Below are 72,089 nucleotides of genomic sequence, written 5' to 3' on the forward strand. Positions count from 1 at the left end.
TATTTATTTTTGGGACAGAGAGAGACCGAGCATGAACGGGGGAGGGGCAGAGAGAGAGGGAGGCACAGAATCGGAAACAGGCTCCAGGCTCTGAGCCATCAGCCCAGAGCCTGACACGGGGCTCGAACTCACAGACCGTGACCTGGCTGAAGTCAGACGCTTAACCCACTGCACCACCCAGGCGGCCCCCATTTCATCATTTTGGATAGTCCCTGGAGTGGTGCGGAACTGCAGGGCACTTCCCTTGTGCTGTCTTGAATAACTTGCGTTGGTGGGCGGGGCCGCAGTCAGACCTGATGTCTGCCCCCAGCCCACTGCTGGGGCCACAGTCAGACTGGTGTGTAACTTCTCTTTCCCTCTCCTAGGGGTGGGATTCACTGTGGGGTGGCATGGCCCGTCTGGGCTACTTGCACACTGCCAGGTTTGTGGTGCTGGGAATCTGGCGTATTAGCTGGAGTGGATCAGCAAGGTGCACAGTGGTGGGAAGGGCAGGCTCAGCTCGCTTTTCCTTTGGTGATCCGCTTTGGGAGGGGCCCTGCGGTACTGGGAGGGAGTCAGACCGGCCGCCGGGGGCGGGGGGGGGGGATGGATCCGCAGGAGCACAGCATTGTGTGTTTGCATGGTGTAAGCAAGTTCCCTGGCAGGAACTGGTTCTCTTTGGGATTTTGGCTGGGGGATGGGTGAGGGGGATGGAACTGGCAAGTGCCTTTGTTCCCTGCCAAGCTGAGCTCTGTCTTCCGGGGCTCAACAACTCTCCCTCCCATCGTCCTCTAGCCCTCCCACTATCCGAGCAGAGCTGTTAACTTATAACATTCCAGATGTTAAGTCCCACTTGCTGTCAGAACACACTCTGTCCAGTCCCTCTGCTTTTGCAAGCCAGACTTAGGGCCTCTGCTTGGCCGGCGGGCTGCCCCTCTGCCCTGGCTCCCTCCCGCCAGTCTGTGTAGCATGCACCGCCTCTCTGCCCTTCCTACCCTCTTCCGTGGGCCTCTCGTCTGTGCTTGGCTCCAGAGAATCTGCTCTGCTAGTCTTCTGGCAGTTTTCTGGGTTATTTAGGCAGGTGTAGGTGGAATCTAAGCGATAAGCAGGACACGTGGTGAGCCCAGCATCCTCCTATGCTGCCATCTTCCTATAAGAGTCCCCAGCCTTTTTGTTCTATTCAGGCCTTCAATTGATTGGATGAGGCCTACGTATTAGGGAGCACAATTTACCTTACTCAGTTAAATGTAAATCTCATCCAAAAACACTCTCACAGGAACACTGAAAATAATGTCTGACCAAATATCTGGGCACCCCGTGGCTCACTCAAGTTGACACATAAAATTAACTTATCATGGTATGTGTATTAGAAACATATGAAACAACTTCACTAAAGTAGGATAAGTACTGACCCAAGTAACTTTCGAAATAAGTGGAACCTGTAACAGCAAAGGCAAAAGGAAAGTGCACACAACACTACATTCTAGCTAATCAAGTTCTAACAATTCTAATTCTAATACTGCTATATATTTATATGGGATTTGAAAAATCAAGTAAATAGAAAATAGATGGTGGAAGCTGGGTTTCTCCTTGTTGGAGTGGGAAGTTACAGATGAGCAAAGGAAGAAGGCTGGAATGATCCACCTGGTGATGGGTTAGAGTTGAAGACATCAGTATGATCTCATGTTTAGTTCAATATACATAAACAGTGTCACATAAATATTTATAGATATATACACAAGTTAGTATACACACATATATTTCCTTGCTCTGTCATCTGAGAGGGCCTAGAAGCAATGGCACTTAAATAGCAATGAGCACATCTACTACCTAGATCTTAGTTTCTAAGACCATTCTCTAATGAAATATCCAGGGCTCTTTGAAGAAATGGCTAATTCTATAATGAGGGCAGGGTATACAGAAGATGAGCCAGAAGCATCTTATAGTGCCAGAAAGTAAGAAAGTTCTCAAAACAAACAAACAAACAAACAAACAAAAACACAATGATGGAGATATTTCAAAGGGATAGAGGAATCTATTGAAAGAAATCCCAGTGCCAAAGTTGGAACAATATGAGCAAGAAAATAAAGTAGTATTGGATCATAACTCAAAGTGTAAAATGAATACCCATGAGTCCATATTGTATTAATAAATGATTTAATAAATGGGTGAAAATAGACAAACCTCCTATACAGAAGAATCCCAAATAATTTATGTAATTTATGTAGATACTCCACTTTCAAGGAGGTGGAGCATAACTCCCCATTCCTTAAGTGTGGCCTACACATAGTGACTTTCTTCCAAAGAGTCATGTACGGAAAGGGGAGAATAGAATAACTTTACAGTGGAGAGACCTGACAACCACCACCTCAAAGTCAACATCATCATTAATAAGTCATGTTGATAGCATGTAGTCATGATATTATGATAAGAAAGGTCTTTGCCTGTGTGGTTTTCCTGTCAAGATCACATAACTCCATCTACTCATGAGAAAAATATCAAACACCAAATGAAGAACATTCTACAAAATAACCTGCCCTAGATCTTGTCTAGGTCATCAAAAGAAAAATATGAGCAACTGTCACAGCCAAGAGGAGCTTAAGGAGAATTGACAACTAAATGTACTGTGGTATTCTAGATGAGATCTTGAAACAGAAAAAGAACAATAAAGAATACTGGTTCATTAACTGCAAAAAAATGCACCATACTAAGGTAAGATGCTAAAAATAGGGGAAACTGGGTGCAGGGTATATGGGAAACAGGTGTAGTAACTTTGCGATTTTTCTGTTTATCTAAAATCATCCTAAAAATGAAGCTTATTTTTTATTTTATGTTTTTTAGGACTGTATTTATTTTATTATTTTTAAACTTTATTTTCTAGTTAACAAACAGTGTTATCTTGGCTTCTGGAGTAGAACCCAGAGATTCATCTCTTACAAATGACACCCAGTGCTCATCCCAAAAAGTGCCTTCCTTAATGCCCATCACCCATTTAACCCAACCCCCCAACTTACCCCACCTCCAGCAACCCTCAGTTTGTTCTCTGTATTTAAGAGTCTCTTATGGTTTGCATCCCTCTCCGTTTTTATCTTATTTTTCCATCCCTTCCCCCATGATCATTTACTGAGTTTCTCAAATTCCACATATGAGTGAAACTATATGATATCTGTCATTCTCTGACTTATTTTGCGTAGCATAATACCCTCCAGTTCCATCCACTTTGTTGAAAATGGCAAGATTTAATTATTTTCTTGTTACCAAGTAGGATTCCATTATATATATACACCACTTCTTTATCCATTCATCCATCGATGGACATTTGGGCACTTTCCATAATTTGGCTATTGTTGATAATGCTGCTATAAACATAGGGGTGTGTGTGCCCCTTCATATCAGCATTTTTGTATCCTTTGGATAAATTCTTAGTAGTGGAAATGCTGGGCTATAAGGTAGTGCTATTTTTAATTTTTTTAGGAACCTCCATACCATTTTCCAGAGTGGCTGCACCAGTCTGCATTCCCACCAGCAGTGAAAAAGTGTTCTCCTTTCTCCACATCGTCACCAACATCTGTTGTTGCTTGAGTTGTTAATGTTAGCCATTCTGACAAGTATGAGGTGGTATCTCATTGTGGTTTTGATTTGTATTTCCCTGATGAGAAGTGATGTTAAGCATCTTTTCATATGTCTGTTTGCTACCTGGATGTCTTCTTTGGAAGAGTATCTATTCATGTCTTCTGCCGATTTCTTCACTGGATTATTTGTTTTTTGAGGGTTGAGTTTGGCAAGTTCTTTACAGATTTTGGATTCTAACCCTTTATCCGATATGTCATTTGCAAATATCTTCTCCCACTCCTAGGTTGCCTTTTGGTTTTGTTGATTGTTTCCTTTGCTGTGCAGAAGCTTTTTATCTTGATGGGATCTCAATAGTTCATTTTGCTTTTATTTCCCTTGCCACTAGAAACATGTCAAGTGAGAAATTGCTGTAGCAGAGGTCAAAGAGGTTTCTGCCTGTTTCCTCTTATAGGATTTTGATGTTTTTCTGTCTCACATTTAGGCCTTTCATCCATTTTGAATTTATTTTTTGGTATGGTGTAAGAAAGTGGTCCAGTTTCATTATTTGGCATGTTGCTGTCCAGTTCTCCCAGCACCATTTGCTAAAGAGACTGTCTTTTTTCCATTGGATACTCTTTCCTGCTTTGTTGAAGATTAGTTAGCCATATATTTGTGGGTCCATTTCTGGGTTCTCTATTCTCTTCCATTGATCTATGTGTCTGCTTTTGTGCCAATACCATACTCTTTGATTACAGCTTTGTAATATGGGTTAAAGTCCAGGATTGTGATGCCTCCAGTTTTGGTTTTCTTTTTCAACATTACTTACTTTGGCTATTCGAGGTCTTTTTGGTTCCATACAAATTTTAGGACTGTTCTATCTCTGTGAAGAATCCTGGTGTTATTTTGATAGGGATTGCATTCGATGTGTAGATTGCTTTGGGTAGTATCTACATTGTAACATTTGTTCTTCCAATCCTTGAGATTTCTTTGTGTCTTCTTCAATTTCTTTCATAAGAATTCTGTAGTTATCAGTGTACAGATTTTTACCTCTTTGGTTAGGTTTATTCCTAGGTATTTTATGGGTTTTGGTGCAATTATAAATGGGATAAATTCCTTGATATCTCTTTCTGTTGCTTCATCACTGGTGTAAAGAAATGCAACCAACTTCTGTACATTTATTTCATATCCTGCAACTTTGCTAAAGTCATGTATCAGCTATAGAAGTTTTTGGTGGAGTCTTTCAGGTTTTCCATGTAGAGTATCATGTCATCTGCAAAGAGTGAAATTTTGACTTCTTCTTTCCCAATTTAGATGCCTTTTATTTCATTTTGTTGTCTGATTCCTGAGGATAGGATTCTAACACTATGTTGAACAACAGTGATGAGAGTGGACATCTCTGTCGTGTTCCTGACCTCAGGGGGAAAGCTCTCAGTTTTTCTGCATTGAGGATGATATTAGCTGTGGGAATTTCATATATTGCTTTTATATTGTTAAGGTATGTTCATTCTATCCTAGCTTTCTTGAGGGTTTTTATAAAGAAAGGATGCTGTATTTTGTCAAGTGCTTTTTCTGCATCTATTGACAGGATCATATGGTTCTTATCCTTTCTTCTGTTAATGTGATGTACCACATTGATGGATTTGTGAATACTGAACCAGTCCTGCAGTCCAGGAATGAATCTCACTTGATCATGGTGAATATTCTTTTAATGTACTGTTGAATTTTATTTGATAGTATCTTTTTGAGAATTTTTGCATCCATGTTTATCAGGGATATTAGCCTACAATTCTCCTTTTTAGTGGGGTCTTTGGTTTGGAAATCAAGGTAATGATGGCTTCATAAAATGAGTTTTGAAGCTTTCCTTCCATTTCTATTTTTTGGAACAGTTTGAGAAGAATAGGTATTAACTCTGTTGTAAATGCTTGGTAGAATTCCCCTGGGAAGCCATCTGGCCCAGGACTCTTATTTTTGGGGAGAATTTTGATAACTGATTCAATTTCTTTGCTGGTTATGTGTCTGTTCAAATTTTCTGTTTCTTCCCATTTGAGTTTTGGTACTGTGTGAGTGTCTAGGAATTTTTCCACTTCTTCCAGATTGCCCAGTTTGTTGGCATATAATTTTTCATTATTATAAGAGATTATAATTGTTTTTATTTCTGTGGTGTTGGTTTTGATCTCTCCTCTTTCATTCATGCTTTTATCTATGTGGGTCCTCTCTCTTTTCTTTCTTTTTTTTTTTAAGAAGGAATTTTTTTTTAAGTTTATTTTTATTTATTTTGAGAGTGAGCTAGAGAGCAAGTGGGGAAGAGGCAGAAAGAAAGGGAGAGATAATCCGAAGCAGGCTCCACACTGTCAGCACAGAGACCAATGTGGGGCTCAAATTCAGGAACCACAAGATCATGACCTGGGCTGACGTCAAGAGTTGGCCACTTAACCAATTGAGCCACCCAGGCACCTCCCTCTCTCTTTTCTTTTTGAGAAGTCTAAGTAGGGATTTATCAATTTTGTTCATACTCCCAAAAAAAAAACAGCTCTTGATTTTATTGATATGTTCTATTGTTTTTCTGGATTCTATATCATTTATTTCTGCTCTGTATTATTTCCCTTCTTCTGCTGGCTTTGGGCTTTATTTGCTGCTCCTTTTCTAGCTCCTTTAGGTGTAAGGTTGGGTTGTGTATTTGGGACCTTTCTTGCTTCTTGAGATGGGCCTGATGAATTGCAGTGTATTTTCCTCTTAGAACTGCCTTTGCTGCATTCATTTTCATTTGCTTCCATGTATTTTTTATTTCTTCTTCTTTAATTTCATGCTTAACTCATTCATTCCTTAGTAGGATGTACTTTAACCTCCATGTATTTGGGGACTTTCAAAATGTTTTCTTGTGGTTGATTTCAAGTTTCATAGCATTGTGATCTGAAAATATACATGGTGTGATCTCAATCTTTTTATACCTGTTGAGGGCTGTTTTGTGACCCAATATGTTATCTATTTTGGAGAATGTTCCATGTACACTTGAGAAGAATGTGTATTCTGCTGCTTTAGGAGGAAATGTTCTGAATATATCTGTTAGTTCCATTTGGTCCAATGTGTCATTCAGAACTGTTATTTCCTTATTGATTTTCTGCCCAGATTATCTGTCCATTGTTGTAAGTGGAGTATTAAAGTCTCCTACAATTATGTTATTATTATCCCAAAGCTTGCTTATGTTTGTGACTGATTTATATATTTGGGTTCTTTCATGTTGGGGGCATAAATATTTATAATTATTAGCTCTTCTTGATGGAGAGACCACTTAATTATGATATAATGCCCTTCTTCATCTCTTGTTACAGTCTTTGGTTTCAAATCTAGTTTGTCTGATATAAGTATGACTACTCTGGTTTTCTTTTGATGTCCAGTAGCATCAAAGATGGTTGTCTATCTCCTCACTTTCAATCTATACGTGTCTTCTGGTCTAAAATGAGTCTCTTGTAGGCAGCATATAGATGGATCATGTTTTTTTATACATTCTGATACCCTATGTCTTTTGATTGGGGCATTTAGTCCATTTACATTCAGAGTGATTACTGAAAGATAAGAATGTAGTGCCATTGTGTTATCTATAGATTTCATGCTTGTAATGATATTCTCTCATGCTTTGTAGTCTTTGCAGCTTTCCACTCACAGAGCTCCCCTTAGGATCTCTTTCAGGGCTGGTTTAGTGATCACGAACTCCCTTAGCTTTTGTTTGTCTGGAGAAGCCTTTATCTCTCCTTCTATTCTGAATGACAGCCTTGCTGGGTAAAGGATTCTTGGATGCATATTTGTCCTGTTCAGCACATGGAATATTTCCTGCCACCCCCTTCTGGCCTTCCAACTTTCAGTGGACAGGTCTGCTACTACCCTTATGTGTCTACCCTTGTAGGCTAAGGCCCATTTGTCCCTAGCTACTTTCAGAATTATCTCTTTATCTTTGTATTTTGCCAGTTTCACTATGATATGTTGTGGTGTTGACCTGTTTTTGTTGATTTTGAATGGAGTTCTCTGTCTCTCTTGGACTTGGATGCCTGTTTCTTTTCCCAGATTAGGGAAGTTCTCAGCTATAATTTGGTCAAATATACCTTCTGCCCCTTTCTCTCCCTCTTCTTCTTCTGGGACTCCTATGATACAGATATTGTTTCATTTCATGGAATCACTTAGTTCTCTAATTCTCCCCTCATGATCTAGTAATTTCCCTCTTTTTTTCAGCTTCATTATTTTCCATAATTTTATCTTCTATTTCACCTATTCTCTTCTCTGCTTCTTCCATCCTCACTGTCACTATATTTAGTTTATTTTGTATCTCAGTTATAGCATTTTTTAAATTCATTATGACTAGTTCTTAGGTCTTTAATCTCTGCAGCAAGTGTTTCTTTGGTGTCTTGGCTTTTTTCAAGCCTAGCTATTAGTCTTATGACTGTTATTCTAAATTCTTGTTCAGATATGTTGTTTATATCTGTTTTGAGCAATTCTCTGGCTGTGATTTCTTCTTTGAACTTTCTTTTGGGGAGAATTCCTCCATTTTGTCATTTTGGCTCAATTTCTGTCTTTTGTGTGTTTTAAAATCTTGTTATGTATCCTGCATCTAAGAATACTACTATATTTAAAAGGGGTCATACACTATATCCAGGGCCTGGAACTTCAGGAAGTGTTTTTGGTGTATGTTGTGCACACTCTGTTATCCTACTGGTCAGTAATTTGGCTATGTTATCCTACTGGTCAGTCCTGTGCAGAGCTTCTCCTTGATTATAGTGGTGGATTTTTTAGACCCTCCACCAGGTGTGCTTTGATTTGTTTATTGAAGTAACCCTGGGGAAAAAAGGAAAAGCGTAGGGGGAAGCCTGATCCCATAATAAGAGAAAACTGAAAGGGGAGAAAAGAAGACCAAACAGAATTAAAAAAAAAAAAAACTATACAGCTAAATCCACAGAAAGGTAGTGGAAAATATAGAATATGACGAAAGAGAGAGGTTGGAAAAGAATAGAATAAAAATGCCTGATCAAACAAACAAAATTCATATATATAATAAGAATGGACCAAAACCAAATCAGAAACTATGAGCCTGATTCCAAATGTAAAAAAAGAAGAGGGTAGAAAGAATAAGGAAAGAAAGAAAAGAAAAGAAAAGAAAAGAAAAGAAAAGAAAAGAAAAGAAACAAAAAAAACAGTTGTCTGTTGGTACCTGGGACCCATGGCTGTGCTGATCTGGAGGAAAGGCAGGCTGTGTTGGGTCAGTCTTGCTCTAGTAGATAAGCTGTTGCCAGGCACGGAGGGGAGGAGTTTGGTGTAAGTGGGTCCAGCCTCCACTTGGGGCCACTGTGCTGCTCTCTGAAGTCCCACTATGTTGTTGTTGCTGAGAAAAATAGCGACACCCCAATCTCTCCTCCCTGGACTGGAGGAGAGTACAGCGTCTCAAACCACACTGTTCAGGCAGGCCTCACAGAGCCGCAAGAGCAGTCAGTTTACCCCACTCCACAGTGCCTTCTAGGCACTCAGCTGGGATTCAAAACCCAAAGTCCTAAAGGACCCAGCTCAGTGGGGCTCCTTTCCCCTTTTCCAGAGTAGAGCCACTGTTTCCTGTTGATAAAAAGCCTTTGGCTGGCACCTGCAGGATCTTTTGTCCTTGGGGAGGCAATTAACACTTTCCTAAGCATACTTCAGGAAGGGGGCTGTTCTCTCCCTGTGCACCCCTGAGATCGCTACACACCGTGCTATGCACTCCAGGCTAGCTCCCTACTCCCCAGAAGCATGAGCCAAGGCTCCCAGCTTTGCTCAGGAGAAAGTCACGTACTTCCAAACCTCTGAGTTTCAGCTCCTAAGGCTGTTTGCAAAAAAGAAACTGGCACTCTCTATATTTCTTGCTTCCCAGTCCATGGTCCAGAGAGGTTTTCTTCTTGTGCTAACTCAATGCCGCCCTTTCACAACCCCTCTTTCTCTCCCTTTTGTCTCTCCACAGAAAGTGTTCCCTTTCTTCCATTCCTATGCCGTTTTATCTCTTCCAATTCACATACACGCACCTCAATCCTGACAAGCTGCCTCCCCCCACCTGTGGAGCTCCTTCTGCCACTCATCAGATCAATTTCCTGAGTGTTTCAAGTGATCTGACCTCAATACAGCTGTGTTTGGGGGACGAGGAAAATCCCGGTCCCCCCTACTTTTCCACCATCTTAATTCCCTCTCCTGAAGTTTATTTTTTTTTTTTAAATTTTTTTCGATGTTTTTTATTTATTTTTGGGACAGAGAGAGACAGAGCATGAACGGGGGAGGGACAGAGAGAGAGGGAGACACAGAATCGGAAACAGGCTCCAGGCTCTGAGCCATCAACCCAGAGCCTGACGCGGGGCTCGAACTCACGGACCGCGAGATCGTGACCTGGCTGAAGTCGGATGCTTAACCGACTGCGCCACCCAGGCGCCCCTCCTGAAGTTTATTTTTAAAAACTTCACTAAAAAAATGAATAAGATATAGTTTGACCAGAAGAGATAGGCCCAGAGCAGAGGCGGTTTCTCTGGTACCTGAGATCATCTCACTCAGCCTGTGGAGACCTTTAACCTAAGATACAGACCCTGAAGCCAGAACATCTGGGTGTGAATTCTGGCTTTACCACTTACTATCTGGGTAACCTTGGGAAAATAAATTCTTTGTGAACCTCATCTCCAAAAAGTAAGAACAATAGCCCCTACTTTTTGTCAATGTTGTAATGAGGATTAAATGAGTTAATATGTATAATGTGCTTAAATGAGTGCTGGCACATACTAAGTTCTATATAAATAAATATATACTTTGTATACTATATATAAATACTTTGTAAATTAAAAAAAAACCATGATGACTAAAAGTTAATTTAGTAATAAGCTGTAATCATACAAGATAGGAAGATGTGGGTTTGGTTGCTATGAACCAGGCAGTGGTTGCCATAGATATGTCAGAACCTTGACAGCCATTGTTAGGCCATTGCCTTACCCCTCATAAGTAGGCAACTGAGCTGTATTAATCTGGCAAGAAAGCTATGAAGCTAAATACACCTTCCTATTACTCTACACATCTTATGTCTTTCATACAAAAAGAACCAACTTGTAATCAGATAAATAATTAACCACCTCAAGGTAAGCAAAATATATCATTATCTCCATTCTACAGATAAGAGATCTGAACATTTAATTTAGGTGATTTCATCCCAGGATACATAGGAGAGATACTGGAAATGAAAGAAAGGACTGGGAACCCTTAGTCTAATTGTTTTCTTCCTCAGTTATCCTATTTATTTATCCTTCTTTAGAATGAGTCCTTGAGGAAAAACTTGTGTGATGTCAGTTTTACCTTTCTTGGTGGCACTAACAAATACACAGAGCCTGAGATCAAGCTAGGAAGCTCTGCCAATTATCAGGAACTAGACATGTAGCTGCTACTGGCCTCATCTCAAAGGGAGATAGCTATCATGGAACCCAGGCAATCAGGCTCTGGTGTTTCAGGCTTTAGGTCTTATCAGCTTCATAAGCAAAGCAGGAGTAAGGCTGGATTTGATCACAGGCCATATATAAGGTTTCCCTTTCATTTGGCATAAGCCATAGCCATTCTCCAGGGGGTCCTTATAGGGAGGCAAGTGATTTTCCTAGGGAATAAATTGTACTATCAGTAATGCCATGAAGTGTGAGTCTCTATTTGGGGATAGCAATTCTCCAAAATAGTGAATGATTCTGCAGAACCCTGCTGAGTTATCCATTGATAAGTTGGACATGCACTGTGCTCATTAGATAGCTAAGCAAATCCCATCTGAAGTATTTGCTAACCCAAGCAGCACTTCCCCCAGCTCCAGGCTCCAATGTAATTAGTGATTATGAAAATGTAAATCAAAACCACAATTAGATACCACTTCACACCCTCTAGGATAGCTATAAACAAAAAGACAACAAGTGTTGGTGAAGATGTGGAGAAATTGGAACCCTCCCGTAGTGTTGGTGGGAGTGTAAAATACTGCAGCCACTTTGGAAAACAGTCTGGCACTGCCTCAAAAGGTTAAACATAAAGTTATCATATGATTCAGTAATTACACTCCTAGGTATATACCCAAGAGAGCTGAAAACATATGCCCATACAGAAGCTTGTACACAAATGTTTACAGCAGCATTATTCCTATGAGCCAAAAAGTAGAAGCAATATCAACTGATGAATGGATAAACAAAATGTAGTATATCCACACAATGGAATATTATTCAACCACAAAAAGGAACAAAATACTAATATATGCTACAACATGGATAAACCTTCAAGTGATTGTCTAAATTGCCCTTTTTACTTAGGCAATGACTTCCAAATATGGATGCACTTTGAAATCACCTGGGGAGCTTATGCAGCTCTCTGGAATCTTTGAGAGTGAGGCACATGGACTGATGTTTGAAATCTATTAGACTAGGTAATCTCTAAAGTCTCTTTTTTTTCAGCTTATTCATTTATTTTGAGAGAGAGAGCATGAACAGGGGAGGGGCAGATAGAGGGGGAAAGAGGGAATCCCAAGCAGGCTCTACCCTCAGTACAGAGCCTGATATGGGGCTTGACCCTACGACTATGAGATCATGTCCTGAGCCGAATCAAGTGTTGGTCACTTAACCGACTGAGCCATCCAGGTGTCCCGATTTCCAAGGTCTCTTAAAGCACTAGAAATTGTATGAAATCTATGAGACTGGGTCACCAACACCCACATTTTTGAAGCAGAAACAATAAGAGAACCAAGCCCAATGTACTGTTGTTACTTAGACTAGGTCTCCCAATAGGTCCTACTTGAAATCTAATGTGATTCTTTTCCAAGGCATCAGCGCATACCCTGTCCCCATCCAGGATTGAATGAAGATATTCCTAACAGACATGAACTATGACTGAAGAAATAGGCCACACCTGATGTTATCATGACCATGGTGGGTTGCTTTAATAAGAAATTCCCCACTTTGCAGGTACCTATCAGTGGAGTTGAGAATAACCAGTTTCTCCCTCTAAGACATTTATAGACAAGATTGGATAGAATGAAGTTACGGACTTCTGTTGTTTATCGGCACCTGTGTACTCATAAGCTGACAGGTTCAGTGCTAATAATGGGGCTTATTTTTCATTTACTTGTTTCACTTAATATTAAAGAACCAAGCTGAATCATGTTCCGGCTATTGACATCCTGCTGGTCTCAGCTAAAGACAGCTGAAGAGACACAAAGGTAATTTTGCAGTTATTTCTCTAGACCTATTCCACCATTTCTTCCAACATATCTTTCCACAGTCCCTCAGGGGACAAATCTTCATGATATATATTATGAAGGAAAGTGATTAAGCAACATCTGCAAGACTGGAGACAAGTTTGGGGGAGGATGGCCAATTCTACAAGGCAAGTAAATCAGGGAAGAAAAGTATCCTTAGAGGTTTTGGGAAGGGGTTCCCATACCACTTTATACCGCCTTGGGTGTGCTTTTTATGGTACATGCATTGGGACTACGACAGGCAGAGCCTCAGTCAATCAAGGAAAAGTAGAATTCTTTGTTCCTCCTGAGAACGAACAGTGCTTTTTAAGGCCTTGGCTCATTTTTCTTTTCCATTTCCAGGAATGTGACCATCATCATTGGATTAGACAACTCAGGCAAAACCGTTCTTGTGGAGGCTTTCCAAAGACGTAAGGAATTAAGAGCATTAGATACTAGTTTAGGTCTCCCATGGGCCCCAGAGACCAATGAAATAACCATTCCTTCCCAGCTGTATTTCATGGCCCTCAGCTTCCTTCTTTTGCTCTTTTGAAGATAAACACTTCCCACACACACACTCCTCTCGTTGGGTATTATCAGCCTGTTTATGTAATGTCTGTCACCTCTCCCTTTATAAGATATCCTAATTGAAGGTCCTCTCATAGTGTAGTGTGAATGAGCTCAAACTATGTTAAGTACTGCAGTCAATTATAAAGGATAGCATGTTTGAAACAGTGTCTAGTTTCAGAACTCAATTAAAGTGGAATTTGGTCTAGATAAGAGAGACAAGTGTGGGATGATGAAGAAGTTTAATAACATGAAACTCTTTGTGACAGTTAATATAGAGGGTTGGAGCTTGAGAAATGTTGTCAGTTCAGAGACATGCAACTTTAATACCAGATCTCCAGTTTAATACCCTGACACTTCAAGAAGAAGTTACACAGAATTTCAGGAAGCTACTATTCTAGTTGTGAAGACCCATCTAACTGCTAACCAGTCAATCAGGGATCCCAGCATAGGATGCCCTCCATTAATGTTTATTAAATAAAAGAAGGGGCATGATGATGTGGTTGAACTTTATATAACCTGGGCTCTCAGCAAGATACAGGAAAAGGCTAACTTGACTCCTCTACTACTTGTCTACTTGAAGTCTGCATCAATTTCCTTGAACCACAGTAACTGCCTGCTGGCTGATTTTGCCATCTCTAGTTGTCCTCCACCCCCAGTATTCAATCCACATGGTTGCCTGAAAGACCTAATGCAAAACACTGATCATGGAGCTTCCTTATTCAAAACCATTCAATTCCTCTACAATGTTATCAAAACAAAACTTAAATTCGTTAGCAGTATACAAGGTCCTCCACGATTTGGCCCCTGACTTCTCCTCCAATTTCATTTCCCATGCTCTCTGCATATGCTCCCCGATAGAGCCAAAACAAATTATTTGCCATTCTTCTGTGATCATACCATTCTAGTTCACATGCACACACTCTTTACATGCTATCTCATTACCTAGCATTTCATTCGCTCCAATACCTAACTGCTTAATCAAATGCCCTGAGTCACAAGCTTAAGCTTGACCCCATTGTGACCTGGGCTACCCCTAATGCTCAGCACCTCCTTCCTAGATCCCACTCTATTCTGTGCCTCCCTCTATCATGCACTTAAGACACATCACTGTACAACAGTAAATCCATCCCCTAGACTGTGAGCCCCTTAAGAAGTAATGGATCTTTTCAGCTCTGTATCTTTAGTCTGTACTTTTAGTACCGTCAGGTAGGCACTCAAAAAGTATTTGTGGAATGAATGTTCTCCCCCATTCCACCATTCTCCTCAGGCAACATATTGCCTCTTTACAACTTCTCCATTCCCCTCCTTTCCCCTAATAGGCAGCAAAATGGATTCCCTGTCTCTCCCAACTTTCTGATAGGCAGAAAAATGAAGAAAGAAAAAAAAAAAAGGTAAACAGTAGCAGGAAAATCAAGGAGCCAAGATAAATCACAAGATTACTGATAAAAGTGGGGATAATTTTCAGAGCCCCAACTCAGCCCCACCCCTAGATTCCCATCCACTCTGGGTGAGGCCTGGGAATCTATTTTTTAAAAACTCCCCAGGTGTTTCTGATGGCCAGCCAGCTTTGGGAAGCATTCATCTGCAATTAGCCATGTACTATTTTGTCTGTGAGAATAGTACCTGCTTTTCATTCTAATTCCTAGAGGAAAAAGCCTGTAGCCTATTTAATGCATTACTGTATAACTTGCCTTGTGGCTGGTGACTAACTTGGGGGTTGATTCATAAACCAATAGGCTTATGGTTGTAACTTCATTCAAAGAATAGTTTTTAATGGTCAAGAATCAAAGTGCTACTGATTTCACATTGTGAAGAATGTCTCAGGCCATCTCTGTCCATGCAGGACAACCAGAGTCAATCTAGTAGGTTGCTCTGTACCCAAATACAATAGATCACCTCACCTGCTCCTGCAAATGTTTATGATTGTTAAGAACAGACAACAGCCTAGGAAAGAAATTCCATTCTACAAGTCATAACTTGTGTGAACATTTGATGATTCCAGCTATAAAATATTTTGGGACATAAGCCATTATTATCAAGGATACCATTCACTATAACTTTTTGTCTGGCATAGTCACGTGGGGCAAGAAACCCCCAACATGAGCACAAGCAGATGCCCTAGATGAGGGCATTTAGAGCAGTGCCTCTCAAATCGGCTATACATTCAGTCACCTGGGGAGCTTAAAAAAAAAAAAAAAAGGATGCTTAAGCCCCACCCCAGATCTATGGCATCAAACCTTCAAAGAATGAGGCCTAGCGTCTTAGGTTTTAAAAGCTCCACAGGTGATCATGGAGCATAGTGAGTACTGAGAGCCAAAATTCAGAAGTACCTGGAGAGATTTCATACCTACTGATCCAGGTGCCTGGAGGTTCAGTTACTTTGGTCTGGGTGGACCCACAGATTCAAAATCTTAACAAGTGCACCAGATGATGCTGAGACACAACAGGCATGAGTTTCACTGCTTTCTACGGCAGTGGGTCTCAAGCTTTGAAGTGCAGAAAAATCACCTGGGGATTTTCTTAACTAAAGGAGTTTGTTAAACATACAAATGCCAGTGTCCCAAACACAGAGGTTCTGATTCATTTGGTATAAAGTAGAACTTAACAATCACCCCCATGTAACTCTGAAGCAGACAGTCCCAAGACTATCCTTTATGAAATACTCTTCTAGGGATACAGAGATGCATTACACTCAGTACTTGTATTCAGGGAGTTTATAAATTAATAGAGAAAATAAGAGAAATATAAATTATCAGGGAACAACTTCTCATGGCTTCTAAGGTTCACCAACAATACATTGCATTACTGAAGGAATTGGTAAGTTTTCAAGTAAAAGGAAAAAAAATCTAGGGGAAATGATTTGCTCTGACAGGGAAAAAATAATATAAAGCTTGCTTGGATGCAGGAAACAAGATTTGAAAATTACCTTTAGTTTCACTCATTATTTTTAAGTAGTCTAAAACAGACATAGCAAATATCACACCAAAGTTGTAACTGAAAACTATGTTATCTGAAAACTATAATTAAAAAGGTGAGGGGCACTTGGGTAGCTCAGTTGGTTGAGCATCCGACTTTGGCTCAGGTCATGATCTTGCGGTCCATGAGTTTGAGCCCCACGTTGGGCTCTGTGCTGACAGCTCGGAGCCTGGAGCCTGCTTCAGATTCTGTGTCTCCCTCTCTCTGCCCCTCCCCCACTCGTTCTCTCTCTCTCTCTCTCTCTCTGTCAAAAATAAATAAACTTAAAAAAAGATGATTGACATGAAAACAGGAATTATAAGATCACATTAAAATGTAATGATAATAATACACACACACACACACACACACACACACATACATGTAAATGTGTGTGTAATCATACATTTCCAAAGATCTGAAAGCATCTTACTAACTTCTCAGCTAAATGACTCATTCTTGCAATGCCATGGAAAAATGTCACAGGTAGGTCTAAGACTATATATAAATAAGCTACCAATGTTGGTGTGAGAACTTCCAGGTATGAGTGTATAGAATCTATAAAATCACTTTAGTACTAATGTGGGGAGAGAGCTAGGCCAGGACTGTCAGTTCAAAAGACTGAAATGTGTATAAAGATTGTCATTTTGAACTGCATTTCTATGAGAGCTGTAAGAGGTATGGAATGCCCTATGGGATACTATGCTCTGGCAATAGCCTTGAAATGGTAAATGTATCTGAGTTAGGATGGTTTCTTGGAGGAGATATGAGGAAGAGAACTTCATACTTGTATCGACAGTAACAGGCACCATAAACATTTGTTGAACACCTACTGTATGTAAGGTAATGCAGAGCCCCGCCATGACAGAGCTCATATTTTAGTTGGGAACATAGGACGTGCAGAGAATGAGGTTAACAACAAGTTTAATATACCACGTGCTCAACAAGAGAGAAGTGAGAGCTGGATAGGTCAGAGAAGCTTCCTAAAGAAAGTGCTACTTGAGCTGGGCCTTGAAGAGTGGGTGGGAGAGAAGGGCCGCTTGTTCATTCACTCACTCATTCATTCATTCATTCATTCATCAAAATCCATTGAACAAATATTCATTTGTGCTAGCTGTATGCCACATTCTGTGCTCAGCATCATGAGTATAATAGTGAATGAAACTGAAAGGATTCCTGTCCTGTTATAGTTTATAACTCACATAACAAAATCATAAAATTTCTAACACGAATATGTGCTGTGAGAGTGGTTAAGCCCAGAAGAAAGACACCTGTCTAGACTAGGGGATGGTGGTGTGAGTTAGGGAAAACTTTCTAGAGAAAACAAGATCTAAATTGATATAAAAGGGAAAAAAACTAGGTTTATTTATTTATTTTGAGAGAGACAGAGTGCAAGCAGGGCAGGGGCAGAGAGAGAGAGAGGGAGACAGGGGACCCAAAGCAGGATCCCTGCTGACAGCAGAGAGCTCGATGCGGGGCTTGAACTCATGAACTGTCAGATGATGACCTGAGCTCAAGTCAGATGCATAACCAACTGAACCACCTAGGTGTCCCTAAACTGATATTTATTTATTTATTTATTTATTTATTTATAAAAAGTTATTTAATGTTTATTTTTTGACAGAGAGACACAGCATGAGTGGGGGAAGGGCAGAGAGAGAGGGAGACACAGAATATGAAGCAGGCTCCAGGCTCTGAGCTGTCAGCACAGAGCCTGATGCAGGGCTCGAACCCATGAACTGTGAGATCATGACCTGAGCCAATGTCGGAGGCTTAATTAACTGAGCCACCCAGGTGCCCCTAAATTGATATATTTTTTAAAAGGCATTAACCAAATAAAGAGTAATGGAAGAGTGTTCTAAGCAGTGGGAATAGCGTCTTCTGAAGGCCCAGAACAAGACAAAGCATGACATTCTTGTGGAATGGCCGGGGGGCGGGGGCGGGGGGGAGCGGGTAGAACATGAGCCAAGGAGCAGAAAGAGGAAGAAACTGGGTGTGTACCAGGAGCACCATGGACACCAGTCAGGTCTGGGAGGTTAGGTGGCAAAGGAGTGTGTATTCTATCCTGGGAGCAGTGGGCACTCACCAAAGGTTACTGAGCCAGGAAAGGGTAGCATGACCAAGTGCTGGTTTAGGAAGATGAATCCGTGAGTGTGAGCAGGATGGCAGGATGCCTCAGTGGGATTCCTCAGGGAAGGCTCTGGTCAAGCTTCAAATCACTGCTTTAACAGATTCTCACATCTAACTCTATTCCCCTGCTTTGTGGTTGCTTCTCCTCTCTTCCCCTATGCATAGTACTTCCAAGTAGGATGAACAATTGTATGAAATCTGAATTGACTACACTCCTACTGCATGAGTATGAAGTTTCCATCTATGACTTGAGTGGAGACATGAAGGGCCAAGAAACCTGGCCGAACTACTATGCACAGGCACACGGACTTGTTTTTGTCCTGGATTCCAGTGACTTGGGACGCATGCAGGAAGTGAAGATCATCTTAACGCGTCTGCTCTCTGATAAAAGAGTGGCAGGGAAACGTATCCTACTGTAAGACTCTGCTTTTGTGACCAATTTCCCCTTCCCATTTTGTATCTTCAGAAGAGTAGATGGAGGAAGGGTGGTCCCTTTGTCATACCCAGCTTGACCTTCTCCTCCCTTGGGCTCAGTGAAGGGAAGTGGGCCAGTCCTTTGGGGGCTGTTTTTAAGAGCCACTTTCTATCACATATTGCCATGGGGGAACATGTTACCTACCTATAGAAAGGTAATTCTGAAGGCAAGCATCAAAGGGAAATGGAGAGTAATATCTGGATATTCCACCCCTTCAACTCTTCTGGAAGACTGCCTTCCTGAATTTTTTTCTTTTCTGGCTTCAGTTTCTAGCCCTGAGAAGATAGCAGAAAACAATCCTTATTTTGTATAATTGATGCCAATGGACTCCTCCTTTGGCTAACTACCCAAGAGTTATGTAACTAGCACTCATTCCAAGGTGATAATTCCGGTGGCCCATCAATCCTCACTCCTCCCCCACTCTATTTTTGCCTTTTTCATTCCTCATTAGCACCCCCAACTCAAGCATGAACAAAGGTTGGGAGAGTGTGTAAAAACTCCAAATCTGTTCATATCCTGGTTAGCAATTCTAATTAAAGTTTTGTGGCATAGTGTAGAGGAAGTGAGAGATGAAGCCTGGGAATTATCTTGAATTAAAATTATTTGTGCTCTTCTTTCCTCCACTGAGAGTTGGCTGGAAAAATCTCTGACTCATCTCATTGGTTATGTCTTTGAAGCTAGTTCCTGGATATGTAGTAGTTGTACTAGAATTGGTTCTCTTCCTCTTTCCCTTCTTTGCTTGCCCTTGGACTCTATTTCTGTTACACTCTTCCTCTTCTGTTTCCTCCTTCTCTCCTATGCCTTGCTCTAGCATGGCAAACAAACAGGACAAGAAGGATGCCCTCCTACCCTGTGATATTATTGAATATCTATTCCTAGAAAGGCTAGTGAATGATAACAAGTCCCTGTGTCAAGTGGTAAGTATCTACCCACCCCTTTCATCCCCTCCCTTACCCTCTTGAGCCCAGTTGATGCATCCCTGGGCCCATTCCATAATCAGCCACATATGCCAGGTCTCAGGCAAAGCCTCCCCCACAGGCAACATCTACAGTGATGATTTTTGACTCGACACTGACAGTAAATAACACATTCTTATAACACCTTCACATCTGTTTTCTCATTAGGACTTCAAAATAGCTCTTTACAGTTAGAAGTTTCAGTATTGGATACTTCATTTTATGGATAAAGAGGCTAAGGCTCAGAGATTATGAGTGACTTGCCCAAGGTCAGACATCCAGGACATTACACCACAACTTATTAAAAGACCTTAACATTTGTCTTTCATTTACTTTCTCAGGAGTGAGTGCTAAGTCTCTCCTAAGAAGTCTTAGAGCCTCTCTAGACAGAGCAGAGCTTAAGTGTACCTCTGTTCTTGGCTGATAATAATTAGGACTTTGGGCCTCCGGGGTCCCAGGCTCCTGAGTTACAGCCTTCTCTTCTCTTTTTTATCATAGGAACCCTGTTCAGTCATCAAAAACCTCCAAAGAGGGAACCATCAGCCCATAATTGAAGGGCTGCACTGGCTATTAGCTGCCATTGGGGATAAATATGAAGAGCTGTGTACTCGCCGACAGCCACTCCCCTCGAGCATCCCAACCTCCAAGGGCACCAGAAGCTCTGGGGAAAGACCCTCATCAGACAGGTACTGAGCTGCCTCTATTAGGTGTACTGATAAGAACAGATGCAGGAGTCCACATTCAACATATGCAGGAACTTCTGGGTAGTGTTTGGATTCTGTGCAGTGCTGACCAATGTCTCAAGATCCACTGGCCCAAATGGGGCTAGAGCAATGACCACAAACATTCCAACACTGTGAGGTATACCCTCCCTTCAGCACAACTTGAGTGGTCATGTTAGTGGGATGAGTTGTATAAAGGTAAAGCCAGCCTATTAGGATTAGAGCTTCTCCAAAACAGGGTTTCTGTTGTTTCGTTGGGCCACACAGAGGAGAAAAGGAGCAGGAACCACTTAAGAAATTTATTGGAAACCTTCTATGGCTGAAAGTCTTGGAGCCACCCCACATTCTTTGCTTTCAGTTCTCTGATCCTCCCGATAATAAGAAAAGATGAGAGAGAACAGGAATATGGAAAAGAAGAACACAAAGGAAAAAAAAAAAAAACAGGAGTTGATTAAGGTTTTGAGGAATAAAAGGTCTAAATGTCCTCTTGCTCTGTCCTTTCCTCCTTTCAATGTCCAAAGGCATATGGCAGGGATGGGGAAATAGCTGCATTCAATTAAGGAGCTTCAAGTGTGTCTGTTTGCACTATTGCTTTTTCTCTCCTGTCTTCCCCAGCCACACTACCAGGATGGGAATGTCAAAAGAAAAAAGACAGCATCTAGGACAATGCTCAATGGAAGCTAGGCCCCTAAAGCCAATCCTACAGGTAAATGGCTCTTTAAATGTTACTGTCCAAGGGACCAATCACTGAACTATCAGAGCACCAACTGACATTTTTCTCCATTTTCTTGTTGTACAGAAAGAAGGTTTAAGATTAAGGCCTAAAAAGAACATATCAGTAACATTTGCTTTAGATGAACCTATGAAGGAAGGTGAATGTTCTGGGGGAAACAGAACTTGGAACACTACTGAGCTTTGTGACAATCGAAGTGATGACTTGCAGCCCCCAGCTCCACGCATTGAAGATGATCCTTTATTTTATTTTATTTTATTTTATTTTATTTTATTTTATTTTATTTTCAATATATGAAATTTATTGTCAAAATGGTTTCCATACAACACCCAGTGCTCATCCCAAAAGGTGCCCTCCTCAATACCCATCACCCACCCTCCCCTCCCTCCCACCCCCCATCAACCCTCAGTTTGTTCTTAGTATTTAAGAGTCTCTTATGCTTTGGCTCTCTCCCACTCTAACCTCTTTCCCCCCCCCCCACCGTGGGTTTCTGTTAAGTTTTTCAGGATCCACATAAGAGTGAAAACATATGGTATCTGTCTTTCTCTGGATGGCTTATTTCACTTAGCATCACACTCTCCAGTTCCATCCACTTTGCTACAAAGGGCCATATTTCGTTCTTTCTCATTGCCCTGTAGTACTCCATTGTGTATATAAACCACAATTTCTTTATCCATTCATCAGTTGATGGACATTTAGGCTCTTTCCATAACTTGGCTATTGTTGAGAGTGCTGCTATAAACATTGGGGTACAAGTGCCCCTATGCATCAGTACTCCTGTATCCCTTGGGTAAATTCCTAGCAGTGCTATTGCTGGGTCATAGGGTAGGTCTATTTTTAATTTTCTGAGGAACCTCCACACTGTTTTCCAGAGTGGCTGCACCAATTTGCATTGAAGATGATCCTTTTAAAGGTAATGCTGGGCCAGTGGTTAGTCAGGAAAGATATACAGGCCTTCTCTCATGATTTATACAAGAATATTCCTATTTTGAGTCTGAAGCTCTTTTCTCATACTATGGTTAGTAGTTAGAAGAAGTTAATGAAGTACAGGGAGAGTGCTTGGGGACCATCATCTAGTAGCCCAGTATGATGCCCCAGCACTCCAGCACTGGCTGACACAAGATTTTTGTTTGCATAGCTATCAGGTTATCTTAAAGGTTATGATTTCCAGTGGTGTAAGTACAAATTAGTACAACCTTTATGTACTACTCACTACTTTATGGTGAGTAGTTTGGTTGTCTGTCTCTCTTCTGCTCTCCCTCTCTCAATATGTATATATACATATTAAGAACTTTAAAAATGTGGAAACCCAACATTGTGTACAATAGCTAAAAGTTGAAAACAAGCAAAGGGCTAACAATAGGGAATGGCTAAATAAATTATGGTGCATTCATACAATGGAATATGATGTAGACATTAAAAGGGATAATGTTGACTTATATTTACTGACATGGAAAGTTTTCCACAACCTGATATTTTGTTAGAGAATATGGTAAATCAGAGTCTAGCATGTTTAGAATGATGTGTACACATGCACAGAATATCTGGAGGGAAATCACCAAAACACCAGCACTGGTTTTCTCTAGGGGTAAAATACTAGGTGATTTTGAGAAGTAAAAGGCCTAGGTGACTTTCTTTGGATTTTTGCTTTTTTCGAAATTCCAGGTTTTATAATAAGCATTTACAATGTCTCCCAATACAATAAAGGCATTTAAAAAAGCTATGAGGCCTTGAAGGCCCATTGTTGTTTCTTTTTTGGGGGGGTCTGCTTATTTTATTCAGAACAATGTACTTAAGAGTCATCCATGTTGTTGCCTGAATCACAAGAGTTTTTTTAATATTAAATATAATTTATTGTCAAATTGGTTTCCATACAACACCCAGTGCTCATCCCAACAGGTGCCCTCCTCAATGCCCATTACCCACTTTCCCCTCTCCCCCACCCCCCATCAACCCTCAGTTTGTTCTAAGTTTTTAAGAGTCTCTTATGGTTTGCCTCCTTCCCTCTCTGTAACTTTTCTTCCTCCTTCCCCTCCCCCATGGTCTTCTGTTAAGTTTCTCAGGATCCACATATGAGTGAAAACATATGGTATCTGTCTTCCTCTGCCTGACTTATTTCACTTAGCATAATACCCTCCAGTTCCATCCATGTTGCTACAAATGGCAAGATTTCATTCTTTCTCATTGCCAAGTAGTATTCCATTGTGTATGTAAACCACATCTTCTTTATCCATTCGTCAGTTGATGGACATTTAGGCTTTTTCCATAATTTGGCTATTGTTGAAAGTGCTGCTATAAACATTGGGGTACAAGTGCCCCTATGCATCAGCACTCCTGTATCCCTTGGGTAAATTCCTAGCAGTGCTATTGCTGGGTCATAGGGTAGGTCTATTTTTAATTTTCTGAGGAACCTCCACACTGTTTTCCAGAGTGGCTGCATCAGTTTGCATTCCCACCAACAGTGCAAGAGGGTTCCCGTTTCTCCACATCCTCTCCAGCATCTATAGTCTCCTGATTTGTTCATTTCAGCCACTCTGACTGGTGTGAGGTGGTATCTCAGTGTGGTTTTGATTTGTATTTCCCTGATGAGGAGTGACGTTGAGCATCTTTTCATGTGTCTGTTAGGCCCATTGTTGTTAATGGCCACTCCTTCTCAATGTTCCTTGGGACCCCATTTTCAATGATGGTCAACTGTCAATATTATGTCGCCTCTGCTCTCCAAAGTATCTAGCCCTTCAAGCCACCCCAGAGCCTTGGGTTGTTATACCTATATGGAGGGGCCTAGACTTGGCCAGACCCATTGAGGAAGAGAGAGGCACTGCTCTGGGGATGAGGGGTGAGGATGAGAGTTGAGTGGGAGAAATCTTGTAGAAGAGCAGAGGAAGTGTTTTTTGAGATGTCAGAAACTACTCCTAAATCTCGGTCTAAAATTGAAATCCATTTTTCATTTCTATAACCTCAGAACCCAGGGGGAAAAAAAACACTGGATACCTGGGACACAGAGGAGATGTTACTGGAAAATCCCTGTGAAGCTTCCTCTGGATCCTGTGGTTAGTATTCCTTATATGAAGGGGAGAGGGGAGACAGCAAGACTGAGAGAAAGTATGGGGCCAGGGGCAGAGGGCAGGTGCCTGGAGGGGAGCAGTCTTACACCCTCTTGTGCATAAGGGCCAACACCCTCCCAACCAGGAGTGATCTGGGAATGACAGGAAATCTGGTGTTTAGCTTCACTTGCACTGACTGGCTGTTTTCTTTCTCTTATTAGACTTTTAGCAGGGTATTAAAGAGAAAACTGTAGGGAAATCCAAAAAAAAAACCATCTCATATCCCTCCCTCAGCAAATGGGCTCATCTCTAGAATCATTAGTACTGCTCAGTTTTTTCACTTCTACTTACTAATACCTCTAAAGTCCCCCTACAAGTCCACCTATCTAACATCATATCCCTGAGGATTCCCATTGTTCCTGTACATCTATGTTCTAGCCGTCAAATGAAGCTTATACCTGCGGAGAGGCTTAAGAAAAATTAGGTGGCATCCGTTTGAGAATGAAGATGACCTTGGCAAAGAAGAACAGAGGCTTTAGGTCTTTGCACCCAAATGTTCCTCATGAAGCCTATGAACAACATGTTATGGGTGAACCAACTGAAATTGAGTCTTAGAAGTGGAGGGTCATTTTGTGATTACATTTTTTCCCATAAGGTTCTTGGGTGTAAGAGGACTGGCAGAAATAAATAGAACTTTTCTGCTGAGAATTATGCCCTGCTGAATCATTTTCAGTCATGCACCTGAAAACAAGTTGGTTTTTAAGCTCCCTGCCATGGTCTGTGAAGCCTGGCAGCAATTCCCTTGCTATCCCACCAGGAAGAACAATTACTGCCTCTTCCAACACTTTGGTTAGGTATGCAAAAACTGTACAAACTTGAACACAATCAGTCTTCCATCCCATGGAGGGTAGTGGTAGTATTTACTATTATTACAACTATTACTTTCACCATCAGTATCACAGCCAACATTTATTGAGAGCCTTCTGGATGTCAGGCCTTAGGCACAGGCCTAAGTTCTTCACATTCATGATCTTATTCACAACAACCCTTAGGGGTAGGCAGTACACCTGCCTGCATTTTACATATTAGGGAACTAAGGAACAGAAAAGTTAAACAATTTGCCCAAGGTCCCACATTCTGTAAGAAGCAGAGCAGGGATTTGAATCCAGGTCTGACTCTAGAGTTGGCATTAGGCCAGAAAGATCTACTTATGCTTTTCTCAAATTTCATGCAGAAAGAGAAATCTATATCCAGAAAAGTGCAGAAATGTAGCCATGCCCAAGTCAAGAGAATTACATTGATAGAAATAAGCATGACAATAGTTGTAGCAGACATGGATGACTGAGTACTTCTATTTTGCCAGGTGCTGGGATAAACGCCTTACAAACTATTGCCTTTCATCTTCACAAGCCTATGAGGCTGGTACTATTTATTATATCATCTTACAAAGGAGAAACTGATGTTCAGGGAGGTGAAATCATTTGTCCCAGGGCACCCATTAGGAAGTGGCATAACTGGTTTTCAAACTATGGTCCAACTCCATAACTCATGCTCTTAACTTCTAACCCTACTAGTCCATACTTGTTTCTGAAGGATAGAAACCTTGCACAGAATGATCGGTCTTACAACCCCATCTAGAGGGTATGACACTAAGATTGCATCATTTGCTATTATGCATTACACATGACCTTATTTCCAAAAGAACTACCCTAGGCACCTTGTGGGTTTTTGACAGGGTTCTGAGACAGAGCCTCTAATCCAACCTCGGTTGTTAAACAGATGAAGGAGTTTGGGGTACAGAGAGGTTAAGTGCAAAGATTGTACAGCTGATTACTGACAGAGATACTCTTAAAATCCAAATATCCTGTGTGCCCAAGCCAGTACTCTATCTTTCCTGTCCAAAAGTACTGCTTCCTCCTTGGGTCTTCTCTGGCCACTCCTGACCCACCTACTTTCCTCCAATTTGCCTAATAAATGTCACTGAAGAATTATGTTGACAATCATTCTCACTCAGGGATTCTTCAACTATTTCTACTGAAGAAGGGTTTTATCAGACAGAAAATGTAATTCAACAAACCAGTGTTCTTAAGAAAAGTGAATCATCTACATTTGCCTTTCTGGCATGTATATTTATGAGACAGGCATAATTTCTCAGCCAAAAGGGAAGTGTGGTTAAAAGGGGGTGGGAGTGCTACCTATAAATGTGGGCAAGTTGGAGAATTTAGGTTGAAACAACCTGATAAATCTCAGTTTCAGTATATTGGCACACTTCCCCTTGTATAACGTATGTGTTCCTGGGTGTCAACTAAATTTTCCTATACACAGTCTATCAATCACAAAGTTATTTAAAGAATATCCCCTCAATACAGTCATCATACCTCTATTTACTTGTCAAGTGAACCTTAATTTTGTTGCAGCAGGCTGTTACTGTACTTCCCAAATCCCATATCAAGCTGGGTAACCCTGGCAATTTCCCCCAGTGAAGACAGGAATAAGGACACCTACCTCACAGGGTTGTTGTCAGGATCAAAGGGGAAAGTCCATATAAAGATGCTTACCATAGTGCCTGACATATAATAAGTAGCTCATTAAATCCAAGCTACTATTATTATGATTATGGGAGGGGCTTAGATCATTAGACAGCTATGCCCTCCTTCTGGGAGAGGTATCCTCTTTTCTGTAAAGGACAACCCAAAGAGAGAGGTCTTGGATTCTAATGTAAAAAGAGCATGGAGAATTTAAGGTAACTCTAACCACTGCGAACCACTGCCTCCCATATTCTTGTCTTTGAAAATCCTAAATCTGCCAAAAAGGTCTTACAAATCCATACCTCAGCATAGCAGCCTGGAGATCTAGATTAAGGATACTTTCTTGACCCTAGGTGGGGCAAATTTACTCTCAGGCAAATGGTTGCCTTGGAGTTTCTCTTCTTTCATTGTCAAGGTCTTAGCCTCCCTCCTCCAGGACTTTTAAAGCTTAGCTCCTGCCATAGCATTTTGTGAGCAAAAAGACCCTGGTCCATCATTCAACAAGCCCCATGTGGCTCTGAGTACTTCTTCATTTTGTCTTGCAAGACAGGCCTTGGTTTTCTGACTAGAGAATTCAATATGCAGAGGTGGAGGGGGCGTCCCTTTGCTTGGAATGGATTTCAACTCCTGACATCTAGTCACCACTCTTCATTTATATGTTGTTTCTACCTGCCAAAAGTACCCTGCCAGCAGTACTGGTATCCAGTGTGATCTGCAGAACACAGGTCATAAAGTGAGGACACAAAAAGAGTCAAGAAAGAACAGCGATCATTTAGGGTTAGAGCATGCAAAACAGTAGTAGCTAACATAGCAATAAATCCCCTGAATATTTGAGTGTTTGGTGTTTGGGCCATACCTGTTGTGTTTTGAATATCATTCTTCCCTCCCAGTAACCAATTAGAATCACTCATTTTCAAGGCAGTTTCTACTAGTGAGATTTAACCAAGTTCAATGAATACAACACCACTCTTCTCAGGAGAATCCTGACAACTAGCATTCTTAACCATAAAATGCCATTGGCCATGAGTGGAGCAGGGGTCACCTGGACTCACTGCTTTGTCACTAACCCCTGTAAACCCTTTACTGGGTTGACCCAGTAACTGGGTCAATGACCAAAACTGGGATTTCTGACAGGAAGGGGTGTGGAGTATGAGAGTTATTGCCAGCTTTCCAGGAATGGAAATCATCTCTGCATCCTACTTTATTTTCACAGGTATTGCTAAAACAACTGTAGCATGGCACCCTTGGCCTATGCCTTATTTCTTTAGCTATAACAATCCATCCTCCTACTCTCCTTGCCTTTTCTCTCATATCAATCTCTGTGCAAAACACAGGTGGTGTTATCCCAGGTGAGTGAAAAATCAGCAAGAACTTCCTGCTGTTGGCACAGAAATACTATCAGCTGGGGGTTGTGGGAGTCAGGGGGCTTGTACTTCCATCCCTATGCCTATGAAGTGCCTGGCTCAGGTCCAGGGAGCCCAGGAGGTTCTGCTGTCAGGTGGTGGGCAGAGTGATGTTAACAAAGCACTCAAACCGTGCTGTGTGGTGATGACTCAAGAATCCCACGCAATCCCACGCTCATGCTAGTCGCCACTTACAGGAACTAAAATAGAACTCTGGTGCTAAGAGACAGCAAGCCTTTTATATCTGCTTGGAAAAATGAGCCCAGTCCTAAGAATTACCATGCTATTCAATGCATGGAATGTGTTTCCATTTGTTTGTGTCATCTTCAATTTCTTTCATCGGTGTTTTATATTTCACAGAGTATAGGTCTTTTGCTTCTTTGGCTAGGTATCTTATTGTATTTGTTGCAACTATAAATGGGATTGATTCCTTAATTTTTCATTTTGCTGCTTCATTATTGGTGTTTAGAAAGGCAACAAATTTCTGTACATTGATTTTGTATCCTGTGACTGCTGAATTTGTTGATCAGTTCTAGCCAAATTTTTTGTGGGGGTTCTTTAGGGTTTTCTATACAGAATATCATGTCATCTGCAAATAATGGAAGTTTTGCTACTTCCTTGGTGATTTGGATACCTTTTCTTTTTGTTGTCTGATTGCTGTGGCTAGGACCTCCAGTACTATGTTAAATAACAGTAGTGAGGGTGGACATCTCTGTCTTCTTCCTGACTGTAGAGGAAAAGCTCTATTTTTCCCCATTAAGAAGGATATTAGCTGTGGGTTTTTCACATATGGCCTTTATTATGCTGAGGTATGTTCCCTCTAAACCTACTTTTTTCATGGTTTTCATCATGAATGGAAACTATACTTTGTAAAATGTTTTTTCTGCAGCTATTGAAATGATCATATAGTTCTTATCCTTTATTAATGTGGTGTATCACGTGGATTGATTTGTGAATACTGAACCACCTTGCAACCGAGGAATAAATCCCACTTGATAATAGTGAATGACTTTTTAAATGTATTGTTGGATTTGGTTTGCTGGTATGATATTGAGAATTTCTGCATCCATGTTCATCAGGGATATTGGCCTGTAGTTCTCTTTTTTAGGGGAGTCTCTATCTGGTTTTGGTATCAGGGTAATACTGATCTCAGAATGAGTTGGGAAGCTTTCCTTCCATCTCTACCTTTTGGAATAGTTTGAGAGGAACAGGTAATAACTCTTCTTTAAAATGTTTGATAGAATTCACCTGTGAAGCCATTGGCCCTGGAATTTTGTTTGTTGGGAGTTTTTAAAATAACTGATTCAATTTCTCTGCAGGTCATCAATCTGTTCAAATTTTCTATTTCCTCCTGTTTCAGTTTTGGTAGTTCATGTTTCTAGGAATTTATCCATTTCTTCCAGGTTGTCTAATTTGTTGACATACACTTTTTCATAATATTCTCTTATGTTTTTGTGGTGTTGGTTGTTATTTCTCCTCTCATTTGTGATTCCGTTTGGGTCCTTTCACTTTCCTCTTTGGTAAGTCTGGCTAGGGGGTTATCAATTTTTTCAAAGAACCAGCTCCTGGTTTCTTGATCTGTTCTACTGGATTTTTTTTTTTTTAGTTTTATGTCATTTATTTCTACTCTAATTTTTATTACTTCCTTCCTTCTGCTAGCTTTAGGCTTCATCTGTTGTTCTTTTTCTAGCCCCTTTAGGTATAATGTTAGGTTGTTTGAGATTTTCTTGATTTTTTTTTTTAATTTTTTTGTTTAACGTTTATTTATTTTTGAGACAGGGAGAGACAGAGCATGAACTGGGGAGGGTCAGAGAGAGGGAGACACAGAATCTTAAACAGGCTCCAGGCTCTGAGCTGTCAGCACAGAGCCCGATGCGGGGCTCGAACTCACAGACCGCGAGATCATGACCTGGGCCGAAGTTGGCCACTTAACTGACTGAGCCACCCAGGCACCCCAATTTTTCTTGATTTTTGAGTAGGCCTGTATTGCTATATACTTCCTCTTAGGACCATTTTTGCTGTATCCCAAAGGTTTTGAACCATTGTGTTTTCATCTTCATTTGGTTCCATGTATTTTTTAAATTTCTTCTTTGATTTCTTAGTTGACCCATTCATTGTTTAGTAGCATGTTATTTAACGTCCATGTTTGTGGTCTTTCAAAATGTTTTCTTATAGCTGACTTCTAGTTTCACAGTGTTGTGGTCAGAAAAGTTGTGTGGTATGACTTCAATCTTTTTTTATTTGCTGAGGCCTGATTTGTGACCTAATATTTAATGTATTCTGGAGAATGTCCCATGTGCACCTGAAAAGGATATGTATTCTGCTCTTTTAAGATGCAATGTTCTGAATATATCTGCTAAGTCCATCTGGGCCAGTGTGTCATTCAAATCCCTTGTTTCCTTGTTGATTTTCTGTTAAGATGATCTGCGTATTGATGTAAGTGGGGTGTTAAAGTCCCCTACTGTTGTATTATAATCAATTAGTTCTTTTATGTCCATCAATGACAGTTTTACATATCTGGGTGCTTTCATGTTGGATGCATAAATATTTACAACTGTTATGTCTTCTTATTGGATTGTCCCCTTTATTACAATATAGTGCCCTTCTTTATCTCGTTATAGTCTTTGTTTTAAAGTCTAGATTTTCCAATATAAGTATTGCTACTCTTTGACACCCATTTCACCCATCTCACTTTCAATCTGCAGGTGCCTTTAGGTCTAAAATGAGTCTCATGTAGGCAGCATGTAGACGGATCTGTTTTGTATCCATTATGACACCCTATGTCTTTTGATTGCAGCATTTATATTTGGACCTCTTTTAGGCCAGGCTGCTGTGTTTTGAACTAGGCTAGCTTATACTGAAAGAAAGGAACTGCTTTTTGATAGGCTGCCAAAAATTCCTTATTATAAAAGAATTGCTACATGCTACTCATGCCCTTTGTCACCTTATCACAGGTAGTGCTTGAGCACATATCTGGGTATCTAGGTGAGCACTATTCTATCCCTGGAGTCCTGGCCTCAACACCTGCCCAGACCTGGTTTTTTCTAGAATTAGTTTTCAATCAGTATGTCTTGTTTTTAAAATACTACATTTAGAGTTTTTAAAAAATTGTTTTGAAGTAATTTTAGATGTGTGGAAGTGTTGTAAACAGAGTTCCCATATACACTTTATCCAGGCTCCTCTAACATTAACACCTCACATAACTTTAATTCATTGATCAAAACTATGACACTAACAATGGTACAATTTACTAAACTACAGACTTTATTCAGATTCTGCCAGGTTTTTCCACTAATGTCCTTTTTCTGTTCAGGATCCAATTTAGGATACTATGCAGCATTTATAGTACATTTAGTTTAAGAAAAAAAATATATTCCTAGAAACAAGTTTCCTTTTGGGAGGTGGAAAGGGTGGGCCAGTAGAGGTTCTGGGCAATTTATGATCCTGAGCTATTCTACCCATAAAGGAACTTTATCAGTTCTGCACGAAAGCCCTTAATTCATGACACCTCATCACAGTTATTTTCAGAAAACATGTCTTAACGTTATCACTTCTCACAGAAGTACAAAGGGATTTGACAAGTGGGTTATTTTAGCAAACAATATTTTGAGGGTGACAAAATGAAAGGGATGGCCTTATCTGTTTTCTTTGCTTCATTTTTTTCTCCAAACTGTAAACTTTTTACTAGAAGTTGCAATATTTGACTATAATATAAATGCTGAGAAACACCAACACCAACACCAACAGGGAAGACACTCTTTCCAATGTGTGCTTGGTTTTATTTGCCTGAAATTAAGTATTGAAATCCTACAGAAACCAAACTGATTAGGTTATTTTTGCCTGTTAATCTCAAGAGAGGGAAGGGAAAGCAGGCTATGCCATCCATTTATTCCTTCAAAAAATAATGGGATTATTAAGAATACTCTCACTGGTATTACTAAGAATAACTCCCACCTTAATGCACACAAACTATGTGCCATTCAATGTGCAAGGTGCTATACAAATACTGTTTTGCTGAATGGGTCATAACAATCCCATGAAGTAAGTTATTATACTATTATTACCCTTATTTTACAGGGAGAGGGGCAGGAAACAGAGGGTTGGAGAGGATAAGCAACTCACCCAAGGTCACATAGCATGGAAGTGATGGGAGTCAGGATTCAAGGCCAGGTCAGACTGATTCCAAAGCTGTCCTCTTGGCTAGTATACTACATTGCCTCTCTGAGCACCTGTAAATTTCAGACACTGGACTGGGGGCTAAACAGAGATACAACAGTGAACACACTATAGCTCTTATGCCCTCAAGGCTCACAGTCTAGGTGGAGGAGAAAACTATTAAACAGCTGAGTATAGATATACAACCCTCTCTTTGCAGATATTCCTTGTATTGGTTACAAATAAAGGTTCTCAGTAAAATAAAGTAGTAAATGCCAACACTTTTAAATATAAATTCCTTTTATATTTTAAAATAATTTATTTTAAAAATAAAATAAATACATTTGTTTAAAAATAAATTCCTTTTTTAGGTCCTCAGAGCAAACACCTCTCACCCTCCATGTCCTCTGAGGATCCCAAACAATTAGGAATGGACTTGATATTGACATGCTCCTCTACTGTATGGATCTGGGCTAGATGTCAGCATTGCCACCCCACTTAGTCTCCTTTGAGAAGAAACAATGGGAAACATAATGTGGAAATACATACAATGACAGAATCAAATCAGCTGATGGAAAATTTTTAAGTCTGGGACATAATTATATTCCATTTCAATTGTCCTTTTGGACTTGAATTAATTGGTAAGTTCTAAGGGAGCTTTAATTGGTTCATGACTGCATTTTATGGCCATGCCACTTTGAAATACATCTCTCAGAAAAATGACAATGATGATCCTGTAAATTATAAATTGGCAATGTGATTTTGAAGGTGAAGGGTTGGAAGACTTACATCTCAGCAAATGACAATCATTCTTTTCTCCCTTCCAACCCCCAAACCATCAAATACCCTAACCCTGTGGTTCTCAAAACTGGCTGCACATTGGAATTACTGGGGGAAACTTCAAAATTACCAATGTGTGCGTCCCATCCCAGAGGCTGTGATGATTTAATTAGTTTGGGGTGTGGCATGGATTTTGGAACCTTTAAAAGATCCCTGGGGCTCCTGGGTGGCTCAGTCAGTTAAGCATCCAACTTTGGCTCAGGTTATGATCTCACGGTTGGTGGGTTTGAGCCCCACATCAGGCTCTGTGCTGACAGCTCAGAGCCTGCAGCCTGCTTCAGATTCTGTGTCTCCCTCTTTAAAAAAAAAAAAAAAAGAAAGAAAAAAAAAAGATCCCTGGGGAATTTTCTTATGCAGACAAGTTTGGGAACCACAGCCCTAATTGGAGGATCATAACCCTGACTGCACGTTAGAATTACCTTGAAGGATCTTTTAAAACTCCAGATGCTTGAGCCACACCCCGGATCAAGTAAATTAGAATATCTGGGGGTAGGGCCCAAGCCCCAGGAACCGGGAGGTCCATCGTGCAGCTAAGACTGGGAACCACTGCAGTAGATAAAACTCCACACCTGCAATAAGGTCAATGTCAAAATTTCATTCATAGGTTCAGCAACCCTAAGACAAGCCTAACAAGAAGAAGCCAGTTCTGGGGGAACCTGGGTGGGTCAGTCAGTTAAACATCAAAACTGGGCTCAGGGCATGATCTCACGGTTTGTGAGTTTGGCCCCACATCAGGCTCTGTGCTGACAGCTCAGAGCCTACAGCCTACCTTGGATTCTATGTCTCCCTCTCTCTCTGCCCCTCCCCTGCTTGCACTTTCTCTCTCTCTCTTTCCCTCTCTCTCAAAAATAAATAAAAACATTAAAAACAGAAGCCAGTTCTGGAAGACAGGTAAGAGGCAGGCTGAGAAAAAACCCTTAAAACAACTGTCATACATTAATAATAAAATGAGCTCACTTTTTTCTTGCCCTATATGAAGGTTAATTTTACGGCTTGGCTAGGGTTACTAGCAACTGATGGTATCTCAGCCCCACTCTCTACCACACCCACCAGAATAACTGTTGAAACCATGGGAAGGAGAATGCTTTCAAGGGATGAAAATCTTTTCAAAGGACTGCAAATCAGTGCTTAGAGACCCTGGGTGGGTCTAGACAAGGAGGAAGCAAAAAAGCAAGCTATTTGGCCTATGTATTACACAGCTAGTTTTTTATCTGCAATTTAATGTGCACATTCACTCATCAAGCCAAACACTGGGCTTGGAGACAAAAACCCCAGACCGGGTTTTCATCCTTACTTGCACATTAGAGCCCTCTAGGGAGTTTTTAAAATAATGATGTTAGGGCCACACCCAAAATGAATTAAATCAGAATCTCTGAGGGAGTGACACACAGGAACCTTTGTTTTAAAATGTCCCCAGGTGGGCGCCTGGGTGGCTCAGGTCATATCTTGTAGGTCGCAAGTTTGAGCCCCTTATCAGGATCTGTGCTGACAGCTCAGAGTCTGGAGCCTGCCTTGGATTCTGTGTCTCCCTCTCTATCTGCCCCTCCCCTGCTCGTATTCTTGTCTGTCTGTCTCTCCCTCTCTCTCCAAATTTGATAAACACATTAAATAAATAAATAAATAAATAAATAAATAAATAAATAAATAAATAGTCCCCAGGTGATTCCAATGCGCAACCAAGGCTGAGGAACAGTGGCTCGAAACCACTGGCTCACAAACTTGAGTGAGCATCAGAATCACCTGGGGAACATGTTAAAACATGTTGCTGGTCCCCACACCCAGAGTTTCTCAACATCTTCCAGCCCCCAATTAAATCACCAAGTAAGAGAATACATTTTAAAAATTAGAAAAATGAATTACTGAGTCAGGAAACAGTAATCAGTAGATGTTAAAATTTTTGGTTGAGATGTTACTGGGGAACAGGACAATCATATGGTACCAAAGAAACACCCCACAGATTTCTAGTTAATTATAAAGAGAAAATTACATGGAGCATTCTGAGGGCCACGACCTAACTGATCACCTTTACTAAGAGTGGACAACTGACACTGCATGCCTCCAAATAAGATATGACATACAGTACATGACATTACTTATGAAGCATTTTTGTCAAAAATGGTTTAATTTCAATCTAACCAAGACTTTCGACCCAAGAACTTCTCATTTACAGGAAATTCAGAGCTGGAAGGAGGACCCAAACACCACCATAAGGAAACAGAGATCATCCTATCCCAGGATACAGGATCACTGCTAAAACCAGGAGAGCCTCAGGCAATCCAGGATGGTTGGTGACACTACAACCAGCCAGATTCCTAATGTGGGTCTCTAAAAGGTAGGGCCACTAAAAAAAATGGAGAGACTGTTCTAGATTCAAAGAAACACCACATCCAAATGCAACATATGAACTGGCCATAAAAGACACTTAGGAGACAGCTGGGGAAATGTGAATACAGAACACTGCTACTCAGCCATCCAATAGATGTAAATGAACTATGTCACTAAGCACATTGTTTTATTCAGCTGACATTGTTCTGTGACAAAACTTTCTCAGTGAAGTATGTTGTGCACTGATCCACTGTGGTGCAAGTTCCTTATCTCCCTGTAAACCATCAAGCAGTCTGCAAAACATATTTCAGGAAGCACTGGACTAGATATTAAAAAATATTAGTGAAGATCAGTGAGGAGCTGTTAATTGCTTTTAGCAGTACTTATGGTATTATGTATCATATACTTATGTGGAAAAACATCTTTATGCTTAGATGTATGTTGAGGTATTTAAAGTGAAGTGTCATGATGTCTACAACTTACTTTCAAATAGTTTATCAAAGAACAAATATACACAGAGATAAAGCAAATATGGCAAAATGTTAACTTTGTTGAATCTTGGTAAATATACTGGTGTTCGTTGTACTATTCTTTCAAATTTCTTGTATATTTGAAAGTTTTCATAATAAAAATGACAGAAGCATGATTCTAAGATCACCTCACAAGATAATAACACCAACAAAATTATCAGGAAGCTGATTATCCCTGGCCAATTCTGTATTTATTCATTACATATTCATTAGATATTCCTTGTGGAATATCTAAGAAACAGAAAGAGAAGTAGAATTAGCCAGGAGAGGTAATAAAAAGCACCTTACAAACTGAGGAAACAGTATAAAAGGACCAGAATGGAAGACATTTTTTCTTTTTCAGGGGAAGGAATTCAATATGTATAGACAAATGCGCTGCCCAGATTATGAAGGGGCTTTGAAGCTACATCAAGAATTTTAAACTTTAAAAAAAAATTAATGTTTATTTAAAAAAAATTTTTTTAACGTTTATTTATTTTTGAGACAGAGAGAGACAGAGCATGAACGGGGGAGGGTCAGAGAGGGGGAGACACAGAATCTGAAACAGGCTCCAGGCTCTGAGCTGTCAACACAGAGCCTGACACGGGGCTTGAACTCACGGACCGTGAGATCATGACCTGAGCCAAAGTCGGCCGCTTAACCGGCTGAGCCACCCAGGCGCCCCTTAAGGTTTATTTTAGAGAAAGAGAGAGAGACAGAGCATGAGCAGGGGGAGGGGCAGAGAGAGAGAGAGGGAGACACAGAATCTGAAGTAGGCTTCAGGCTCTGAGCTGTCAGCACAGAGCCTAACGCAGGGCTTGAACTCACAGACAGTGAGATCATGACCTGAGCCAAAGTCAGACGCTTAACCACCTGAGCCACCACCCAGGTGCCCCAAGAATTTTGGATTTTTTAAAAGCAATAAGAAGTTAATTACAGATTTTAAGCACTGGGAAACCACAATGAGATTGACATTTTGGAAAATTCACTATGGCTGTAGAGAATGGAATGGATGGGGTCAAGAGTGGATACAGCAGCATCAGTTAAGAAGATGGCCTTTTGAGCAATAATGTGGTGACCTACAGAGATGGAGACTTGGTGATATGTTAGATGGGAGCAGGAGGTACAGGAGAAGGACTCAGAATTCTAAAGCTTTTGGATTGAGTGAGTAGATTGGTATATTCATCAAAATTGGGAATATAGGAGCAAGAACAAGTTTGGGGGAAAGATGTGAAGCATGCAGAATTAGATATGTTGAGTCTGGTGTATCAAGAAGATATCCAGGTGGAATCCCCCTTGCAGGCAGTTGGGTATGAGAATGAGAAAGATAACTCTGGTTTCTGGCTTAGGTAACTAATAGATAGTATTGTCATTTACATTATGGGGAACAAAAGAGGAGAAATAAAAGTCATTTTCCCATTACATAAAATGAAAAATAGGGAAATGAAAATAAAACTTATCTAACTGCCGTAAGTCAACACTGTTTTCAATCACTTTACATTATTTCCTTCTAGTATTTTTTAAAATGGATATGTATATAGTAACTTCAATAGCCACACTTTTCTGAGGAGGCTTCTCTAGAAGTTACTTAGGATTGAGAATTAAAAATAGTAGTTGACCCAATATCATTTTGTAAATCAGATTTTTGTACACATACTTAGGCTGTTAAAAAGATTCAAAACACAATCTAAATCGTTGGACAAGTAACCAAGAACAACTCCAGAGTTGAATAAATCATGGACTAGAGAAGCCAGTTTCAATATCCAGTTTATTATAGTATGTACTGGATCATTAGGGGATTCTAGAACTTTCTGTGTCCATACTACATAGCACAATTACAGGTATTTGGTCTCTTCTTTGAAGATCTTCTTTCCCATAAGGTGTCTACTATAACCAATTCTCTCTCCATAGATGAGAGATCATTGGTGCTATTGCTCCCAGGGGTAACCACATTTTTAAAGGGTATTCTAGAACTTCACAGCCTAGAAAACCCAAAGGAATAAAGCCCTGAGATCATGAAGTTACCCTGCAATGACATTATAGCTTCCTCTGCTTTTTAAAAAAGCTAGATTTGTTTCTAGTTCTAATCCTTGACTAGTTCATAAATGCAGAACATTATCTAACAAAATCTCTGCAAAAATAGAGGCCCAAGTCAATTTGATATTATTACCAGCTGTAGTGAAAAGCTCAGTTATCACCACACTACAAACAGAGGAGAGAAGACCAAACGACGACCAAGGGAGCCATGACAGGCTGACTGCAAAAGGAACAATCTAGATTCAGGGCCAAGGAGTGGCTACACCAGGCAAACACACATGAAAGCAAGGGACCCTGAAAGCTAAGGTTATAAATCTGCATCAGATATGGTTGACCCCTGATCAACACTGGTTTGAACTACACAGATGGACTTACACACGGGTTTTTTCTTTCAGTAAATACCATACAGTAAATGTATTTTCTCTTCTTAATAACATTTTATTTTCTCTAGCTTACTTTATAGTACAAATACTGTATGTAATACATATAACATATAACATACAACATATGTGTTAATTTACTGGTTCTGTTATCAGTAAGGTTTCCAGTCAAAGGTAGGCTCTTCATAGTTAAGTTTTTGAGGAATCAAAAGTTGGATGCAGATTTTCAACTGTGGAGGGGGGGGGTCAGTGGCCCTAACCCGTGTCGTTCAAGAGTCACCTGTAACACTCTTCCTGATCATGATCCAAAGACTGGTTTCTCCAATAATGCTCTCAGGGTCTGCAATGTAGCAATATGCCAAACCTGGAAGTTACTGAAGCTTCAGCCTTAATAAAGAGCCTGCAGTCTCATAGGAGGCTGCTTATCAAGTGAAGAGGAGCACCAGCTCACAGTGCAGGGTGTGAGGGAACAGATCCACAGGCACAGCTTTTCTGAGGACAAAAGGCTCACCGAGGAGCTTCTTAGCAGAGTCTGGAGGACAACACATCCTGTAGAAACAGATAATTATCAGTTCCTAGAAACCAAGGAGAAACTATAGGAACACCATTTTTTTAAAAATGTAAGCCCTTCCCAGGGCGCCTGGGTAGCTCAGTCAGTTTAGCATCCTACTTCAGCTCAGGTCATGATCTCACAGTTTGTGAGTTCGGCTCCGCGTTGGGCTCTATGCTGACAGCATGGAGCCTGGAGTCTACTTCAGATTCTGTGTTTCCCTCTCTCTGCCCCACCCCCACTGGTGCTGTGTCTGTTTCTCTCAAAAATAAACATTAAAACAAATATAAGCCCTTCCCTGTGTTCCAACAGCTCCCTGTGTTTCTCTCTACAATAACATTTATTATATTTAATGTAATTACCTGGGATTTTTTTTAACCATCTTCCTCAGTGGAGTATAATCATTTCAAGGGTAGAAACGAGGCAAAAAGTGCTTATTGTTTATCTCTGTGTTCCCAGTTTGTGACACAGAGTAGGGGTTCAATAGTGAATAGAGCAAGCAGCCCAAGCCATATACTTTTCTATATGATTCATATGACAGGAAATTAATTAATAAATATTATTGAATTAAATTATTCTATTGAAATTTTTCAAAATAGATTACCTTTTTCCCTTATTTCAAAGGCAGTCAAGCAAAAATAAGCACAAAAATTCACCACTAAAATCACAAAGGATAATCACTGCTGACTTTTCGGGTTATATCTTTCTAAATATGTATATTTAAACTGGTTTCTTAAAATGGAGTCACATTGTACATATTGTACATACTGCTTTACAACCAGTTTCTTCAGTTAATCGTGTCCATCTCTCCACTATATGTAAGGCTACCTCACATTTATTGGCTATATGGTATTCCATTAAATATGTGTAACACACTTTATCTAATCCCTTGCTACTGGAAATGTAAGCTGTTTCTAACTTTTTGCTATTTCAAAAAGTCCCTCCATGAATATCCTTAATAGTTATATCTTTGCACACATTTTTAGTTATTTAGTACAATTGCTGAGTTGAAGGGCCTGTATGTTTGTAAGACCCTAAGATATGTATCTCTAAACTGTTCTACAAAAGGTTATACCAATTTACTCTCAAACTGACAAAACAGAAGAGCTCTTGTTTCCCTGGCTGACTCTGAATAGTTCTTCTTTTTTAAAATATGAAATTTATTGTCAAGTTGGTTTCCATACAACACCCAGTGTTCATTCCAACAGGTGCCCTCCTCAATACCCATCACCCACCCTCCCCTCCCTCCCAGCCCCCATCAACCCTCAGTTTGTTCTCAGTTTTTAAGATTCTCTTATGGTTTGGCTCCCTCCCTAACATTTTTTTTTTCCTTCCCCTCCCCCATGGTCTTCTGTTAAGTCTCTCAGGATACTCGTAAGAGTGAAAACACATGGTATCTGTCTTTCTCTCTATGACTTATTTCACTTGGCATAACACTCTCCAGTTCCATCCACGTTGCTACACAAGGCCAGATTTCATTCTTTCTCATTGCCATGTAGTATTCCATTGTGTATATAAACCATAACTTCTTTATCCATTCATCAGTTGATGGACATTTAGGCTCTTTCCATAATTTGGCTATTTTTGAAAGTGCTGCTATAAACATTGGGGTACAAGTGCCCCTATGTATCAGCACTCCTGTATCCCTTGGGTAAATTCCTAGCAGTGCTATTGCTAGGTCATAGAGGAAACAAAATCAATGTACAGAAATCAGTTGCATTCTTATACACTAACAATGAAGCAACAGAAAGACAAATAAAGCAACTGATCCCATTCACAATTGCACCAAGAAGCATAAAATACCTAGGAATAAACCTAACCAAAGATGTAAAAGATCTGTATGCTGAAAACTATAGAAAGCTTAAGAAGGAAATTGAAGAAGATACAAAGAAATGGAAAAACATTCCGTGCTCAAGGATTGGAAGAATAAATATTGTTAAAATGTCAATACTACCCAAAGCTATCTACACATTCAATGCAATCCCAATCAAAATTGCACCAGCATTCTTCTTGAAGCTAGAACAAGCAATCCTAAAATTTGTATGGAACCACAAAAGCCCCAAATAGCCAAAGTAGTTTTGAAGAAGACCAAAGCAGGAGGCATCACAATCTCAGACTTTGACTCTGAATAGTTTAAACAGCACTGTCTCATTGAAATTAGGAACAAGACAAGATATTCACTATTGTTTCTATAATGGAACATTTTCTTATCCAATGTAATAAGAAAGAAAACATATTAGAAGGAGAGAGATAAAACTATTTTGATATGGTGATCATATTGCCAGCTATCAATAAAATGCAAGAGAATCAACAAGAAAACAAATAAAACTAATAAAAGAATAAGGTAGCTGGACATAGGTTGGCAATAACCAGTTAGAAAAAGTAATGATGGGGCACCTGGGTGGCTCAGTCAGTTAAGCGTCTGACTCTTGTTTCAGTTCAGGTCATGATCTCACAGTTCGTGAGTTCGAGCCCTGTGTCAGGCTCTGCACCACTAGTGTAGAGCCTGCTTGGAATTCTCTCTCCCTCTGTCTCTGCCCCTCTCAGGCTCATGCTCTCTCTCTCTCTCTCTCTCTCTCTCTCAAAAATAAATAAATTAACTTTAGAAAAAGTAATAAAAAAGGTCCCATACATAATACCAATAAAGGTTTACAATGTCTTATATTAACCTTAAGAAGAAAGATCCATGTCGTAATACACACACACACACACACACACACACACACACACACACCTTTACAAAATTACATAAGACTACAATAATGGAAGAGACATACCACATACTTGGACATAAAAAATACTGTAAGGGCGCCTGGGTGGCTCACTTGGTTGGGCGTCTGACTTCGGCTCAGGTCATGAGCTTGTGGTCAGTGAGTTCGAGCCCCGTGTCAGGCTCTGTGCTGACAGCTCAGCTTTGGATTCTGTCTCCCTGTCTGTCTGCCCCTTCCCATCTCACACTCTGTTCTGTCTCTCAAAAGTGAATAAATGTTAAAAAAATTTTAAAAAACACTGTAAAAATTTCAATTTTTCCCTAAATTAGTAAGTTCAGTGTACTTTCAATCACAGTCCCAAAAAAATATTTTTGATAAGTTGATTTTAGAGCTGTTAGAAAATACCTGAAAACGTTAAAAACATATATCCTTTTTAAAAAGATGTTTATTTTGAGAGAGAGAGATAGAGCAAGAACAGAGGAGGGGCAGAGAGAGAGGGAATCTGTCAGTGCAGAGTCCAACACAGGGGGCTCAACCTCTCAAACCATGAGATCTTTACCTGAGCCAAAATCAAGAGTCAGATGCTTAACCGACTGAGCCACACTGATGCCCCCAAAGCATATATCCTCTAACCCAGTAACTTGACAACAGGAATTTATCTACTATATATGTTATCACCTACACTTATTCATCACATATGCCTATACACTGCACACATGTGCAAAGGTATAGGTACAAGGATATTCACTGCAGCATTGTGGTAACAATAGAGTAGAAACAACCTTAAAATTCAGGAGCAAGGAACTGGTTAAATGACATTTATGTAAGTTAAAACTATATTACCTATTTAAAAAATTACGTAGACCTATAAGTATTGATGCACATTATACATTATTGTAGAACAATCTCCAAAATCTACTGTTAAGCGAAAAGCCTGGTGCAGAACAGTGTTTTAGTCTGTTTCTATTTGTTAAAAAAAAGAGGGATAGTATATATACATACATGTATGTGTACACACACACACACACACACACACACACACACACACTTGTACCATCACAGAATATCTCTGATAGGCTACACAAGAAACTGGTAAGAGTGGTGACATCTGAAGGACTAGGAGTCAGGAGCAAGAAAGAGACTCATTATCCCCTCCATACTCTTTTGTATTATTTGAATTCTCCTACCATACGCACATACTGTCTTTTCAAAATAAATTTTTCTTGACTTTTTGAGGCCATGTTTATTTTACTCAGTAAGAGTGTTTAGCAGAATCCTAGGTTTACTCTTAATCACTGCATTCTTAAATATATTGTCTTACATAATAAATATTTTCATTTTATTCAACAATGAAATAACATAAAAAAGTATTCGGTGAAGTTTTCCTTCCCAACTGTGGACCTATCTCTGCAGTTCTCTCCCACTATAGATAGCTGTCATTATCATTTTCTTATATAATTTACCAGTTTCTTTACACCTATACAAGCAAATATAAATCTATATTCTCATATTTTGTCCTTTTTTTCCAAAGACAGTTTACTATTACATAAACAATTCTGCATACCTTCATATTCCCACTTAGTAACATACCTTAGAACCAAAATCACAAGCCACAAAAGAAAAAAGTCTGGACATATTCAAAATTAATACTTTTGTGCTTCCAAGGACACCATCAAGAAAGTGAACAAAGAACCCACAGAATGGGAGACAATTTTGGCAAATCACGTATCTGATAAAGGACTTGTATCTAGAATATATAAAGACATCTTAAAACTCAATGATAAAAAGACAATCTTATTAAAAATGGGCACAGGATCTGAATAGATATTTCTCCAAAGAAAATATACAAATGGACAATAAGCACATGAAAAACTGCTCAATATCATTAGCCACTGGGAAAATGCAAATCAAAACCACAAGGAGATACCACTTTTCACCCATTAGGATGAAAATAATAAAAGACAGACAGTAACAAGAGTTGGTGAGGATATCAAAAAGTTGGAACCCTCATACAACCTCTGGTAGAAATATAAAGTAGGGCAGCTTTTTGGAAAAGAGGCTGGCAGTTCCTCAGAAGGTTAACATAGAGTTACACATGACCCACCAATTCCACTCCTAGGTATCTTAGATACCCAAGAGAAATGAAAGCGTATGTCCATACAAAAATGTGCACATGAAAGTTCACAGCAGCATTATTCATAAAAGGCAAAAAGCAGAAACAACTCACATGTCCATCAACTGATGCATGAATATATAAAATACGATACATCCATGAGGTGAAATATTATTCAGTCATAAAAAGGAGTGAAATACTGATGCATGCTGCAACATGGATGAACCTTGCAAACATTATGATAAGCAAAAGATGCCACTTTCAACGAACCACATGTGGTATGACTCCATTTGTATGAACTTTGCAGAATAGACAAATCCATAAAGACAGAAAGTAGATTAGTGGTTGCCTAGGGCCAGGGGGTTGGGGAAAAATGGGGAGTAACAGGGAAGAGGTGCAGGATTTCTTTTTGAAGTGATGACAAAGTTCTGGAAATAGTGGTGATGGCTGTACAAGTCTGAGAACATAGTAAAAACCACAGAATTGCACACTTTAAATAGACCAATTTTATATGTGAATTATATTTCAATAAAGCTGTTTTTTAAAATAACATGCCTTAGAAATCTTTCCATATCTGCACATGGAGAACATCTGCATTCCTTTTTATGGCAGCACAGTATTCCGTTGTACGGATATAGCATAGATAGTTTAACTAGTTTCCCACTGATGGACGTTTAAGATATTTCATTGTTTGCTGTTATAATATTGCAATAAATAACTATTTTACATATGTGTCAGTGTATTTGCAGGATAAAGATTCAGGAATGGAATTACTGACTTAAAGGGTATATATATATTTATAATCTATATTGCTAAATTTCCCTCTCCAGGGATAGTACCAATTTATACTCTGACCAGTAATTTTTTAGAGTTCATAGTATTGCTAACAGTGTAGTATCAAACTTTTGAACTTCTGCCAATCTGAGATGTAAAAAGTGGTATCTCAGGGTACATTTAATTTGTATTTCCATTACAATAGAAGAGACTGAGCATCCTTTCATGGTTCATAAACACATTAAATTTTCTTTTCATGTCTTCTGTCCATTTTTCTTCAGTGCTGTTCATTTTTTTTCTTATCAATCTCTAAGAGTTTGTTATAACTTAAGGAAAAAACTCTTTGTCTATGATATGAACTACAAATTTTTTTTCCAGTTTGTATGTCATCTCCCATCTTTGATTTTGGTGCTTTTTATCATGCAAGTTATTTATTTTTAACTATTTTATCAAGATGTAATTCACATACCATAAAGCTTACCCATTTATACAGTTCAGTGATTTTTTATTTCTTTTTTCAGGGGTTTTTAATTTTATTTTTATTTTTAGGAGAGAGAGAGTGCATGTGCAAATAGGGGAGGAAAAGAGGGAGAGGAAGAGAAAGAATCTCAAGCGGGCTCCACACCCTGCACAAAGCCTGACATGGACCTCAATCTCATCAACATGACATCATTAACCAAGCCAAAATCAAGAATAGGATGCTTAACCGACTGGGTGCCCCAGGTTCAGTGGTTTTTAGTATATTCACAAAGTTGTGCATCTATCACAACAATCAATTTTGGAATATTTTCATTAACCCAAGAAGGTACCACGCACTCTTTGGCCCTCAGTCTCTACTTCTCTACAATCCTCCGACCTTCAGCCCTAGGCAACCACAAATCTACTTTCTGTCTCTTGAAATCTGCCTACTCTGGACATTGCCTATAAATGGAATCATACAAGATGTGGCCTTTTATGTCTGGTGTTTGGGTATCAGTCCCTTATCAGATAAATTATTTGCAAATATTTACCCTCATTCTATGGGTTGTCTTTTCATTTTCTTGATGGTATCATTTACAGCACAAAAGATTTTTAACTTTGATGATGTCCAGTTATATACACACACATATTTGATATATATGTGTGTGTATGTATATGTATATATTTTGTTGTTGTTGCTTGGGTTTTTAATGTCATATCTAAGAAAGTTTTGCCTAACTGAAGGTCACAAAAATTTACTCCTATGTTTTAACTATTATATTTAGTTCTATGACCCATTTTGAATTTATTTCTGTGTATGGTGTAACAAAGGGAGAAGTTACTTTTTATGTAGGCAAACTTAACCTTTTATTATATGGCTTCTAAATTTTCATAGTTAGAAAGGGTTTCTGCATTCCAAGATTATAAATAAATTTTATGATTTCCTGGGGTACATTTATGGTTTCCCCTTTTTACAGTTAAATCTCTGACTGCTTTGTAATTTATCCTGGTATAAAGTGTGAGATATGGATCCAACTCTGTTTTTCACCCTGGCTACCCAGTTGTCCACCATCATTTACTGAACAGCCCATCTTTTCCCCACTGAGACACCCAAATGCCCCTCAAAAACATTTTTAAACAGTATAAAAAAATTAAAATAAAGGACAATTGGAAGAGGTAAATGTGCAAGAATAGACAAGGAAATAAGATTGTGAAAATATATCGGTCTCATGCTTTTATTTTGGGGAGAAGAAGCTCTTTGACAACTTTCTTGATTCTTTTCCATGGTCACTGGTCTATTTAGTTTTACTTAAAATTAGTATTATCCATTTGCATTTCCCCAGAAAATTGCCCATCTAGGTTTTCAAATATATTGTGAGTTGTACAAAGTATTTTCTTATAATTTAAAAAAATTTGGGGCACCTGGGTGGCTCAGTCAGTTAAGGGTCTGACTCTTGATTTTGGCTCAGGTCATGATCTCACAGTTTTGTGAGTTTGAGCCCCACATTAGGTTCTATGCACTGATCACGTGGAGCCTCTTTGGGATTCTCCCTCTCTCTTTGCCCCTCCCCCACTCGCACTTTGTCTCTCTCAAAATAAATGAATAAACCTAAAAAAATTCTTCATATCTGTAGTTATGCTCTTTTTCTCTTTTAAGACTTTATATTTTCATGTTTTATTCTTTCATATTCTTGATTAGATTTATCTGTTTTATTTTCTTCTTCCAATAACACTTTCTTGTTTATTTGTCATGTCTATAGGTTCATTAATTTCTGGATTCTATTCAGCATTATTGATTTTTCCCTTCAGTTTCCTTTAGGTTTATTACTCTTTTTCCAGCTCATTGACTTGAAAGCTCTATTCATTTATTTTTAACTCTCACTTGTTCCATCCAGGTATATCATCTATACTTCATACCCACCTATGTTGTTTGAATATTAGAAATTGTTTTCCTTATGTAAAAAGGAGAGGGAAGGAGAGGGAGAGAGAGAGAAGGAAGAAAACATTTGAAAAATCAAAATAATTGACCAGTACCAGGACTGGAGTAAAGCAAGAGGCATTTACTCTGGGTGAAAAATTTAAGAGGGTGCCAAAAAACTCAGTAATCAAGACAAAAATACATTAATGCAATATTTTGGAAAATCAAATTGGAAATAACCCTCAGCCTGGATGCCTGCTTTGATAAATAAGGTTTCATTGGAACCAGGACTAGGATTAGAGTAAGGTCACTGAGGCAGGGTTTAGCAAGCACAGGAGTAGATCTTGTTTTTTTAAAAAAAAAAAACTTAATATGTTTTTCATCATAGATTACTTGGACTAATTTTGATTTCTGAAAATACTGCATTAAAAATGTACCTTAATGACTGAGATTTTGTGCACCATCTTACTAAATTTTGTGTTACTAAACTTGCCCTAAGCAAGTTGCTTTACTTGCCTTACCCAAGACCTGGCCCTATAGCTGACTGTTGATGATAGTATAATGACTTTTTTCTGTTTCTTTATATTATATTATATTACTCTGCGTTTTGTAAGTCTGTATAGTATAAATTATATATTATATTACTTTATATATGTTACATATTATATTGCTCTATGTTTTCTAAATCTGTATAGCAAGTATGAATTACTTTTATCATCGGGAGAAAATAAAAAGGGAAGTCAAGACTCACTCAATGATGTTCCTTGTGGTTTCACCATGGGGCTTACAGGAAACAAAAATCAGTATGCAGATAGCCCTGCAGTTTTGAATGCCTTGAACCACGTAGTAATCTGAAGGAAGAAACACATTGCTATTAATATGATTAACCTATCATGGTCTGGGTTATCAGGAACTACCAACTGGCCAGCACGTAGGATTTCTTGGGAATAGAGAAATAGGATCAGAGCCAGCCCGCTGGGAGCACCCTTAGCATAGTATGGGAATAAGGGACTAAAAGTGGTGGACATCATGAGAATACCCAACTAATTCTGTAACAGGAAAGCTATCCATCCTTACACAGTCCCACTTGGGCTGAGTTCACCACAGCAACAATGAACCGCCCATCTTCCTTTGACTTTAGTAACTGTGGCAAAATATTCTCTGCTTGACCAGTGTGGAATTCACAGTTGGTGATGCCTGCAGAAGAGAGGCCCACGTGACAGAATTCAAAACTCAAGCCCAGCATTAAAGGAAGTGGGGGGCTTCAGCTTTACAGAAATGTACAGGAGCCAGGGCTCTGCCATCTTCCCTTTGGATCTGGTATACCTCTGAATAACAGTGAAAGAAATGCTTTTGGACTTGCCTTGTTTTTGCCAAAGCACTTTTCCTTCCTTCCTTTCCTCAGTAGACCTTTCATCTTGAGTTATTTTAAAACTTAGTGACACATAGCACATAAGTACTTCTACCAAGAAGAAAACCTTGACTTTTACTCAAGTGCTCTTTCTGCTCTATTAGAGATTTTCACAGAGCCTCAGGAGTCGTTTGCAGGTAGGGTACAGGGAACAAAGGGATCTGTGTTCTATACTGTAGTTTGGCATACGATTTTGTTCAACTAAAAGGTTCTGTTGCCAAAAATTATTTGAAACCTATCACATATTATGATGCCTCATGAGTTTAATGTCAAGAAGGCTCTTCTATATTATCCAAAGTTTTGTCAAGTTCTCTTCCTATCATCGAGGCTTGTTCATCACCTTGATGACAAAAAAGGCAGGGGGAGATTAGCTATTGGGACCTCTTTCAGAAAAACCATCAGGACCCAATTCCAACCACTCCAGGACACCCTCCTTTCGCTCTGCGCAGGTCACAGATCTAGCAGATGCCCTTTTCCCACATAACCCTTTACACAGCACAGAAACACTGCAGCTCTTAATTTCTCTCCAGACTGTGAGCAGTGTACCACTGAAGGCTGCAGTCCACCTGGCATGCTCTACTGCCTGCTCCACCAACTCCATCCCAAGGACCTGGGAAGTATACTGAGCCAAAGAGAGACCAATCACACCTGAGGAAGTAAAAGGATAAGTGGAGGGTATTTTAAGATTTTGAACCACTGGCATTATGCCTGCACCACTACCACCACCTCCCCACCTGGGCCCTGGGTGCCAGGCAGATAGGGTTTGGAAACTAAGAAGCATGTAGATTCTGCCCTGGGCTGTCACTTGCCAGTTCCACAGCAGTATCAAGGAGGATGGTGTTAGAGTTCACTCCACTCAGCTCCCCCACTATCAGATACAGCACCTCAGCACCAGCAGTGTTAATCTGGAAAAAGGCATCTGGAGAGATGTGGATCTTCAAGGCCAAGAGATCTTCAAAGAGGTGGGGATCCCCAAACAGGAGCTGGTAGGGGGACTGCTGATGGCTGAAACACATCATGGTGCTGGAAAAGAATTTTTGAAAAAAGTATTTTGGGATGGCAGACCATTCTATCTCTGGTGGTTGGCAGGGGACAGCATCTCACTCAGGTGACTCAGCCCCATGGCATGGCCCTAAGGAGTCTGTAGAAGTTCCCTCTCAGGGGAAGGAGGTCTATGCGGACACTCCCTCATCTGAATCTGGCCTGCATTCTCATGCCAGTACACCTGGCTGGTGTACAAGGGCTAGTATTACTTAGCTCAGTTCCTCCACAATGAGCAGCCCAGCCCCACAATCCACAACCCAGACCATGGCAAGCCATCAGCCTCCTGCTTGCTGTTTGGCTATCCCAAGTTTACCTTTCCTGGAAGTAAACTGATGTCAAGTCACAGACTGCTCCTGGCCTGGTGGTGAAAAACTTCTTTACAGCCTCCTTCTGAACACAGAAGGTCCTTCTGTCCAGACCACAAAATCAGGAATCAAGCAAAGACTCCTCTCTGACACATTTTCTCTCCAAGCCCTACAGTAATCAGCCCTGCAATAGTCAGACAAGAAGGCACATTTCTCAAATCCTATTATAAATAACACTTAACATAAAGCAATGTTCTATATGACAAAAAATACACTATTTTCACATCTCAGGAGAAGCACTGCTTTACTCATCAGGTTTTGACAAAACCTATATAATAGACACAGTGCTTATTCTAGTTTGAGCCTTTTTCATAGTTTTCTAAAGAAAGTGTGAGAGTTATTCTTGTTGTAAATAAGGAACTAAATTAAGCCTCTGCCCCATCATGAATAAGCAATAATTTTTCAATTCTCTTCATACTTCTCCACTGCAAATATCCCAACCACCCACGGAAACACCACCTCAAAGATGTGAGTCCTCAAAGAAAAGAAAGAGGTCATGGAAGGGAATGATCATGGTAACTAAGTTCTTCCTTTGAGTTCAGAACATTTTAAAATTCTTACATCACTGAAGAGAGCCTAAACATTAGCTTGACACAGGGGTGCCTGGGTGGTTCAGTCAGTTGAGCGTCTGACTTCGGCTCAGGTCATGATCTCGCAGTCTGTGAGTTCTGTGAGTCTGTGCTGACAGCTCAGAGCCTGGAGCCTGCTTCAGATTCTGTGTCTCCCTCTCTCTCTCTGACCCTCCCCCGTTCATGCTCTGTCTCTCTCTCTCTCTCTCTGTCAAAAATAAATAAGCATTAAAAAATTTTTAAACGTTAGCCCTTCACAAGGATAAATCACAATAAACTATGTTGGAGCTCTACAGTTAAAACGCCAAGAATTATATTTTGGGGGTAAATACCCAGAAGTGTGATTACTAGATCCCAGGGTCGTTCTATTTTTAACTTTTTGAGGTACCTCCATACTGTTTCCCACGGTGGCTGCACCAGTTTGCATTCCCACCAACAGTGCAAAAGGGTTCTGCTTTCTCCGCATCCTTGCCAACATGTGTTGTTTCTTATATTATTTGTTTTAGCCATTCTGATAGGTGTGAGGTGATATCTCATTGTGGTTTTCATTTCCATTTCCCTGATGATGAGTGATGTTGAGCATTTTTTCACGTGTCTGAAGGCCATCTGTATGTCTTTGGAGAAATGTCTGGTTCATGTCTTCTGCCCGTTTTTTATTACAAGAACACTAATTCAGAGGGATACATGCATCCTGATATTTATTGCAGCATCATTTACAAGAGCCAAATTTTGTAAGCAACCCAAGAATCCACTGATAGTTGAATGGATAAAGAAGACATGATATACATATAAAATGGAATACTATTCAGCCATAAAAAGGAATAAAATCTTGCCATTTGCAACAATATGGATGGAGCTGGAGAGTATAACACTAAGTGAAACAGGTCAGTTGGAGAAAGACAATACCAAATGATTTCACTCATATGTGGCATTTAAGAAACAAATAAGCAAAGGGGGAAAAAAGAGAGAGAGACAAACCAAGAAACACTCTTAACTATCGAGAACAATCTGATGATTACCAGAGGCTAGGTGGGGGTGGGGGACTAAATAGGTGATGGGGATTAAGGAGTGCACTTGTGATAAGCACAGGGTGATGTATGGAAGTGTTGACTCACTATATTGTATACCTGAAACTAATCTAACAATGCATGTTAACTATACTGGAATTAAAATTAAAATAAATGAATTAAAGGCTTTTTAAACATAATACAATTATAATATAATATATAATATGTATATTATTATATAGACATAATTTTAAATTGTTTTATTTTCCTTTTACATGGAACCTCCTACCTTTATTAAGTCTTCTTTTTTAACTCCAGTAATACCTGTTTCACAATCTACTTTGATATTAATAAAGTTGTATCTATTTAAATAAATGCATACATACATACATAAAAATAAAAGGCTAGGAACTGTGTGACAACTATAGTCAAACTTTTTTAATTACAAAAAGGTCAGGAATCAATGACATGGGTTCAAGCCCTAGGTTGGCTATTCACTGGCTCTTTAACCTTGGGTACCTCTATGCCTCCATTTGCTCATCTGAAATGAGGGTTTCAATACCTCTCCTCTTACCTACTTCACGAATTGGTTGAGATGATCATGTTAAGTATAGGAATGTTTTAACGTGGGAACATTTGAAAGCCTTAAGTGCATTACAAGTGTAGAGTATTATTTGAGTTATGAAATTCTGACTATATTCTCATCTCTATTGAATTGGCTTTTAGAGTCAGTAGAGTACCTACCAACTTCCATGGGCAAAGTTCTTGTGAAAATACCTGGGAGTCCTCACATGATAATTAACTTGGTAACCCCACCTCAGTCTCTGTGGTTTGCTTATGTGAGCAGCATGGTTAAAAATATCCTTGCCACCTCCTCATCCTCACCTCCAACCCCTCCTCCCAACCCACACAAATACTCAGTGGATGTGTAGTTTCTGCTATCTGCCCTGAAACTTCCAAAACCAACTGGAGGATAGTGAAAATAAGGGCTGCTACAAAAGCTGCCCCTTATTAATTCTGTGAGTCCCACCTGTCTTAATTCCTGAGGATGGAAAGTGATGATGGCCATTGTGTCCTCAGCTACTGGTGTGAACTGTGAACTCACACCAGTACCCACCTTCATGAAACAGAAGGCAGGGCTCAACTGGGGACTGTCGAAGGAATACTTCATAGTACTAGGAAGAAAACAGGATTATTATGCAGGCAAATCTAACAAGTTCTGCAGCTGATTATTCATGCTGAGTGATTGCTATGGGTTAAATTGCATCTAGCCCTATTCATATGTTGAAACCTTACCCGTAGTACCTCAGAATGCCACCATATTGGAGATAAGGTCTTTAAAGAGGTGATTAAATTAAAATGAAGCCACCAGATGGGTGGGCCCTAATACAACCTGAATGATGTGTCTTCATAAGAAAGGGAATATTGGGACACACAAAGAAACATCAGGGATGCACAGAGGAAAGATCATGTGAAGACACAGTGAGATGGCCACCTACAAGCCAAGGAGAGAGGCCTTGGAAGAAACCAAACTTGCCAACATCTTGAACTTGGATGTCTAGCCTTCAGAACTGTGGGAAAATATATTTCTGTTGTTTAAGCCACACAGTCTGTGGTATTTTGTTATGGCAGCCCTAGCACACTGATACAGATTTTGGTTACTAAGAAGTGGGATGTTGCTGTAACAGATACATAAAAATATGGAAGTGGCTTTATTTTTTTGTTTATTTTAGAGATATACAGAGAGATTGCTAGCAGGAGAAAGGGGCAGAGGGAGAGAAAGACAGAATGTTAAACAGGGGAGCCCAATTCGGGGGCTCAATCCCACAACCCTGGGATCACGAACTGAGCGGAAAACAAGAGTCAGATGCTCAACTGACTGAGCCACGCTGGCGGCCCTAGAAGTGGCTTTAAAACTGGGAAGGGGCAGGAGTGCCTGGGTGGCTCAATTGGTTAAGCATCCAACTTCGGCTCAGGTCATGATCTCATGGTTCGTGAGTTTGAGTCCTGTATGGGGCTCTGTGCTGACAGCTCAGAGCCTGGGGCCTACTTCAGGTTCTGTGTCTCCCTATCTCTCTGCCCCTCACCTGCTCATGCTCTGTCTCTCTCTCTCTCTCTCTCAAAAATAAATATTAAAGGGGCACCTGGGTGGCTCAGTTGGTTGAGCATCCGACTTCGGCTTGGCTCATGATCTTGCGGTCCATGAGTGCGAGCCCCGCGTCGGGCTCTGTGCTGACAGCTTGGAGCCTGGAGCCTGTTTTGGATTCTGTGTCTCCCTCTCTCTCTGACCCTCCCCCATTCATGCTCTGTCTCTCTCTGTCTCAAAAATAAATAAACGTTAAAAAAATTTTAAGACAAATAAATAAATAAATATTAAAAATTTAAGGAAAAAATTGGGAATGGGCAAAGACTGGGAGAGTTTTGAGGTGCATGCTACATAAAGCCTAGATTGCCTTACAGAGATTTTTGGTAGGAATACGGATATTAAAGATGATTCTGGTGAGATCTCAGAAAGAAATGAGGAGCATGCTATTGGAAACTGGAAGAATTTGACTGATATAAAGTAAAAAAGAACTTGGATGAATTGTGTCCTAGTGTCGGGTGGAAGGTAAAAATTGTAAGTGTGGAACGTGCATATTTAGCTAAGGAGATTTCTAAGCAATGTTGAAGGTGGGGCCTGGTTTCTGCTTGCTGCTCATAGTAAAATATGAGAGGAGAAAGATACATTGAAGAAGGAATTGTTAGGCAAAAAGGAACCATAACTTGAAGATCTGGAAAAATCTCAGCCTATCCATATAACAAAATGTGAAAGCATGTTCAGGAGGCAACACCAAGGTTATGGCTGGATAGTCTTTTGAGTAAGAGGTCACAGGTGTGACTCATGGATCCTAATCAGCCAACTCAGCAGAAGCCAGGAATAGAGATGGAGTTCTATCAGCAGAAACACTGCCAGCTTAGACTAAAGGGGAAAGAGACAGGACATAATAAAGGAAGGCTTTCACACTTCTGGGATTCCACAGGACAGGACAATAGACCTATGTGACTGCCAAAAGGTGTTATCCTTCAAGAAGAGGGAAGAATTACCTCAAGGCAATTCAGAGTCAGCAGGGCTGCTGCCACCACTATAGGCCCAGAGGAAAGAGGCCCTAGGGGGAAAAGTCTGAATCCTCAGTTTCAATGGGCCAGACTGCCAACGTCCAGGGCCTCAAGGGTGAGCCTGCCACACACACCAGTGGGCCAAAGAACAGAGCATCAACCCAAAGAGGATAATTCTTGAGCCTTAAAATCTAATGGAATTTGCCCTGCTAGGTTTCAGACTTCCTTGGAATCTAGGACATCTGTTTTCTTTCCAATTTCTCCCTTCTGGAATGGGAATGTCTACCCTATTGTCTGTCCCACAGATTGTATTTTGGAAGCAGGTAATTTGTATGGTTTCACAGGTTCACAGCTGAATAAGATTTTTGCCTTAGGATGAATTACACCTTGACTCTCATCCACATTTGATTTAGATGGTACTCAAATAAGATTAGGGATTTACGGTTGATGCTGGAATGGGTTAAAAATCTGGGGCTGTTGGGGGCACTTAGGTGGCTCAGTCGGTTAAGCATCCGACTCTTGGTTTTGACTCAGGGCATTATCTCACAGTTCATGAGTTTGAGCCCCATGTTCGGCTCTGTGCTCAGCATGTAGAGTCTGCTTAGGATTCTCTGTCTCCCTCTCTCTATGTCCCTCCTGGCTTGCTCTCTCTCTCTCTCTCTCCCTCAATAAACAAACAAACAAACAAACAAATATTTAAAAAATTAACATCTACACGTTTACATTACCCGGATTCCTACTCTTAAACCTCTAACCTATCCAACCAACTATTTAACATATTCACTCAGATATCTAATACGGATTTCAACCACACCATTCTAAAACTGAACTACTAACTTCTCCCCACCCAATCTGCTCTACCAGTCTTTGCTACCTCAGTTGACAGTAACTCCCTCATTCCAATTGCTCCCCCCAACAACCTGAAGCCATTTTTCACTCCTCTCTTTCTCTTACATTTTTCATTCGACCCTTCAGGAAATCCTATTGTTCTAGCTTCAACATACATCCATCTCCACTGCTACCTACCACTGCTCTATATCATCTCTCACTTTCCCTCCAATAATCCATACACAACAGCCAGAGTGAGTCTGTGAAAGCTAAATCCTATCATGACATGTCCTCGCCATCAAAACCTCCACTGGCTCAGAATAAAAGCCAAAGTCCCTGCAATGACCCCCCAAGTCACTACATAATGTTGCCCCTCTTCATCTTACCTCATGTCCTATTGTGCTTCTGGGCCTACATTCAGTTTCTCTAAAAAACCTGTCACATTCCCATCTTAGGGCCTTTGCCATGGCTTTTCTCTTTTGCTAGAATGCTCCTCCCTCAGACCTCTGCATATCCAACACCCTCATTGCCTCTAAGTTTTAAATGCAAGGTTTCTCATCCTCAGCACTACTAATATTTTGGGCCAGATAATTCTTTGTTGTAGGGAGCTGTCCCATGCATTGTAGGATGCTTAAGAGCATCCCTGGCCTCCACCCAGTAGATGCCAGCAGCACTGCTGAATCATCCCCTAGTGATTACAACCAAAAAGGTCTCTAGACATTGCCAAATGTCCTCCACAAGGCAAACCCCCACACCCACAGTTGAGAGTCACTGCTTTATTCAAATACCTTCTTCTTCATGAAGCCTAGGTTAACCCTATTTAAAATTACAGCCAGTACTCCCTTCAGCAGCACATATACCAAAATTGGAACGATACAGAGATTTAGCATGGCCCCTGTGCAAGGATGCTACAAATTCATGAAGCACTCCATATTTTTATAATTTCAAAGGATAAACACAAAATTTGCTACTTGTAGAATCATGATTTAACTCCTTACCTCTAAATAAACCTAGTTAATATTTTTAAGTTCTAGAACAACAAAAAAAAGGTACAACCTATGCTTCCCCCAACCCGAGAATTTCTTATCCTCCTGATCCTGCTGTACTTTTCCGTGGCACTTATCTTACTCTGGCTGAGCTGCTAGAACAAAAATACCACAGACTGAGTGGCTTATAAACAAGAGAAATTTATGTCTCACAGATCTGGCGGTTGGGAAGTCCAAGATCAAGACGCTGGCAAATTCAGTGTCTTATGAGAACCTGTTTCCTCACTGGTAGCCATCTTTTCACTGTAACCTCACATAGCAGAAGGGACAAGCTAGCTCTCTGGGGTCTCTTTCACAAGGGCACTAATCCTAATCATGAGGGCCTAATCACCTCCTGAAGACCTCACCTCCTAATACTATCACCTTGGGTGTTAGGATTTCAACATATAAAATTTGGGGTGACACAAACATTCAGATTATAGCCACACTTGTCACCTTATAACATAACGTACAATATACTTTATTATGCTTTTTTAAAACTATCTCTCTAAAATGTAAGTTCTACAGGGAAGGGATAGATTTTCTTCCTTATTGTATCCTAAGCACCAAGAATAGTGTCTGGCACTTGAAAGTACTCAATAGTATTTGATGAATTAATAAATGAAAGGAACAACAAGGATAATGATAGAGAAGACAAGACCAAAACAGAAAAGACAAGAAGATGGAAAACATGCTGAAGTGACAACTGAAGCAAGATGAAAGAAGCTACATCTGGATTGCCTATAAAGGGGGACCTGATAAGATACAAGGCTGATCTGCTCCACACAACCCAGGCAAGACTCAAACCTGAAGATACAAGTAAGGCACAAGGCTAAAAAGAGGGTCTGATTGAAAGCCTAGACACAAAACTGGTAAACATCTTCATCCTACCAAGAACATCCATTTTTCTGTAGCAAGAGACTGGAAATCTTTTTCCCCCGAGAAAATGAACCCACAAAAGCTCTTAGTTTGGAGATACCAGGCACTGTTGTAGTGGTAGAGGGGTGGAACCTGGAACATTCCATGCAGATCTGCATTCTACATGGTGGGAATCCCACTCCTCTAGGATGCTCCAACTCTAAAAGTCCAGCAGCCAGGCAAGAAACTTGGAGATAATTCTCTCAAGAAACTGAATAGTCCCAAACTAAAGATCTTCTGAGACACATATGGGGGACACCCCGACACAATCACTAGCAGTAAAGCCAAGAATCAACAAACCCACTCAAGCTGAACTGCCAATCAGGTTTTTAATGCCTCACTCTATTTTTTTTAAGTTTATTTATTGGGGCACCTGGGTGGCTCAGTTGGTTAAGCATCCCACTTCGGCTCAGGTCATGATCTGAGCTTCATGAGTTCGAGCCCTGCACTGGGTCCTGTGCTCACAGCTAGGAGCCTGGAGCCTGGAGCCTGGAGCCTGGAGCCTGGAGCGTGGAGCTGCTCAGGATTCTGGGTCTCCCTTTCTCTCTGCCCCTCCACCACTCACAGTGTCTCTCTCTGTCTCAAAAATAAATAAATATTTTTTAAAAAGTTTATTTATTTTCAGAGAGAGAGAGAGCACAAGCAGGGGAGGAACATTTTGAGAGGAAGACAGAATCCCAAGCAGGCTCCACATTGTCAGCACAGAGGCCAATGTGGTGCTCAAACTCAGGAACTGAACCATGAGATCATGACATGAGTTGAAATCAAGAATCAGAAGCTTAACCGACTGAGCCCCAAGGCCTCACTCTTAAATATGAACAGAATAGTCAACCAAGTATCACCAGCTGTTTGATTGAAGTCTCAATTGTGAAAGACAGTGACAAAAACAGGAAAAAAATTCCTGAAGGAAACAGACAATTCAAAGAACAGAAAAAATACACACACACACACTTAATCATATTACTAAAAAGAGAACAAGATGTTATACTAAAGGAACAGAGAAGAAGAAAAACCTTTTGAAAATTAAAGGTAGCACGGTAGAAAAAATTTCAATGAAGATGTTGTCATTTATATCAAGAAAATTTCATATAAATGAAAACAAAAAGGCAGCGATGGAAAATAGGAGAGGAATGAGTAACACATTATGGAATCAATCCACGAGGTCCAAAATCCAAATAATAGGAGATACAAAGAAAATATAGAAAATGAGGGGAAGGAGGAAATAATACAGGAAAATTTCTGAAAGTATTAGCTTCCTGACTGACAAGGCCTAAAATGTACCCACCACAATGAATGGGGAAAAAAAAAAGCCCACATGGTCAAGAAGTTTCAGGGATAAAGAGATTCCCTAAAAGTTTCTAGAAAAAAAAAAAGAGGAGAGAAATTACCTATAGGACCTAAAGTAGCATTTAGACTCATACAACACTGGCAGCCAGATGACAATCAAGCCATGTCTTCAAATTTATAAAGGCCAATTATTCAAACACAAATCTAGAAATCTAGAGAAAGTTTAAGTCATGTGTCAGGAATGAAAAGACACTTACAGACACGCAAAAGCTCTAGAAGTTTACCTCCTAGGCACTCTTCCTCAGGAAGCTAATGGAGGTCGTATTCCATCCAAAAGGGGGTATAAACCAGAAAAAGGAAGACAGGGGCTCTGGGAGACAGGACAGGAAAGCAGCAGAGGGCCTCAGGAGCCTAGGATGGAAGATTCTCAGAAAAATGTCTTCCGGGGAAAAAACTAAACTCAAGTTGTTGAGCATAGGGAGAATATAGATGAATGTTTGACAGAGCTCTTAGAGCATTTGCAGAAAAAATTAGCAACAGGTTCATAAAAAACTAAACCAATGGGAAAATGAGGTAATTATTCATGTCAATAAAAAGTTATAAACATCCATCACATCATACACTATATATACACACATATATACACACATACACACACACACACACACACACACACACACACAACAGAGGGATGCCTGGGTCGCTCAGTCACCTGAGTGTCCGACTCTTGGTTTCGGCTCAGGTCACGATCCCAGGGTTGTGGGATGGAGCCCCGCATCAGCCTCCCTCAGTGCAGAGCCTGCTTGAGATTCTCTGTCTCTCTCTGCCCCTCTCCCCCACGTGCTCTCACTCTCTCTTGCTAAAAAATAAAAAAGATGAAGTGCAGTATTATGTGAAAAAAAACAGGTGCAGAACAGAGTCCATATTAAGCTACCTTTGAGCCAAGAAAAGCTTATTTTTTAAAAATAAGCAAAAACAAAATTTGTTACTTATAGAAGGAGGTGGGGAACTGGGTAGAGATGAAAGCTAAACCTTTCTTTTTTTTTTTTAATTTCTTTTTTCAACGTTTATTTACTTTTGGGACAGAGAGAGACAGAGCATGAACGGGGGAGGGGCAGAGAGAGAGGGAGGCACAGAATCGGAAACAGGCTCCAGGCTCTGAGCCATCAGCCCAGAGCCCGACGCGGGGCTCGAACTCACGGACTGCGAGAGCGTGACCTGGCTGAAGTCGGACGCCTAACCGACTGCGCCACCCAGGCGCCCCTAAAGCTAGACCTTTCTAAATATACATTTATTTTGCAGATTTGACTTTGCAACCATGTAAATATTTTACAAATATAAAACAAAATTTAATCAAAATGAAAAAACTACAAGCCCTAAAATTTGAAAGCAAGCAAAATGAAAAAAAAATCAAAAAGAACCCATATATCAAGTATCAAGTTAGTGGCTTAACTACAAAGAACAGAGAGAGGTACTATTTCAAGAGGCATGATAATTAAAAAAAAAAAGAACTGGACATACATCTTGAGCTCTTTTCAGTTATCATTTGTTGGTAATAATATTGGTACTCTTGTTTGGAAATTATTATATATATATATAGTAGGATACATATATGTGTGTGTGTGTGTGTATATATACATTAGGATACATATAAGATATATATATATATGTAGTAAGATATAATAAATAAGTAATTATTTTAATGTTGTCAGGACTAAAATTTTCATTGTAAGACAAAAGACAAAAATCAAAGGATTTAAGTAAAAGTTCTGTCATTCCAAATTCGATTTGAATATATCACTATGAACTAATATTTTCTCTTTAAAAAATATTCCCTAGCTCTGCCCAGTAGAAAGGCCTTGAAGTATTACCAATCCAGTATAAATAAGCACCCCTAAGCACCCATACTGTAGCCTCCAAATACCATTTCCCACTAAAAGAGACAAGGATTCCTTGAAGAAATGGCTGATTCCCAGTCTCAAGCAGAAAACACATTAGATGTGCTAGAAATATCTTAGCTTTACACAACTATCAGGGCCATCCTAAGGCTCTAAGACAATGTAGAGAGGTTCTGATTGGTTAAAAATGGAACTTGAGTATCAAAAAATAATAGTAAATGCAATAGACTAAAACATATCAAGTATGTTAAATATCCATGAGTTTACAGTGATACTGAAACAAACAAATGTAACTAATCATCGTTTGAAGAAGATGAAATAACCAAGGATTTAGCCTGTATTGATTGTATCAGTACATCAGGGTAACCAAATAAGGATAAGGAATAAGGAAAAGTGATTTTTAGAAGAATTCCAACTAATAAATGAAGAAAACATGATAGACTAGGCAATGATCACCAATGGCTGCTAAAACCGTTACGTGAAAAGCTAACAGAATTTTTTTTGAGGGGGAGAGAGAGAGAGAGAGCGAGAGAGCATGAGTAGGGGAAAGGCAGAGGTGGGGGCAGGGAAGAGAGGGAATCTTAAGCAGGCTCCATGACCAGCGTGGAGCCCAACACAGGGTTCAATCCCATGACCCTGAGATCATGACCTGAGCCGAAATACAGAGTTGGACGTTTAACTGACTGAGCCACTCAGAGGCCCCTACAGGAAATTTTTCAATGAGTGGATCGAGCTGATGACACTGAATCCACTGTTCAATCTTAACATCACCAAGAGGGCCTATCAGACATATATGCATTAAAAAATATTCTCACCTCAAATTAAATCTGAATCGAATCAACATTCTAGATCTACCAGTTTACAGGAAATACTGGCGATAGAGGAAGAACATTAAATGACATCATGAGAATTCAATAAGCAAAATCCAGCACAAGAGGAGCATTGTACAGTTCAGTTGGTTGAGCGTCTGACTCTTGACTTTGCCTCAGGTCATGATCTGACATTAGTAGGTTCGAGCCCTGAATCAGACCCTGTGCTGGCAGCATGGAGCCTGCTTGGGATTCTGTCTCCCTCTCTCTCTCTGCCCCTCCCCTACTTGGTCTCTATCTCTCTCTCAAAATAAACTTACAAAATCCAGAACGAGAATTTCCACAGGAAAACCAATCAGTTTCTTCAAAAAATAAATTGTAAGAACAAAAAAATTAAGAAGGAAGGGTACTTACAAATTAAAAGAGAAGGAAGAGACATGTTAATTAAATGCAAAGTGTACACCTTGTTTGAATACTGATTTGAACAAACCAAATGTAAAACTCAAACCATTTATATGATAAATAGGTGTCAAATCTGAACATTTATTGGATATTTGATTATATTATGGGTTAAATATTTGTTTCCAGGTATAATAATGTTATGAAGTTATGTTTAAAAAATTAAGTTCTTGGGGCCCCTGGGTGGCGCAGTCGGTTAAGCGTCCGACTTCAGCCAGGTCACGATCTCGCGGTCCGCGAGTTCGAGCCCCGCGTCCAGGCTGATGGCTCAGAGCCTGGAGCCTGTTTCCGATTCTGTGTCTCCCTCTCTCTCGGCCCCTCCCCCGTTCATGCTCTGTCTCTCTCTGTCCCAAAAATAAATAAACGTTGAAAAAAAAAATTAAAAAAAAAAAAATTAAGTTCTTTATTTTTTTTAATATTTATTTTTGAGAGAGAGAGAGTATAAGCAGGGGAGGGGCATAGAGAGAAGGAGACACAGAATCTGAAGCAGAATCCAGGATCTGAGCTGTCAGCACAGAGCCCAACGCAGGGCTTGAGCTCGTGAACCGCAAGATCCGAAGTCGTCATGACCTGAGCCGATTGGACGCTTAACCAACTGAGCCACCCAAACACCCCTGAGTTCTTTCTTCTAGAACTCACACTGAAGTATTTACATTTTATATGATACAATATCTGGAATTTGCCTCACACTAATCCAAATATGTTGGTGGAAGGTGAGGTGGGTGAGAGTATAGATAAAATAAGATTGTACACATACTGATAATTGTTGAAGCTGGGTAATGGATATGTAGGGTTCATTATACTACTCTCTACTTTTACATGTTTTCAGTTCTTCAAAATATAAAATGAAAGGAAAATTTGTACAATAAAGGAAAATACAATCATATACATGTGCTTGGCTCAGGAGTGAATATCTACATAACTATAACAATGTCAATACTAAATATTTATTTAACCAAGAATTGTGCTATAAACATAGAAGAAGAAGGGTAATTTGGGAAGACAGACAAAATAAGAGAGAATTCTTATACACCATAACTGGAAGTCAACAAATAATATGTAACTTCGATAAATCAAAATACATGAGAATAATGTACTATTTGGAAATATCGAACCCCAGAAGAAATAGCTAAAATAATTGCTGTTCTTTCTGGGGAGCAAGATTCAAGAGCATGGAAGGGTGGGGCAGAAGAGCACCATTTTTCCTTACTAACCTGTTAGTAGTATTTGTCTTTGAAAACTATGTACTTCTATTTCTTTAAAGGATTTAAAAAAATTTTAAGTGTGTTTATTTTGAGAGAGACAGCACAAGTAGGGGAGGGGCAGAGAGAGAGAGAGGGAGAGAGAGAATCCCAAGCAGGCTTCATGCTGCCAGTGCAGAGCCAAAGGTGGGGCTTGAATCCACAAAGCTGTGCAATCATGACTGGAACTGAAAGCAGGAGTCAGATGTTCACCTGAGTCACCCAGGTGGCCCTTTTTTTTTTATTTTAAAAAAAAATTTTTTTTTTCAACGTTTATTTATTTTTGGGACAGAGAGAGACAGAGCATGAACGGGGGAGGGGCAGAGAGAGAGGGAGACACAGAATCGGAAACAGGCTCCAGGCTCTGAGCCATCAGCCCAGAGCCTGATGCGAGGCTCGAACTCCTGGACCGCGAGATCGTGACCTGGCTGAAGTCGGATGCTTAACCGACTGCGCCACCCAGGCGCCCCAATGTGGCCCTTTGATAGTATTTTATTTAAAGACTGCTTCTTAGGTCTTGGTGCTCTGGCTGTCCACTCCCATAAAATCCGTATTTTGACTCAATATTCAAGAGTAGATATTTAAACCTCAAATCAGGACAAACTAGGGTTATCCTATCGTCTTAATGGAATGGAATGTCACTACCACTAACACAGAAAGAGAGATGAAGGTATAAAAAAAAGTGAGAACAACCTAGTGCTATAATATATACAATATTACTTTTATTACAATGGGCATCTGGCCTTTATTTGACTCATGACACCAGGGTCGTGGGATCCAGCCCCATGTTGTGTTCCACACTGAGCGTGGAGCTTGCTTAAGATTCTATCTTTCTTGGGGCTTAGACGGTTAAGTGCCTGACTTTGGCTCAGGTCATGATCTAACAGTTCTTGAGTTCGAGCCCCATGTCAGGCTCTGTGCTGACAGCTCAGAGCCTGGAATCTGCTTTCAGATTCTGTTTCTCCCCCTCTCTCTGCGCCTCCCCTGTTCACACTCTGTCTCTGTCTCTCAAAAAGTGAATGAACGTTAAAAATTTTTTTTAAAAAAAGATTCTCTCTTTCTCTCCTCTGCCCCTCTCTCCCATTCACATGCTCTCTCCCTCTAGAATAAATTAGAAAAAAATATGTGTCCTATTAGAAGGTACCACCCAAGTTTTAGAAACCTGAATCATTAGGAGGGTGGGCATTGGTAAGAAGCAAAAGGGAACCAAGAGTGTCAGCTGGGAGTCCTATTCAGTCCTTATGAGCAAGGCTTTTGACTTTTTTTTTTTTAAGTTCCACAAGGGCAGGTACCATATCTGCTTGAGTCATCATTGGATCCCCAGCACCTAGCGCAGTGCTGGACACACAGGAGGCACTCAATAAATAGTAGGTGCATGAAAGAAAAGGATATAAAAATGTCTTAGAGGCCAACCTTATGATGTAGATGCCGTATCACCTACATCTCTCTTGATATTTCTCAGTTCTATTCTGCCAAAAACACTAGTCTTCCAAATATTTCAGACACTCGCCACTTGTTATACTGCCCTCATCAGTACCTCTCTCCTAATACCTCCTTCCTATTAAATTCCTTGGATGCCTGACATGTGCAATAATGGATTCAGTTCCCTGTCTTGCTCTCCACTCTTCTGGAAATGAAACACTTAGCAATGTTCTCTTTCTGTGTTACAAGGTATGCTTACAAAACAGAGCCCCTCCTCCCCTGTAGCACCAGTAGCCACTCTATTATTAAAATGTCAGGGACACTACTATTACAGACTGCAATGCCTCAGGTCATCTTCAACCAGCCCTTGTTCCTCATTACCTGTGCCACTTGATTGTGTTTCTCAGGGATGTTTTTCAAATGGTTAGACCACACACAGATGATGTTTCTGTCTAAAGAAAGAAAAATAATTTGATTTACATTGTTTTCTTGATAAAAGATTATTTAAAAGAAAATGTCTGTCAATTTAAATTCCCTCCTTCAGAGAGGCAAACACAGATTTGAGGCAGCAAAGTGCCTATTCAAGCTCAAGGCTATTTTTCAGAGAAAACCTGTTTCCTGGTCTAGCCATTATGAAGCTTATTCTTAATGGAGCTAGTCTGCAATATTTTCTCACATGCTACAAATGCACAGTATGACAAGGTCTGCTTTATGTTAAGATTTTAACAGGGAAATAACAGGTAATGGGTTTTGTTTTTGTTACTGAATAGAACACTGACGTCATATACTCATTTAATTCATCACACAGAGGGGGGAAAGCCAAGTGCCTGCCCTAATGAACTCTGGTTTAAGCACATGGGTATTAAACAGTGTGACTAATATAAAATGATGGTGTTTCAAGTGGATTTGTTGAAAATGGGTAAATGGAAAGTTCAGGAATGGAATCTTGGAATGGGTACTGGGATTAAATCTCAGAAATATGCCATTGTGATTTCCCTTACTACCACTCACCCCTACCAATTATTTTAAGGCAGATTTATGACAGAAAGCTCTAGTTTTTAGGGATGTAGGACTATGAAACAGAAAAGCCAACTCTGTAATAAAAAGGAGACTGCTCCCAGTACAGAAAGTAGCATAAAATGATGATGACGATAATGTGTGGGCAGCAGCAACATTAACATTTACTAAGTGCTAAATGGGGCTCAGGCATATGACTTTTCGAGGAAAAAAGGGTGAGGGTTGTGATTCCTAGCACTATGTTACAATGACTACCCACCAAAAGGAATCCAAAATTAACTTTGTGATCACGTTCTGCATCAAAGAATTCATCTTTCTCCTTTAAGGCCACCATGTTTTCCACCCCTCTCCACTCCCACTGACACTGTTCCTAAACCTTCCCTCTCCTCTCAGCCCTTGGTTTGTTATTTCTACTAGTCATGGTCTTCAACTGACCTCTCCAGATTCCCAAGTAGTGCCCCACAGTCTTTGGATTGCCATCTGGACCTCAGTTCACAGAGAAGGTGGACTTGTTTCAGTAGCCATTGATGACAGGCTGGAGAAGGCAGGGCAGGAGAGGCACAACAGGACAAATGAAATTGAAGAGCACAGCAGTAAAAGGGATGTAAGAATGTTCTCTCATGAGGGCAAATAAATGATGCTTGCTTGGAAGGTATGGCATATGTGAAAGTCCATAGCTGAGGTCAAGACACTCCAGATACTCCATAGTGCAAAGGAGTTTCAATCTTGTCATGAAGTATGGGTCAGCAAGCTTTCTCAGTAGAGAGCCAGATAATAATTTTAGGTTTTGCAGGCCATGTGGTTCCTGTCACAATCACTTAACTCTGCCATGCAGTGCAAAAGCAGCCACAGACAATTCAGAAACAAGTGAGCTCAGTTATGTTCCAATAAAACTTTATTTATAAAATAAAGCTCAGGTGTGGGACAGATGTGGCCTAAGGCCCATAGTTTGCCAACCTCTGCCATAAATTAAGTTCTGCCTCTCTGAGGCCTCATTAGGTTTCCAAATTCTGAAATCCTTCTAAGGAGAAAATACTATAGTGGTTGAGAAAGTAGGCTTTGCATTGAATAGACCTGAGTGTGAACTTCAGCTCTGGCACTTTCTAGATGTGTGTCTTGGGACAAATTATTTAATCTCTCGTCTGTAAAATAATAGTGCCTACCCCTCAGGGTGACTATAAACAGTAAACTAGACAGTGATGTGTGCTAATCACTTAGCACAGGGCCTGGTCCCCAGGAAATGCCCAATAAGTGCCCAGTGATATTATTAGCTTAATAGCTAATAAGGGGACTTAGCAGATAAAGGATAGGGAAGTGGTGGCTTACAAAGGGTATAATAGATGGAGAAGACAACAGAGCCCCTCAGGTCTGGGTATAGATGTTGTCACATTGACACCATTGAGCATTTGGAGGTAAGACTCTAGTCTCTGTAAAATCTTCTTCTGAGCTTCAAATTTCATCTAAAAGGAATATATATAATGAAACAAGAAGTCTTATGCAATATCACCTCAAAGAATGGAAAACAAACAGGATAAGAGAAGGTTGTCCCACTGATTCTTGTGTCATGGTCAGAGCAAATAAGGAACCTATAATGATGGAACAGTAACAGACCTAAGAAGGTATTGGGAGAAAGGTCAAGAGTGAGCTCTTGTATAAGCTCTTCATTTTATCTGACTTTCAGACTGAACACTCAAGCTATATGTCGGTGCTGTCCAGTAGAACTTGTTGTGATAATGAAAATGTTTTATATCGGTATTATATTCTATATGATATGGTAACCCCAAGCCACACATGGCTAATGAGCACGTGAAATGAAGCTCATGTGACTGAAGAATTTAATTTTTAATCTTATTTAATTTTAATTAACTTATACAGTTACCTTTGCTATAATATGGATTTCTACACTATGCTATGCAAATTACACAAAAGAAATCACAGGGTATTAAAAGTACACTTGTCTTGGGGCACCTGGGTGGCTCAACTGGTTAAGCATCCGACTTCAGCTCAGGATTCGTGGGTTCAAGCCCCGCATTGGGCTCCGTGACAACAGCTCAGAGCCTGGAGCTTGCATCAGATTCTGTGTCTCCCTCTCTCTCTGCCCCTCCCCTGCCCGCATGCTGTTTCTCTCTCACACAAATAAACAAATGTAAAAAAATTTTCAAAAAAGTACCCTTGCCTTGATGAGCACTAATATACAGAATTGTCGAATCACTATAGTGTACACCTGAAACTAATTTAATAATGTATGTTAACTGTACTGGAACTAAAACTTAAAAAAAAAACAACACAGGGCTCATGGTAAAAATGGGGTCAGGCACACATATTCCAAAACTTTATCAGTAATGCATATAGAAAAGATAGGAACTGGGGTACCTGGGTGGCTCAGTTGGTTAATCATCCAACTCTTGATTTTGGCTCAGGTCATGATCTCACAGTTCATGAGTTCGAACCCCTGCATCGGGCTCTGTGTCAACAGTGCAGAGCCTGCTTGGGATTCTCCATCTCCCTCTCTCTCTGCCCCTCCCCCACTCACACAACACTCTCTCTCTCTCTCTCTCTCTCTCTCTCTCTCTCTCTCTCAAAATAAATAAACTTAAAGAAAAGAGGGGCACCTGGGTGGCGCAGTCGGTTAAGCGTCCGACTTCAGCCAGGTCACGATCTCGCGGTCCGTGAGTTCGAGCCCCGCGTCGGGCTCTGGGCTGATGGCTCAGAGCCTGGAGCCTGTTTCCCATTCTGTGTCTCCCTCTCTCTCTCTGCTCCTCCTCCGTTCATGCTCTGTCTCTCTCTGTCCCCAAAATAAATAAACGTTGAAAAAAAATTAAAAAAAAAAAGAAAAGATAGGAGCCTAACAAAAAAGAGTAATACAGTTTTACACATGTTTAAATGGTTGAGAAATGTATAGATGCATACCACAATAAGGATGGCACTTTACCCCAACAAAGACCTGAAGTTTGCTTGTGGAAATGTCCACTTGTGAGTTATCATGAAGTGGTAAAAGGAGGGTTATGTGTCACACACAGAAAGATATAGCGGCAGAAGTGGCTGACTGTGGTTCATAACACACTCAGTGCGCAATGGTACGCGGCAGACGTTTGAGGTATGTGTGCATGTTCACTTCAGGTATTCTTATGCAGCTCAGTTCTGCCAGGTGCAGTTTCCTTCTTTCATCTGGTGTTTCTCGTGGACAAAATCACTCCTAAGCCAACGTGAAATGTGCATTATGTTCAAATTGTTCCCTGATCTATCAATCCCTTGAACAAATTTCAATTTTTAAAACAAGCATTATAGCAGAATTGACTGTGTTTAAAATCAAACAGCCACATGTAGCTTAGTGGCTACTGTGTTAGAAAGTGCAGGTATTGATTTTAAGCACCTGCTTGGGTATCTGGATAGAGCTGTGCAGTCAGGTTTCCTACAAGTCTGGCACCATTCATCCTGATGGAATGGAGAAGTGAAGACTTAAGCTGGGTACCAACCTTGAGCTGTTCCTCATAGCTCAGCCATCCAGAGTGGTGTCACAACATCAGCCAGCCTTAAATAAAATGATTCAAGCACTTCATTCATTATATAAATATATACTGAGCTCCTACTATGCATAAGTACTTTCTGCCACCATTTTTTCTGGCATTTTACTTATTCAGAAAACCTAACTCTCATGTCCCTGGGGAGATACAGTCTGGGAGAAGAGCCCATTTTGGTGCTGTCTACTTAAGAAAACAGAACAGATGGGCAAATTTAATATAAGAAAAATCCAGATTTATCAGGAGGTAATTAATCATATTACAAAAGGCTTCACTGTTGGGTTCCTTTAAATAGCTCACCTCCCTAATGCTTTTAAAATATAGTTTGATTTAGAAAATACATTTGTTGTATAAAATGAGGTATGTTTGTGTTTTCATCGCTGCAACAGGACTATTCATTTGTACGTTCTTTCTCTGGATCCCTGATTTCCAGCATACCTTCCCTGGACCTTTTTAGAGACAAGGTCCCAGTTTAAGATTTCATTTCTGTGAAAAACACACTTAGAGGCAAGGAGAATATTTTCTGCCATCACAAAGCATTTCTACCAACATTCCTCCAATGTCTTCAAGACTGCCCTGGGTATTCTAACTTGGGTGCCCCCTAGAATCCTTGCAATGCCATGTTAGTTACATCAGGCATACAGAATTTTAGTAGGCCCAGAGATTCACACTTGCTAAGGGGAAAGGATATCAGCCTGGGCCTTACCTTTCCTCCTAGGAACCATCGAGTGGTCCAAGATGGCTTGGTTTCTTGTGCCTTTTCTGTCCTCTTTGACACTTCTTGCCTATCATATGCATGAAGTTTCCCTTACATGCTCTGCCCAAAAAGAGCTGTGACCAACCTGGAGGTTTTATGGCACACCAAGGGAGCAGTCCTCGTTTGGAGATGAGACCAAACTTGGAGAAGAAACACCTTAGGCTATGCATTGGGACTCTTCTCATAATCCCTGCCAAGCACCAAAATACTGAAATTCACCTGCATGAAAGGTGAACAAACAGAAGTTGGGAAACAGAAGCACGACTCCCAAAACCCTTCATTCATTTACAAACCCTATGGAAACTCAGCACCCAGCACAGTGCCTGGAAGAGTCAATACTTGGTAAAAACAGGCCTGCTGAAAGGAACTGAATTACTGCATGCCGGGCACTGGCTTAGGTTCCCAAAATAAAAAGATGAGAAAAATACATTCTTTGTCCTCCAGGGAAGAGATGAACATACTTGGATACACTTCTATGGCTAATCCCTGTCCATATTCTACCTTCCCACCCAAAAACCAATCATCCCACTAATATTTAATAAGTGCTGACTATGTGCAAGGCACTGTGCCACACAAGATATGAGAAGGGTCACGAAGGTTACAATCTAATTGAGAAGATCAAGTGCAGATGCAGGAAACGACAATAATAAATAATGTAATATGCTTAGTTCCTGACAAATGCTCAAGAAAAACTTCCCAGAGCAGGTAAGCCTTGCATCAGGTCTTAAAGGATGGCAGGTAGGTGAATCAGATGTTTGTAGGCCAACAGCTAGATGAGTCTGGCTAAAACAATAGTTCATTTTAGGGAACAGAGGAAATGAAGCTGAAAAGTTACATCAAAGTGAGATCTGGAAGAACTTTAATGCCTGAATAAAACATGGACTTTATTGTGAAGGCAACAGTGAGTTGAGGGAGGCTTTATGTAGAAAAATAAAGATGAAATGGGGAGGTTAATAAAAAGCAAGTTCATGGGGCACCTGGGTGGCTCAGTCAGTTAAAGCATCTGACTCTTGATTTTGACTCAGATCATGATCTCACAGTTTGAGGCCCACGTAGGGCTCTGTGCTGGCAGTGTGGACCCTGCTTGGGATTCTATCTTTCTCTCTATCTCTCTCTCTCTCTCTCTCTCTCTCTCTCAAAAATAAATAAATAAACTTTTTTTAATGTTTATTTCTTTTTGAGAGAAACTTTTTTTTTTAAAAAAGTTCATTTTTGAGGCATGTGTTTGCAATTGTAAGGAAAATGTCCAAATGGAAACATCTAACAAGTAAATAGAGAAGCAGTACTACAAGTCATGAGAGAAGTCAGAGCTAGAGATTTGAGTGAGTGTCTATAAAAAATACAAGCTGTAAGATTCTTTAAAAAAAATAGCTTTCAGTGAAGAGAAGAGCAAAAGTCCAATGACTATGCCTAGGAAAAAGGCAATATTTGGAGAACAAGAAGAGATGTTGGTGACCCAGGAAAACCAGGACAACACAGGGCTTAGAGGCCAAGGGAGATGCCTTTAAGTAAGGCACTGACATACCCAGTATGTCTGAGGCCAAAGAAAGGTAAAGAAGACAATAGTAAGTGGCAGACAGGAGGGACAAATGAAGGTTTCAGATCCTAGGCATGCAGACCCTAGAGGGAGGCAGACCTGGGTGGTCCCCTGGCTCCACCACTTACTAGTTACTTGGCAAGTTAATCATTCCCTATCACCTTCCTTTTTTTTATCTGTAAAATGGAGATAATAATTGTTCCTACCTCATATCGTGGTTATAAGAGTTAAATAAGGGATAATTAATAAAAAGTACTCAGCAGAAGATTAAATAGAGATGATGTTTGTAAAACTCTGAGCACAGCATCTAGCACCTGGCAAAAAACTCGGTATGTGTTAACTATAAGTGTCATGATGTTTAAAGACAGTATGGGACTGGGTAGGGGGAAGTTAAAGTAGGGGTAACTATAAGGCATAAGCTGTAAGAGTTAGAACAGGTGAAAGCCTCACTCTGGAAGGAAGAAGGAATCCATTTTCCTCTAACACATGACTCAGTGTTTTGCCTATTTACCTTATGGTGCCTGATCATTTCCGTGTAACTTGTTTGAGCACCAAGAATATGTGAATGGACTTGGCTGGACACATCAATGATGAGCTGCGAAATTACCTTTTTGCCCTTGTCCTCTATCTTGGATTACATCCCAATGGTAAGTCATACCTAATTCGGAATACACACACACACACACACACACACACACACACATACATCTCCAATGTATGTAATAATAGATTTATTAACAAAGATTCCTCCATGGCTTCCTCTTATTACTGTAAAGTTAGTATGCCATGACCACTAGGTAACTTAAAGGATGCCAACATGGGTGC

The 72,089-nt window shown here is 40.1% G+C and overlaps 1 protein-coding gene and 1 non-coding gene across 2 annotated transcripts; both read left to right on the plus strand.

The window, feature by feature from the left end:
• Positions 1 to 12,689: 12,689 nt before the first annotated feature.
• ARL13A (ADP ribosylation factor like GTPase 13A) lies at positions 12,690 to 35,569 on the plus strand. Its single transcript, XM_043569996.1, has 8 exons — positions 12,690 to 12,748; positions 13,130 to 13,197; positions 18,587 to 18,836; positions 19,708 to 19,813; positions 20,351 to 20,538; positions 21,190 to 21,280; positions 21,374 to 21,446; positions 35,448 to 35,569. The coding sequence occupies exons 1-8, from the start codon at positions 12,690 to 12,692 to the stop codon at positions 35,567 to 35,569; spliced, it is 957 nt and encodes a 318-aa protein (XP_043425931.1).
• A 20,639-nt stretch (positions 35,570 to 56,208) lies between these two features.
• LOC122478083 lies at positions 56,209 to 56,311 on the plus strand. The gene has a single exon (XR_006295847.1). It is a non-coding gene; the product is annotated as a U6 spliceosomal RNA (small nuclear RNA).
• The last annotated feature ends 15,778 nt before the right edge of the window (positions 56,312 to 72,089 follow it).

Source organism: Prionailurus bengalensis, chromosome X (genome assembly GCF_016509475.1).
Source record: "Prionailurus bengalensis isolate Pbe53 chromosome X, Fcat_Pben_1.1_paternal_pri, whole genome shotgun sequence".
NCBI classification, from domain to species: domain Eukaryota; kingdom Metazoa; phylum Chordata; class Mammalia; order Carnivora; family Felidae; genus Prionailurus; species Prionailurus bengalensis.

What these genes read in the sequence shown, in the direction of transcription:
- ARL13A (XM_043569996.1), top strand. Translation starts at nt 12,690, where the DNA reads ATGTTCCGGCTATTGACATCCTGCTGGTCTCAGCTAAAGACAGCTGAA. An exon ending in TGTGGAGGCTTTCCAAAGAC is followed by an intron (nt 13,198 to 18,586) that starts GTAAGGAATTAA and finishes CCCTATGCATAG; the next exon opens with TACTTCCAAGTAGGATGAAC. An exon ending in ACAAGTCCCTGTGTCAAGTG is followed by an intron (nt 19,814 to 20,350) that starts GTAAGTATCTAC and finishes TTTTTATCATAG; the next exon opens with GAACCCTGTTCAGTCATCAA.